The following is a 72,089-nucleotide window of genomic DNA, read 5'->3' on the forward strand; positions in this document are numbered from 1 at the left end:
ACAACATATAGCAAAATAACAACATCAACACAATACAACACAACATATAGCAAAATAACAACATCAACACAATACAACACAACATATAGCAAAATAACAACATCAACACAATACAATATACAGCCAAATAACAACATCAACACAATACACAGCAAAATAACATCAACACAATACAACATACAGCAAAATAACATCAACACAATACAATACAACATATAGCAAAATAACAACATCAACACAACATTATAGCAAAATAACAACATCAACACAATACAACATTTAGCAAAATAACAACATCAACACAATACAACACAACATATAGCCAAATAACATCATCAACACAATACAACACAACATATAGCAAAATAACAACATCAACACAATACAATCAATACAAGACCAATCAAAACAAACATAACCATCACTAGCTGCTGTATGGGATTGAACAGGAGATACAAACATACAGTATGTCAGTGGTGCAAAAAGCACCCAATTGTCATCGTTGAAGTAAAAGTAAAGATACCTTAATAGAACATGACTCAAAGAAAAGTGAAAATCACCCAGTAAAATACTACTTGAGTAAAAGAAAAGATACCTTAATAGAAAATGACTCAAGTAAAAGTGAAAATCACCCAGTAAAATACTACTTGAGTAAAAGTCTAAAAGTATTTGGTTTAAAAAAAACTTAAGTATCAAAAGTAAAAATCATTTCCAATTCCTTATATTAAGCAAACCAGACGGCACAATTTTCTTGTTTTTTAAATTTACAGATAGCCAGGGGCACACTCCAACACTCAGACATAATTTACAAATGAAGCATTTGTGTTTAGTTAGCCTTCCAGATCAGAGGCAGTAGGGATGACCAGGGATGTTCTCTTGTTAAGTTTGTGAATTGGATCATTTTTCTGTCCCGCCAACTATTCAAAATGTAATGAGTACTTTTGGGTGTCAGGGAAAATGTATAGAGTAAAAAATACATTATTTTCTTTAGGATTGTAGAAGAGTAAAAGTAAAAGTTGTCAAAAATAAAAATAGTAAAGTACAGATAACAAAAAAACCTACATAAGTAGTACTTGAAAGTATATTTACTTAAGTACTTTACATCACTGCAGTATGTCAGAAGTTGAGGTTAATTGATTATTACTTTGGACATCATTAGAAGTCAAATATATCAAAAAAATTGTAGAACTGTACCTTATGTTGCCTTTATACCTGTGTAACAAGAAAATGTTAGTATTGTATTAGGATCCCCATTAGCTGTTGCTAAATCAGCACCTACTCTTCCTGGGGTCCATCAAGGGTCTTTGTCTCTGGCTCCAATGACAGACAAGGATAGAGGACAGTAGTCCATCATGATTTCATTCCTTTGGGTTTTACAGTAATAGTATTACAGTAATAGAGATATTTTAATATGTCTATAAGCTTAATGGGTGTGAAATGAGTGTCATATAAAAGAGGACAGTTGCACAGGGATAGAGGGCCCGGTGACAGATGCCTGGAGAGAATACACTGTCTGCATGCCAAGGCTCTATATTAACGTCTAAAGCAGGAGTATCAAATTCATTCCATGGAGGGCCTAGTGTCCGCAGGTTTTTAGTTGTTCCTTTCATTTAAGACCTAGACAACTTATTAATTAGTGATCTTATGTCATCAATCAAGTACAAGGGAGAAGTGAAAACACGCAGACACTCGGCCCTCTGTGGAATGAGTTTGACATGTGTGGTATAAAGAATGGACTCTCCACATACCCTGTGTCATTGGCAAACCAAGCATTGAGGAAAGGTCTCGGTGACCGTTCACACTGAATTAATGACATTTTCTGTGTTCCAACTTTTTTGTCCTTGACTTGGGTTGGCAGGGTAACAGGGAGAACAGGAACTACCTTGCTTAGTTAAAGCTTTTTGACTGTAAACGATCTAACACAATATTCAAAAGCAGGATAGAAATGAGTTTTCCGCACAAGAGTCTTGGCTATCATCCCTCTCACAGTCCAGGACACTGTTCTACAGGATGCCCTGGACATCTAGCCCTGGCTTCCATCCATGTGATCAAGGCAAGGAAATGAATGCCAGTGGAAGTCTATGGAATGGATCTTACACAAAGCCCTTGGATATATCTTTACCATGTCCTAATCCTCTCATCATAACAGGAGTGACACCTTCTCTTGTACAATCAGTGAAAACACACAGCGATGCATTGACTTTTTGAGTGGGTGTTGACCGAGGGAGGAAAGGTTTGTGCTCTGAGTGTGGTGGAAAACATAGAATGGAGGGGGAGTTAAGAGTGTCTTCGACCCAGACAAATGATCAGGTGTTCAGGGAAGCACGTCCAGGCAGGGTCCAGGCAAGGTGGTCTCACTGAAGATCGATCTACTTTCAGGAGGTGATTGGGGTCTTTTCAATGCAGGCACACATTGTCCAGTCAGTGTCCACCCCCTGCTGTACCACCCACCACTACCAGGCCTATAACTAACCCCTCATCTCTCTGTCTTCCTTTCCTATACCACATCCAAATCACTCCTCTCTCCTGGCTTTGTCTCTCTCGCCCTTTTTCTCCTTCTCTATTTCTCTCGCTCTCACTCTCTCTACTATGCTCACTCAACCATAGCACATTCACCTCCACTCCTTGCCCGCTCTCTCTCTCTCTGTCTCTCTCTCACTCCTCTCTCCTCCCCATCCCTCTTTCATTAGGCAGGCCCTCTCTGGCTCATGTCCAACCTGACACCAGAGGACTACTAGAGGAGATAGACCAGGAGAGAGACCTCTGCACTGTACCTGGGGCTCTCTCTCTATGGGACATATCATTACAGCTGGAGTCAGGCAGCCAGTGAACTGCAGTAGGATACTCAACGTCACCAAGTCTCTCTCCGTCCTCTCAGAGCTTAGCCAATCCACTGTACGGAAATTGAGAGTATTTATATAGATTTATAGATGCTTAAGAAACTATGACATTTTAAATGACGATAAATGTATTTTCAGACTCAGGTGAGGTAGACAGATGCAGAGCTTGTAGATGATCATGATTCATGATTATGGGAGAGAAGTGGTATGTTGAGATTGTTTTTGACGCAGGTATCTTTTGATTGGCTTGTGAAAGAATGAGAATGTTATGACTCTGTTCTTTCCCAGGGTGCAGTATGAAGCAATTCCATTACAGGCTACAGTCTGTGGTGTCCCCTCACAGTCAGTTGTCAAGGACAATATCAGTATAACTTTAAATAGAACATCTTCTATTGTTTGTCACATCTATATGCATTACACTCCTCAAAGACAAATTAAGGCTTTAGGAGTAAGCCGTCAAGATAAAACTCCAACAACCGATGACTGATTGGGCATACTGAAGAATTGTTGACTGCGCCTCACAGTAGTCTAATGGCTCTGGAACGTCCATTTGCAGAGTGAGCCCATTTGATGAATATTGAATATAATATGATGATATCTCATGAGCACACCTTGTAGCTATTTTTCTTTCTGCAACAGCCTTCGTTGACAACAAACATTTGGTTTGTGTGTGTGTGCATGTGTGTATGTACAGCTGTGTGTGTGTGTGCGTGCGTGCGTGCGTGCGTGTGTGCGTGTGTGTGAGGTGCAATATGCATGTTTGTATGCTTTCAGATGAGTACATTCTGCCTGAAAGATTGTCAATGAAGCTTAATTAGAGGACATAAAAACGGGCCCTCCTATAGGGAGTGGGACCACTCTCTGTCTTTGTCTCATCACAGTCATGCTTGAAGAAGAAAACCCAAAGAGAGAAAGGCAGGAAAATCACTCCCCCTGTTCAACAGACTCCTGGAAATAGCTTACTGAGGAGTGAATGCAGGAAGAATACAGTAATCACTGGTGTATTGGAAACTAAATGGGTTGATCCCAGAAGAAAATGAGACTCTTTATTGTTCAAGCCTAATATCCACAGTCCTTCTATTGTTCCATCCTCGGTTTGCATCAGCAGCCACTGTCAGACAGAGACTCTCTCCTTGTGCGAAAGCAGCTCCAGTTGCGATTTTAGCATGTGCATCTAAAATCTGCAGATGCATGCCAGCAAAGCCACAACACATCACTAAACAATACATTAATGGCACTATAACGGTGACAAACAGTGCCCATAAACTGTTCAGGCCTACATAAAGCTGTCCCAACAGAAGAGCTTTCTTTTCAGCACCATGGAGTGAATCCTTACCACCAATACACCTGGCTATCAGCGAAGCCTTGTCTGGCATCGAAACAGTTCATTCAGCCTCATTTACTGACTTTTTAAAACCATAGCTGATATGGCTGACTAGCTGAAACAAATGTGATTTCTAATGAATCCTTGTGGATTTGTGTATGTCAATAAGAACCGCATTGTCTTTCAATAATAACAAACGGCAACATGAGTTTTAACTTTTGAACCATACACAAACATGATTACATTTATGTTCAGTAAATTCACAGAAATTCATTCTCAGGTCACCCAATCTTTGTAAACCCCCTGCCATCAGTTGCCTCTGCAGAGTGGCCGACTGAACCGATCTCAAAGGGATGGCTGGGATGTGGAAGATAGGCTCCTCCCACACCCATAGCCCAGGCTCCACACCCCCTTCTCGTATGGGCCTTAGCAGCTGCCAGGCCCTCAGCACTGCAGAGTAAAAATCTGAGAGACCTGCTGTACTCAGCCTCTCCAGCTTCATGAGGAACAGCTGCCGGTCCAACCATAATCCGCCAGCTCTCCTCAGCAGCGCGCATGCTGGCTCCCTCCAGCCAACATCAGCATGGTACAGCAGTCTCTGCACCGCCTTTAGCCTGAAAGCAGCCATCCTGCTCTCCAGTTCCACCAGGCCCTGTCCTCCTTCATGAACGGTCATGTACAACACTGCTGCCTTCAGCCAGTAATGGCCCGACCAGAAGAAGTCCACCAGCTTGCGTTGCAGGTCTGCGAGCAGACCGGCGGAGGGATTGAGGACAGCCAGTTTATGCCACAGGGAAGATGCTACCAGGTTGTTAATTATCAGCACCCTCCCTCTATATGACACTTGGGACAGGAGCCACCTCCACCTGGCCAGTCTTGACACCACTGCCTGTGATAGCCCCTATCAGTTCTTTCTTACCCACTTCTCCGAGCCCAGGTACATCCCCAACACTTTATGCCCTTCACAACCCCACTGCAAACCCCCTGGAAGCAGAGAAGGAGCCCTATCCCCCCATGCCCCACATAACAGAGCTTTGCTCTTGCCCCAGTTGACCTTAGCTGATGAAGCTCCCTCGTACACCTTCAGACTGGTCTCTAGTGCCTGCATATCCTTATCATCACAGAAATATAATCTGCATATGCTGACACTGGTATGCCTGTCACCACATCCATTCCTGTCCAGCACACTCCCTGCAGTCTCCTGTGTAGCAGTCCTAAAAAAGGCTCAATGGCTAATGTGTATAACTTCCCAGATAGAGGGCATCCTTGTCTAATGCCCCGTCTCATCCAGACTGGCCTGCTGAGCCCCCCTCCCACCTTGACCATACATGACGCCCCAGCATACAACATCTTCACACAGGTCAAAAAACTCTTCCCAAACCCAAACACAGACATCACATTAAACAGATACTCATGGTCCACTCTATCAAAAGCCTTCTCTTGATCTAAAGAGACCAGTCCAAAGTTCACATTAGAACCTCTCAACAAGTCCAACATGTCCATAATGAAGAACAAGTTGTCTGTGATTGAGCGTCCCGGTACACAGTATGTTTGGTCCTTACGTACCATCCAGTCCAAATAGGACTTCAGTCTTAGAGAGGACTTTGGCAAATAGCTTGTAATCCGCACAGAGTATTGCCACAAGCCTTCCAGTTCTTAAGGTCTCACAAGTCCCCTTTTTTGGGCAGGCGAGTCAGAGCCGCCCGACGGCAGCTCATCGGCAACTCGCATTCACGCAACAAGCAAAATAAGTAATGTCCAATTATCCCCCAATTTTTTATAAAACTCCACTGGGAGTCCATCGACCCCCGGTGCACGACGGGGGACATCTTGGTTACGACCTCTGCCAGTTCATGGGACAACAGAGGAATGTCCATTTCATCCCTCTGTGCCAGAGAGAGCTTAGGGAGTCCTGTGAACAAGACCTGAGCACACATAGGATCACACACTTCTGCCCTATACAATTCAGTATAAAACTCCACAGTCCGCTCCCGCATCTCACCCACCACAGAGGTCACCCGCCCATCAGACAGCCATAGACAATGCATACCCTTGGCTTCATCGCTCTGTCTTTCCAAACCAAAGAAGAAGGAGCTGGGAGCATCCATCTCCTTGAGCATGGAGAACCTAGCTCTTACAAGTACTCCCTTTGCTTTAACCTGGAAAAAAAACAACCCAGGTCCCTACGTAATTTGGCTAAATTAGCCTGGAGGCCTACATTGCCTTGCCCCACCATCTCTACCTCTATCTCACTAATACAACGCTCTAGTTCCCCCAATACTCTCCTAGCCTCTGAGGATGAGAGAGCTGTGTACTGTTGACAGAAAAGCCGAATTTGGACTTTCCCCACATCCCACCATTGACTCATACTCCTCTCTTCACTGCCCCCACCTTTCCCAAAAGGTATGGAAACCTGAGCAAAAAGTGGCATCTTGTAAGAGCTCTACATTGAACTTCCAATAAGATGCCTGCCGGGACCCTGGTGAAATAGACAGCCGAGCCATGGTTATGTGATGATTTGAAAACCCCACCGGGAGAATGGTAGCGCCCAGCAGCCTATTGCTCCGATTCCTAGACATGTAAAACCGATCAAGTCGGGCTGCACTCACCCTAGCCCCAAAAATGTTATCTTGTGTTTGGATGTTTAGTTCTCCAAACATCCACGAGGTCAAACTGATTAATGATGTCCCTTAACACTCCCACTGACACTAAATGAGGCTCTTCCCCATTTCTGTCTTTTGTAAAATCCATTGTACAGTTCCAGTCCCTCCGACCACCAGCGTCTCCTCAGGCGCTACCTGTGAGAGTTCCTGTCTAACGCTCCCAAATAGAACCCCTCTTTCTCTCCCTGTGTTAGGCGCATACACATTTATAAAGACAAAACCCTTGTTGTTAATTTCTGCTTTAACAACAAGCAGCCTACCTTTACACACCTCCTTTGAGGAGCAACGTTTTACAGACAGAACCAGTGCAAAAAGGACTGCCACTCCTGCACTAAGATCTGTCCCATGGCTCAACACACAGACAGACCCAGTGCAAAAAGGACTGCCACTCCTGCACTAAGATCTGTCCCATGGCTCAACACACAGACAGACCCAAAAGGACTGCCACTCCTGCACTAAGATCTGTCCATGGCTCAACACACAGACAGACCCAGTGGCTCAACACACAGACAGACCCAGTGCAAAAAGGACTGCCACTCCTGCACTAAGATCTGTCCCATGGCTCAACACACAGACAGACCCAGTGCAAAAAGGACTGCCACTCCTGCACTAAGATCTGTCCCATGGCTCAACACACAGACAGACCCAGTGCAAAAAGGACTGCCACTCCTGCACTAAGATCTGTCCCATGGCTCAACACACAGACAGACCCAGTGCAAAAAGGACTGCCACTCCTCAACACACAGACAGCAGTGCAAAAGGACTGCAAGATCTGTCCCATGGCTCAACACACAGACAGACCCAGTGCAAAAAGGACTGCAGACACAGTGCCTGCACTAAGATCTGTCCCATGGCTCAACACACAGACAGCCCCAGTGCAAAAAGGACTGCCACTCCTGCACTAAGATCTGTCCCATGGCTCAACACACAGACAGCCCCAGTGCAAAAAGGACTGCCACTCCTGCACTAAGATCTGTCCCATGGCTCAACACACAGACAGCCCCAGTGCAAAAGGACTGCCACTCCTGCACTAAGATCTGTCCCATGGCTCAACACACAGACAGCCACCCACTAAGATCTGTCCCATGGTGCAAAAAGGACTGCCACTCCTGCACTAAGATCTGTCCCATGGCTCAACACACAGACAGACCCAGTGCAAAAAGGACTGCCACTCCTGCACTAAGATCTGTCCCATGGCTCAACACACAGACAGCCCCGGTGCAAAAAGGACTGCCACTCCTGCACTAAGATGCTGTCCCATGGCTCAACACACAGACAGCCCCTGCACTAAGATCTGTCCCATGGCTCAACACACAGACAGCCCCGGTGCAAAAAGGACTGCCACTCCTGCACTAAGATTTGTCCCATGGCTCAACACACAGACAGCCCCGGTGCAAAAAGGACTGCCACTCCTGCACTAAGATTTGTCCCATGGCTCAACACACAGACAGCCCCGGTGCAAAAAGGACTGCCACTCCTGCACTAAGATTTGTCCCATGGCTCAACACACAGACAGCCCCGGTGCAAAAAGGACTGCCACTCCTCCTGCACTAAGATTTGTCCCATGGCTCAACACACAGACAGCCCCGGTGCTAAGATTTGTCCCATGGCTCAAAACGGAACTGCCACTCCTGCACTAAGATTTGTCCCATGGCTCAACACACAGACAGCCCCGGTGCAAAAAGGACTGCCACTCCTGCACTAAGATTTGTCCCATGGCTCAACACACAGACAGCCCCGGTGCAAAACGGACTGCCACTCCTGCACTAAGGTTTGTCCCATGGCTCAACACACAGACAGCCCCGGTGCAAAAAGGACTGCCACTCCTGCACTAAGATTTGTCCCATGGATCAACACACCTGCCCCTTTCCACCAGAGCCCCCAATCGACTTCATTCAACACATCACTATGCGTCTCCTGCAGAAACAACACCTGTACTTTTTTTGTTATACATATTCACCCAACACACTCCTCTTTCCCGCATCTCTGGCGCCATTTATATTGAGTGAACCTACCCAAAGAGTCTCCATTAGAAGTGGGAGAAAATCCAGCAGAGAAAGAGACCAATAGCAAAGCTCAAAAAGCCCCAGTGTCAGAAAGAAAATATACATCTAAACAGTGTCCGAGGGTAAACCTTTATGCACTGTTGTGACCCACTTCCTCAACCTAAACCGTTTCCTGGGTGAGAGGACACCATGCCCCTCATTTTTCATAGTGTGTTGTACTGATCTTACAAACTTCCTAGGATCAGAAAAAAAAGCCTCAAGATTAACTTTTTCCCCTTAGTCTCATTCAGGAATCGTGTCAATTCTCTCAACGTGTACTTAGACCCCTCTCCTTGACTGGCTATCAGCTCCGGGCCCAATGAAGAGGAGTCTGAAAAAAATAACTCCTCATCCTCTTCCTCAGACTCACTTTCCTCCTCATCTCTATCTGCCACCCTGACCACCTGCCCTTCATCTCTGGTCAGGGCATCACCCACAGCAACAGGGAAAATTTCCATGGTGCCTTTGTCCACACCCTTTTTCCTTTTCTGCTTGACACCCTCCTCCTCCCCCCTAGTCTATTACACTTCCCCACTATACACTCCTAACCCACTAGAATAACCTGACTAGACCCAGCATCATCTACACCACCCTCCATAGCATGACTCGGCCCAGTCTCAGCTATCCCACCATCTCTAGCCTGACTAGACCCAGCCTCCGCTACACCACCATCCATAGCCTGACTAGACCCAGCCTCAGCTACCCCAACATCTCTAGCCTGACTAGGCCCAGCCTCATCTACACCACCTTCCCTGGCATGACTAGGCCCAGCCTCAGCTACCCCACCTTCCCTGTCATGACTAGACCCAGCCTCAGCTACCCCAACATCTCTAGCCTGACTAGGCCCAGCCTCATCTACACCACCTTCCATAGCCTGACTAGACCCAGCCTCAGCTACCCCACCATCTCTAGCCTGACTAGGCCCAGCCACATCTACACCACCATCTCTACCCTGACTAGGCCCAGCCTCATCTACACCACCATCTCTAGCCTGACTAGGCCCAGCCTCATCTACACCACCATCTCTAGCCTGACTAGACCCAGCCTCCGCTACACCACCATCCATAGCCTGACTAGACCCAGCCTCATCTACATCACCTTCCCTGGAATGACTAGGCCCAGCTTCTGCTGTCTGCATCTCCTTACCCCCTGCACTTTGACCTTGATTTCCCCCACTGGCGCTTGTACCCTCACCTTGTCTACTGGCTTTATGTGGGCACACAAAGCTCTTATGCCCAAAATCCCCACACTCAAAACACCGTAGACTATCTGTGCTGGCAAATCCTGCATAGAGCCCCTCCCCGTGCCTAAATTTAAAATGCACATTTAGTTGTTGCTCATTGTTGTTCAGAAACATAAACACTTGCCTCCGGAACGAAACAACATGCTTAACGGCATCTGCCTGAAAGCCTGCTGACAGTACACGAAAACCGCTAGCAAACTTACCAAAACGACTCAGCTCTTTCCTGATTTGGTCATCCGTAATAAACGGAGTCAAATTTGCAACTACCACTCTTGTCAAAGGGGTAGAGAGAGGTGAAATTGACACCAACACATCCCTTACAAATATTCCGCTAGCAATTAGCCTACCAAGCAAATTAGCCCTTGTCATGAACACAACCACAGCTTTGTTCATTCTAGAAGCAGAATGTATAAATTCAGCTCCTACCTGTTCACCGACCGCGAGCAGAACCTCCTCCACCTTAACTCCATTCTCAGGAACACATCTGAATCCATGCCGTACCGACAGCGTTTCCTCCGCACTAGGCTGAGAAGCCATCGTGCACACCACACCTTCCAAACCCCAGGAAAGTTACTCTGTCCTCTTCCACCCTAACTTTGAAAAAACTGTGGATACCACTAAAACAAATATTGCATTAACCCTCCACCATAGAAAACAACATGTAAAGAAAAGAATCAAGAAAGTTAGTTAGGATATAGCCCTCCACACCAAACACTCAAACTCCAAAAAACTCCCAGCATAAACTGCAAGAGAGAGCGAGAGAGAGAGAGAGAGAGAGGTGGTTAGTCTATTTGAAGTATTGTATTAGGCTTATGTGGTCTAAAAAGGAAGGAAAATACAATCACGAGGATCCACTTTTCAAGACAATATAGCGACTCACAGACTGCGCATTGCGCAAACAAAACAACCCTCATCATATCAACTGGAATTACATGGACCTAGTACTGAATTTCTTATTTAAAACAAACATTTGAATAAGAAGAAACTGTCACATTGTTACAGACCCAACAACATTATATAGTATCCCCTCCTCGTGAAGAAAAGCACATGAGCTAATTTATGCAGCAGCATACAAGACATTTTTGGACTCACCATTGTTGTGCTGTGCTCACTTGAACAGGAAGGTGGATTGGTGGTCCTTCTTGTGGGAAAATTTTGTCATCAAATATCCTTTCAATACAACTGGGAACTTGAAGAAAAAGTTTAATCATGACTTCAGTGATCTTCAGGTAGGAGCTCTAGAAAGAGGCCTGAGTTCTCCACTTGGAAATCCCAGTTGGATGACCATTCAAAACTTATTTTCCCAATCTGAGGTAATTTTATTTCAGAGTTCCCAGTTGTCTTGAACTCACTGAAGTCTGAGATTTCCCAGTTACGAGTTTCCAGTTGTTTTGAACAAGGCAGAAGTCATGCTGGATTGACAGCATGTTCAATGTATTCAAGCTTTTCTGGACCATGTTATTGTGAGTGAATGTTTATCTTTTTAAGCTTAAAAAAGATACCATTTCAGACAGGTGTTTTAAATCCTTAAACCCAGACTTGGACCACACACCCTCTCCACCGAAGAGCAGGCAGGGAAAGCAAAATAGTGATTGCTTTGCAACGCTTGCAGTTAGCCCCTGATTCCTTCCAAACCAGTCATTTTTGAATTTGCGATTTCCAACTTGTTGTGTAATGTTTATGTTGTCATGACGTTGGCCTGGGGAATAGGTTTATGACAGTCATAAATACCTCTTCCCCTTTTTCCTCTCTCTACCCTACTGAGGTTACATTTTTTTTAAACTTGGTTAACATAGAGATTCTGGGAACATCAGAATGTGGGGGGAAATTAACTTTATTATGGTAATCCAAACAATTGAACATATGCGGAATGTCTCATCAATGATAAGTTGACATAAACTCTACAGTGGAAAGTCTACACATCAGAGTTATCGGATTCACATGGAATTGTTGTTCAATTTAAATGTTTGAATATGAAATTATTTGTGACGGGATGAAATGTGATTTTAGCTTCTAAAATGTGAGATGTGGGTTTTCACAAGTTAGGGCTGCTCACTCAGTTGCCTGCCTCTGTGAAGATGTAGCGGTATTTATTAGAGAGGGGTAAAGAAAGATTTTGTTCAGGCGCCAGGCAGGTATTAACCATGCCAAAAGGAAAAGAATGGAAAAGAGAAAGTACCACTACCAGACCCACACACATCAGCAGAAGAGACTGCCTAGAGTGTAGCCTGTTTACCAGATAGCCAGTGGACATGGGCTATAAAGGCACATGGGCTATAAAACTTTTCAAACACGCCCTCTTCTCCCTTCCTATATAAAGCCTTGACGACAATAGAACTTCCTGTTCCCGAGGATATGAGGACGACGGTCCTATGTCAGAATGGTTCAGATAACTACAGAACGAAGCCAACATCAGCATGAGCTTTGGTTGCGAATGGTATGAACTTTTGAACTCTTATTCACTACAGAAGTGATACCACCTAGGTATTTAGTAAATAAATAATTAAACCCAATTAAGATTAATGTTGACTGCTATGGATGTAAAATATTACTAGGTCTTTAAGAGTTTATTCGGAAGATAACAGCTCTATAAATATTATTTCGTGGTGCCCGACTCTCTAGTTAATTACATTTACATGATTAGCTCAATCAGGTGATATTAATTACGGAGAAATTATTTTATCGAACATGTCATTTCACTTAATCCGGCATAGGCAAAGACACGACAATGTCCAATGGCCGATGAGCACTGATACCTTTTTATCTATAATTCATCTTCATATGACAAGGATTGATAAGGATTTACCAGTAGATTGTCGACATGATTCATGACGTCGACCGCTTGTCTAGCTTGCTAGCTAAGATTTTAAAAGTAACATGATCAGTCCAATCAAAGCTACGGTAGATATAATGTGATTTGACGTCATTTTATCTGTGGCGAATTACCTTGAACCGCCTCGGATGGGCACTTCTAATGTAACTCCAAGGGGGCTTGAACTGCCCATAGTTTACTTTGTATGTTTCTATGTTTTGTTTGGTCAGGGTGTGATCTGAGTGGGCATTCTATGTTGTGTGTCTAGTTTGTCTGTTTCTGTGTTTGGCCTGATATGGTTCTCAATCAGAGGCAGGTGTTAGTCATTGTCTCTGATTAGGAACCATATTTAGGTAGCCTGTTTGGTGTTGGGTTTTGTGGGTGATTGTTCCTGTCTCTGTGTTTGCACCCGATAGGGCTGTTTTGGTTTTTCCCCACATTTCTTGTTTTGTTAGTCTATTCATGTATAGTTTCTTTATTAAAGAACCATGAATAATAACCACGCTGCGTTTTGGTCCTCCTCTCCTTCGACACAAGAAAACCGTTACATGCCTAGCTCTCCCTATAGATTCTGCGGCGATGTAGTGCCCCCATGAGTGACAGAACACTGAGCCAATCACGCCTACGTCTGTATATTCCACCGGCTGCCCCTCCACCACAGAAAGCACCGAGCTAGGCTGAAACACCTATGTTTTGGAGCTGCCTTACTCAGGAAAGTAACCATGTTTGTATGTGGCTTTATTAACTCAATATTTTTTTTTTTTTTTACATTGCTTGCAAAAGTATATGTGACATTAATTCATGTCAACGCTAAACAGGTGGGGCTCACCTGCCCTGAATGACGGGTCGCCACTGAGCAGCTCGACTGATCTGATGTGTGTTTCATATTTAAGGTGTGCTCCTTAGGTTCCTAAGGCTGTTATAGAGTGAGAGAGGAAGAGTGAGTGAGGGAGAGGGAGAGAATGATTGCTAAACTGAATCTAAAGAAATCAAACAGAGGGCTGTGACACTCATGTGTTTTTAGCAGCTGTTATCAACCTGTCTCTCTCTCCCTCCCTCCTCTGTTCTAGACTCTGTGGCTGAAGTATTATATTCCATCACATTAAATAGAACGTTGTTTGTACCACAAGCACTCTACCAGGAGATAAGTCCAATGCATAGGGACAAGTCTTAGAAGTCCTCAACAAATTCTTAGTTGGGGCTGTAGGTTGGTATATCACAATGCCTATACGGTCAACATTTTCAGTCTCAGTCTATTTTTAATACATTTCCATTTGATAATAGGCTGTAAAATATCAGAAGAGAGTTTGAACATTAAAATAGTGTCTTTATGATAGTAAAAACACCCGTACAACACGTTCTATAATATCATGAGTGGGTCTCTTTCTCCCAAGTCATGGATTCTCATCAATATCCATCAGCCAAAGGGGCCAGCTGGGACAAAGGTGAAGTACGGTCTTTTTAAAGTAATCTAATTATTATTGATGTCTGGCATAATAACTCAACATGTTTAAAGAGCCAGCTTCCACCAAGTCTAATATCATTACAACCAGCCATAAATCTATCCAAACCCTTAAGGGGAAAAAAGGTTTAATCCATTCAAATTCGCTGAAGAATTTTGATGAAGTCCCAAGGCCCTGTAATAGAATAAGGGTCTGCCAATCTTGTTTAAATTGCAGAATTTGACATTATTGGATATCTTGCCTTGTACATTTTGATTTCCTCTCAGTGATTTCATTCCTCACCCTCCTCAACACTAAGGCTCCATTTACAGTTTTTCTCAATTGCTAAAACACTAAAACCCATTGGCTGAACTAAGTTCTCAGTTGCCTGGACTCATTTAGCTAATTATGCAGTCTGTTGTCAATACCATAAACCATTTCACATGGTAAAACACAATTTGCAGATCTCACTTAGACTTTTCAGCAAAACTCTAAACACATTCTCATTCTCAAAACACATTCTGCACTCTAATGCACATGTCATCCATACTGGCAAACACAAGTGGTAACAATCAAATACAAATAGAGAACATATGTCATTGATTGAACACAACCACTCAAAATGGATTTAACCTGTTTCAAATGATGCGACACAACCAATATAAGCCAGTTCAGAGTGCAAACAGGTTGTTGAAGGTGGGAAGGAGAAAGTCTGAGAATGGATACTGAAGTACAGTGCATTGTAGGCTGTATACTGTACAATGGACAAATTGTATGGCCCTGAACATTGTGCTTTCCATTTATTAACAGTACTGACTGCTCAATAGATTTTGACTGGTTGCAGGTTCATATCAACAAATAACAATAATTACAGTATCACAGAGACAAAGGACAAGTTTGTGAGATGCAGGGTACAGTACTGTAAAAATAGGGCTACAAGGAGGAGGAAGAACAAAAAACAAAATTGCAAAGAGCAAAGCAGAGGAGTAATTTCTGATAGATTTTGAGCTACTATGATAGAACATGTTTTCGTCCATCAGAAGACAATGACGGAAAAAGATGTATATTTTTTTAGATTAAAAATGTACTTCTCCCTGAGGATTGTATGTTTTGAACAATGTGTTTTCTAATTTTCAGTGTATTGTTTACTGACTGCTTGAGAGTGTATATCATTTTGATCACTTTGTTTATGATTTGAGAGCAGTGTTTGATTTTGAACACAGGTAAAACTTTTGAGGCGAATGTTTCATTTTGCAAGAGGAGTCAGAGGTTATGTAAATAGTGCTTGAAGATGAGGTTTTGTGTTTAATGTTTTCAGGAAATGGAGCAAGGTTTCAGAAATTGTGTTTTAGCAATTGAGAAAAACTGTAATTACAGATATGTAATCAGTTCCAGCTATGGTCATGTGCCATATCACCAACCAGACATGTGTGAGTGTCCTGGCATCTTGAGAGAGTGAGAGAGTGAGAGATGAGAGAGAGTGAGAGAGTGAGTGAGAGAGAGAGAGAGAGAGAGAGAGAGAGAGAGAGAGAGAGAGAGAGAGAGAGAGAGAGAGAGAGAGAGAGAGAGAGAGAGAGAGAGAGAGAGAGAGAGAGAGAGAGAGAGAGAGAGAGAGAGAGAGAGAGAGAGAGAGAGAGAGAGAGAGAGAGAGAGAGAGAGAGAGAGAGAGAGAGAGAGAGAGAGAGAGAGAGAGAGAGAGAGAGAGAGAGAGAGAGAGAGAGAGAGAGAGAGAGAGAGAGAGAGAGAGAGAGAGAGAGAGAGAGAGAGAGAGAGAGAGAGAGAGAGAGAGAGAGAGAGAGAGAGAGAGAGAGAGAGAGAGAGAGAGAGAGAGAGAGAGAGAGAGAGAGAGAGAGAGAGAGAGAGAGAGAGAGAGAGAGAGAGAGAGAGAGAGAGAGAGAGAGAGAGAGAGAGAGAGAGAGAGAGAGAGAGAGAGAGAGAGAGAGAGAGAGAGAGAGAGAGAGAGAGAAAATATACATTCTCAGACCCTCAGTCATTGTGGATGTGACACCCTGGGTGTGGAACCCTTCAGTCAGCGAGAAGAACTAGTCTGGGATATGAGGGATGACACCTGGTGGCACAGGGCACAAACAATCAGCTAGGGGTGACTGAGGAGGCTGAGGAGAGGAGTGACAGCAAGCTGCAGTCGACAGTGGTAGCAGCCATAGTGCTGTAACTTAGTTTTGGTGGCTAAAGTAAGAGTTCATAGAAGTAAAGTCCTTCTAGCCAATTGGAGTTTACCTTCTTTAATCTTGTTCTGAGGGCAGCTCTGCCTCGTGGGCAAAAACATTGATAATTGGTTGGCAGAACAAGACTGAGTAAAGACAACTCCACTGCCTGTAGTGAAACTGGCATCTGTGTTGTGGTGATCCGTCTATAGAAGTAGGCTCTCAGGGAGAATGACAATTTCTGTTGATCTCGTGAGACAGGTTCTATTATCTGCAACGATGAACTAGATCGGATGTTGCAATTTTTTATGGTTTCAATTGAATTGAATTGAGGAAATTGTGGCTTTCTAGACAGTCCTCTCATTTCAGTCCTCAAGATGGACAGCACTTGCAATCGCCTCCAGGAGGTGACTACTGAGTGATTTATTTCAAGCAAATCCATATTTAACAGAGTGATGTGCTTGACATCTCCCTATGGTTGAATGTCTATGCAGACTTCACGTTGAAAGTCCTCACATTCATTGGATATTTCTGAATGGGGTGGCTCTAAGCAATGCGTTCCATATGCACTGAGTGTACTAAGCATTAGGAACACCTTCCTAATATTGAGTTGAACCCCCTTTTGCCCTCAGAACAGACTCAATTCGTAAGGGAATGGACTCTACAAGGTGTCGAAAGCGTTCAACTAGGATGCTGGCCCATATCGACTCCAGTGTTTCCCACAGTTGTGTCACACATTTGCAAAAGCATTCAAAAATATTGCAGGGATGATTTACGATGAACTGGGAGAGACACCTCAATATAACGCAAAGAAAGCAAGTGGATGAGGTCCCGAATGGATCCAAACTGTCCAATAGGTGCGCGCGCAAACTGAACGAGGTTCGGAAGTCTCGAGGCAACCGGTACACACATACAGTGTAGCGTAGAGGAGATGTAACTTTAAAGTACCTTTTATTATGACAGCAACAAGTGGAGGCGGTGCGCTGGCGAGGTGAGTAATACCTACTGCGCTCATTCTATGTCCGGTCACTCTCCACTCATGTTCTGTCACTCTCTACTCCATACTGATTCGTTTGTTGGTTTGCATTTTACTTTACGTCGATGGAGCAACCGTATAGACCTGACTGGACCATACTCTCATTCTGAAAACAAGTCGGGAGAAAAAGACAAGGTAAGTAGTGCTATGGACAGTTGATTTATAAAAGGTCGATATTATTTACAAAAGGTGGATATTATTGAAGATTAGTATGTTTTGATATTTTTCTACGTCTTTTTAGGTCGTTAAAAAAGTACATTCCTATTACTTTTTAGACTACAGAAATCATTAATTGAATTGAGGATGGGGAATTAAGCTCGCAAGTTAACGATTTCATTGTCCTGTGCATGTAACAATAATACTTGAACTAATAAATGATACTACCTCCGGTTCTTCATCATCATCACCACCACCACCTTAATGATGACCATTAGACTATATTAGCAGTGACACCAATAAAACATACCCTCTACCATGCATGGGACGATCCATAAAGAAAAATAAGAACGTACTTTCTCCACCTGAATGACCTCTTGCATTCTGAAAAGTGAGTCGCCTTGTTAAAACTGCTTATGTTTTTCTGCTTGCGGACCGCTGGCAGTCTAATTGTACCTATGGAAGTACTGTATGTCACGAGAAGGATAAATCTAACATTTAGGTTTCTGTGACGCCCTGGGTTACAGAGACAAAGCAGACCCTCTGTCCGCGGGTGATCATAGGCTATATACTGTTTGATGTTTTGGTTTCAGTCGGACATGTGGCTTAACTGTGGCTAAATGAAGCTGTGGTGTCTAGCTAATAATGTGGTGGTAGATCTGTGAGGGTTCATGGACTTCAAACAGGCAGACGGAGAGCAGGACATGTTGGCTGAATGCTATGGTTTCCCTTGAGCTTGTTGTGAGGTTATAAACCACCTTTGACATGAATGAATGCTGCGCAAACATTTGGAGAGTGCAAAAAGTCACTGTCTCTGGAATGTTGTCAGCAAATATTAATCAAATGAAAGGAAATGTTGAGTCACAGTTTCTGTTTGGTCTATGTTGAAGTGTTCAAGAGAAAACAAATCACAGGGAAAAATTCCTCAATGATTTCAATGATTCTGGGAACGTTCCTCGAGAGTTTTACAGTAGGCTTGTGCTGTGAATCTCCATGGTCCGGGATTGGGAGTAACCATCTGGAACTATCAGAGCAATCTATTATTACTAGGGTAATGTATCTGTTCTATTTATACTGTCAGGGCAAAGGACTGGAGACTGGAGATACTCTCTTTGCGTTCAGCACTGTAAGAAATAGGAGAACAGGCGCACACCATGCAAGTACAGTATCAATCAAATTCAAAAAGACCACATTGTCGTGTAGTTATTTTTTAGCTTAGGAAAATTGGTGCTCAAATTGGATAAACAATGTTTCCCCTTAATGCATTATCAATACCTATTTTTAACAAATCTAAATATATTTTTTGTTTTGCAGAGTGTCATTGATGAAGGATTTTTTTTAAAGGATTCTTTTGCAATGTACTGTTTTTGAAGACCTTTGTGCATCAAGAAATCAATAGATATGATTTCTACCAGATGGAATTACTGAAGATATACGCACTGGCTTGTCTCACTACTACATCTCAAACACTGGCTTCTCTCACTACTACAGCTCAAACACTGGCTTGTCTCACTACTACAGCTCAAACACTGGCTTGTCTCACTACTACATCTCAAACACTAACTTGTCTCACTACTACAGCTCAAACACTGGCTTCTCTCACTACTACATCTCAAACACTGGCTTGTCTCACTACTACAGCTCAAACACTGGCTTGTCTCACTACTACATCTCAAACACTAACTTGTCTCACTACTACATCTCAAACACGGGCTTCTCTCACTACTACATCTCAAACACTGGCTTGTTTCACTACTACAGCTCAAACACTGGCTTGTCTCACTACTACATCTCACTACTACATCTCACTACTACATCTCAAACACGGGCTTCTCTCACTACTACATCTCAAACACTGGCTTGTCTCACTACTACATCTCAAACACTGACTTGGCTCACTACTACATCTCAAACACTGGGTTGTCTCACTACTACATCTCAAACACTGGCTTGTCTCACTACTACATCTCAAACACTGGCTTGTCTCACTACTACATCTCAAACACTGGCTTGTCTCACTACTACAGCTCAAACACTGGCTTCTCTCACTACTACATCTCACTACTACATCTCAAACACGGGCTTCTCTCACTACTACATCTCAAACACTGGCTTCTTTCACTACTACATCTCACTACTACATCTCACTACTACATCTCAAACACTGGCTTCTCTCACTACTACATCTCAAACACTGGCTTGTCTCACTACTACATCTCAAACACTGGCTTGTCTCACTACTACATCTCAAACACTGGCTTGTCTCACTACTACATCTCAAACACTGGCTTGTCTCACTACTACATCTCAAACGCTGGCTTCTCTCACTACTACATCTCACTACTACATCTCAAACACTGGCTTCTCTCACTACTACATCTCAAACACTGGCTTGTTTCACTTCTACATCTCAAACACTGGCTTGTCCTACTACATCTCAAACACTGGCTTCTTTCACTACTACATCTCACTACAACATCTCACTACTACAGCTCAAACACTGGCTTCTCTCACTACTACATCTCAAACACTGGCTTGTCTCACTACTACATCTCAAACACTGGCTTCTCTCACTACTACATCTCAAACACTGGCTTGTTTCACTTCTACATCTCAAACACTGGCTTGTCCTACTACTACATCTCAAACACTGGCTTCTTTCACTACTACATCTCACTACTACATCTCACTACTACAGCTCAAACACTGGCTTCTCTCACTACTACATCTCACTACTACATCTCAAACACTGGCTTCTCTCACTACTACATCTCAAACACTGGCTTGTTTCACTTCTACATCTCAAACACTGGCTTGTCCTACTACTACATCTCAAACAGTGGCTTGTCTCACTACTACATCTCAAACACTGGCTTGTCTCACTACTACATCTCAAACACTGGCTTGTCTCACTACTACATCTCAAACACTGGCTTGTCTCACTACTACATCTCAAACACTGGCTTGTCTCACTACTACATCTCAAACACTGGCTTGTCTCACTACTACATCTCAAACACTGGCTTGTCTCACTACTACATCTCAAACACTGGCTTGTCTCACTACTACATCTCAAACAGTGGCTTGTCTCACTACTACATCTCAAACACTGGCTTGTCTCACTACTACATCTCAAACACTGGCTTGTCTCACTACTACATCTCAAACAGTGGCTTGTCTCACTACTACATCTCAAACACTGGCTTGTCTCACTACTACATCTCAAACACTGGCTTGTCTCACATCTCAAACACTGGCTTGTCTCACATCTCAAACACTGGCTTGTCTCACATCTCAAACACTGGCTTGTCTCACATCTCAAACACTGGCTTTCCTCACATCTCAAACACTGGCTTGTCTCACTACTACATCTCAAACACTGGCTTGTCTCACATCTCAAACACTGGCTTGTCTCACATCTCAAACACTGGCTTGTCTCACATCTCAAACACTGGCTTGTCTCACATCTCAAACACTGGCTTTCCTCACATCTCAAACACTGGCTTTCCTCACATCTCAAACACTGGCTTGTCTCACTACTACATCTCAAACACTGGCTTGTCTCACATCTCAAACACTGGCTTGTCTCACTACTACATCTCAAACACTGGCTTGTCTCACATCTCAAACACAGGCTTGTCTCACTACTACATCTCAAACAGTGGCTTGTTTCACTACTACATCTCAAACACTGGCTTGTCTCACATCTTAAACACTTGCTTGTCTCACATCTCAAACACTGGCTTGCCTACATCTCAAACATCTCAAACACTGGCTTGTCTCACTACTACATCTCAAACACTGGCTTGTCTCACTCACTACATCTCAAACACTGGCTTGTCTCACTACTATATCTCAAACACTGGCTTGTCTCACTACTACATCTCAAACACTGGCTTCTCTCACTACTACATCTCACTACTACATCTCAAACACTGGCTTGTCTCACTACTATATCTCAAACACTGGCTTGTCTCACTACTACATCTCAAACACTGGCTTCTCTCACTACTACATCTCACTACTACATCTCAAACACTGGCTTGTCTCACTACTATATCTCAAACACTGGCTTGTCTCACTACTACATCTCAAACACTGGCTTCTCTCACTACTACAGCTCAAACATGCTTTGTTATGTTCATCTACCCAGGACTTCACAGAGTTACAACAAAAACGATTTTCCACTAAATGGATCATTAAAGAAATAGCCATGGCTTGTTTCTCTCTTTTAATCTCTCTCTCTCTCTCTATTTCAGATTCCTTGCCTTCAGAGGACTGAGTGATAGGCTGTCCTGAAACTTGTGCTACAGTATGTCTGGATCGAAATGATATGCCCACTCCTTTCCTCATCTGTCTAGTTGGAACCCATCTGTTATATTCCTCCGGTCTGTCTTTGGTCAAACTCTACAGTCACTTCACTGGACTCTAATGGATGGATATGGGGATGAAGATAGAGGGTTATTAATCTGGTACAGGATCAAATTATATTTATATGAGTAGCTGCTGTGTACCATCAATAGTCATTGAAACCTGCTCTGGAACCGCAGGGATAGTCAGGTCTTTTACCGGCCGAGCTAATGGGGCCTCCTCAGCCACGTTGGCAAGTCCTGTTCCCTTCTTCTTTCTGTGTCTCCACTTCCCCCGTGAGGACGTTGTGTCTCGTGGTGGCCCTCATGGTTGTCATGGCGACACCGTGCCCCAAGAGCTGTCACTGCTCTGAGAGGAATGGCGTGGTGGTGCAATGCGTCTCCCGGAGCCTTGACCAGATCCCTCCGGACCTACCGGAAGACACCGTCACCCTCCTGCTCTCGTCCAACCGGATCAGCCACATCCCCAACCAGGCCTTCAAGGACCTCCGCCGCCTCAAGGAGCTGGACCTGTCGCATAACCACATCGAGAGTATCGACGCAGGGGCCTTCCTGGGGGTCTCCGAGGGACTCCGCTCCCTGGACCTCTCCAACAACCAGCTCCGCAGTGTCCCCAAGGAGGCCTTCACCAAGCTGAGTGCCCGTATAAGACTCTCCAACAACCCCTGGCACTGCGAGTGTTCCCTCCAGGAGGTACTGAGGGAGCTGAGGCTGGACCCTGAGACGGTCAACGAGGTGAGCTGCCACACCTCTGTCCAGGACGAGTACGCCGGCCGGCCCGTCATTCAGGTCCTGGACTCTGGCATCAACTTCTGTAACTTCCACCACAAGACCACAGACGTGGCCATGTTCGTGACCATGTTCTGCTGGTTCGCCATGGTGATCGCCTACGTCATCTACTATGTCAGGCACAACCAGGAGGACGCGAGGAGACACATGGAGTACCTCAAGTCTCTACCCAGATCCTCCCAGATCAGCAAGGACTTTGACACAGCCAGCACTGTGCTCTAGCAGTGCTCTATGTGTGGTGGCAGTGACAGCGGTGGGGGTTCTTACATGTCCATGGGATAGTAAACACAGTGGCAAACTTGCAAGGTGTATGTAACTATTTTGAATGTGAAGACGGGCCTCTGGAAAAGCCACTGGACTGCACCTGCCCGTCTGCACGTGCCTGACCGGCTCGAAGTGGGCCTCGGGTTCGTCAGTGCAATCAACGTGCCCCTTTTTGTGTCGACTGTTTATGAAGTCATGGGGTCAATACCTTTTGAGATTTCTGACTCAATTCCGACCTACTTTTTTGTCGATTGTTGTCATTTTTATTTTACAGTATTTATTTTTTATTGGGAAGAAACATGACCTCTACTTCTCATCGTTATATGTTTTCCCAACAGTAGGATTTAATGAGAAATATATTGTATAAGTCTCTGAGAGTGTCTCCATATTGATTTGGTTGTTGTATGATTGGTTGTAGTGCTATACAGTACTATTGATCTAGTCATTGTGATTGGCTGTTACACTGGACTGAATGTTCATCTTGTGTCTTCAAGTGCCTAGAAACAGTCAACAGTAACTCAACCAAGGCACTGTGAAAGCAAATGTCGAACTACAAAATCCCTTAAAATCTAGAATCCTTACCCACTGGGCACATATGTTATTTCAATGTCTAGTTTTGATCTAATTTTGGTTGAGTTGTCAGCTAATGTCAATTCGATGTGAAATCAACAAAACATTTCACCGTGTCATTGGGTTTAGGTTAAAAGTTGGGTGAAAAAAATACGACATTCCCTTACGTTGATTACTTTTTTCAAATCTAATCAGTTTCCCACATTGATTCAACATCATCACATAGATTTTGGATTTTAAAGGATGGTGGAAACAACGTTGATTCAATCCATTTTTGCCCAGTGGGAGTTGTTACGTCCATTCTTTGACTTATAAATGAATGATACATACCCATTGATTCTTAAGGAATATAATGTATAAATGCCTCATGAGCTTAGTTCAACTGTCGTACCCATTCAGAACCCTAGATATGTGCTTTTTTTGCTTCAATGTTTGCAAACAAGGTAAATGTAAACAAATACTGTATAGCTTTAAAACATGGTTAAAACTGTCATTTGTTTGATTATGTCCATAGCTATGTCTATGAATTTAACAGTGGTTATATTTCTCTAGGCTTTTTACTAAACAGAGGGGTACCAATTTGTTATTGTTTTAGCTGAAGATTCTAGCTTTAATATGTCATGTTAAATATTTTAGATGTTGTGAAGGGTGTTATGAATCATTTACCATTACTCATTTTGGCAATCAATGTGATGCCACTTTCAGGACATAAATCTTTAAATACTCATATCGGATTTAGTTCCCAAACTGTCAAACACCCTTCCTCAGACGTTGATCGATGCTGATGTTGCGTCAGAAAGTCTATGATGACCAACAGTTGGAAGTAGTCTATACTTCCTCAGTAGTGTATGTGTTCTGTATTGTTTTGTCTCTATTGGTTTGTATGTTTTGTCCCTTTAATGGTATGGGGTGTAGTTTATGTTTAGGAGAGAGAAACTAATGAAAGGAAAGTGAGAAAAGGAGACATTCTATTGTTTTATTGAGACTTGTGTTGAAATGGAGAAACGTTGACCATGAAATCTGTCTTTGTCTGTCGGGATATGGGGATATGTCTTGATCTTGTTGCGCTAGTCTCTGTTTCTAATTATTCTTAGCAAAATGGTTGTGAATCAACCGTTGTCGTTTTTATATCTGAAATAAAACGGTCTCTAATTACTAGTAATCCTGTTTTGTTTCTGTCAGAAACAGAAAGGTAGTCGTTTCTGAATACCTTGACTTTTTATTTTGCATATGGAAGAGAATTCCTACGCCTCCTTTTTATGACTGAATTCATGATGAGGTTGTCCAATCTTCTTTCTCTCTTTCCGAGGACATGGTTGAGTGCACTTTATTGTGGTGTGTGGTTTCTATCGGTCTCATCTCTCTCTCGCTCTTCTCTGTCTCTCTCTCATCTCATATGTACTGTGTCTGATAGCTCTTACGCTTGTATTATATTCATCTCTGCAACTGCAGTTTGTGCTCCTACTTTGCCTTCTCCCATTTCAGAGAAATCATGTTATTATTCATAAGGCCTGTACCCCAAATGGCACCCTATACCCTATATAGTGCACTACTTTTGACCAGAGCCATAGGTCACTATATAGGGGATAGGGTGCCATTTTGGAGGCTGTGAAGGTATTCTAGGAAAAGTCTGGTTATAACAATGAGATGTGGTGGAATGCCTCAAAAGGAAATCTCACTACTCTGACCCTATCTGACCTGCAGAGGCTAAAAATCTGAAGTATGGCTTTATAATGAGATTTCCTATTTATTCCCACAGAACATACATCATTATGAATTATACAGCACATGCTGAACATGGAATACACCCCCCACCCCCCATGTATTATAGGAGCAAGACATGGAACAAAGAATGACTCAAACCAAAAATAGGTTAACCCTCTCACTGATGCGATCCAAATCTGGACCAAATCTCACCCAACAAATGTTGTTTATTGGTTTTACCCCAACAGTATATATAGGTCAAATGTATATCTGGTATAATCATAATAGTATAATTAAATTCACTAGTGTACAAGACGTATGTTGAGGCACCGTTATTTATTGATCAATGATGTGCCATTTCACCAACATTCACTGATGTGATCTAAGTTATATTATAAACTGGGTGGTTCAAGTCCTGAATGCTGACTGGCTGACAGCCATGGTATATCCGCATTGCGTCATGCCTAAGAACAGCCCTTCGCCGTGGTATATTGGCCATATACCACACCCCCTTATTGCTTAACTATAAATCTTGAGAGGATTCTCACCATCATATTGTATAACCTATTAGTTGTAGCCCAACAGTACAGAAACTTCAAACAGAGTTATGTATATCTTGTTTACTATTATCACTGAACGCACTAGAGAATACACAAAACATTCACAGCAAATCCTGTATGTTGAGGGACAATTATTTATTGATCAACGATGTAACATTTTACCAACATGATTGCTCTTGTCCCATCTTTGATATTCTATGTATATCTGAGCCGGTGTAAATCTCAGTTGGATTTTTATGTGAGAGATTTGACTGCAGACTCTGTTTCCCTGAATGAGACTAACGTTACCTACTAAGAAAATACATACTGTTTATTGAGTCGTAAATGTGGAATTGGAGAGCGTGTGGAATTGGAGAGCGTGTGCAGTAGGAAGCCTCTGCAGTGCGTCCCAAATGGGACCCTATTCCCTACATAGTGCACTACTTTTGACCAGAGCCCTATGGCTCATTAGTTTATCATGCCAAACTCAGTGGCCTGGTGTCTGGCGTAAATGACTCTGGCCAAAGCAATATAGACGTTTGTATTAATCATTTGGGGCATTTTAATCAATATTTGGTTTACATTTGACTTATCTGCATAATGTGGGATTTTAGCTAGATTTACACACACATTCTATGACTCAATGCAGAGTAACTTAACTTATATTACTTATAAGATTCAAATAAGAACTTTAAGAGCAATCAATCCATTCTTTCTGCATATGAAAGAAGTGAAAGTGCATACTTAAATTCTAGTCCTTATGGTAATTGTGACATTTCTTGAAATTGCAACTATTGTCTATGATGATAGCCCAATGGGAAATGATACCATTTGTCCATCTCCAAATCTAAAGGTTATTTTCTGAGGTCATTTTCCAAAATAGCTTTTCCAATGACACAATCAGAACTTAATAAAGGATCTTCTGTCTGCATATCACATTAGACCAGACAATTAGAATAGCTAGAGTGTTCTGAGCTGTCCTAATAGCTGCTTCAATTTGTCTCCTCAGCTTTCTCTGTATTTTCCACTCTTCCCCCTTGATCTCAGAGCCAAGTAGTTTAAGAATGATAGGCCTATAGTGTGTGTATAAGTAGGGTGCTATATAGTAGCACCATGTGTAGGTTATAACGCACTTTCTGGAGGACGACACAGCTAATCCACAACAGGAACTGCCATATATGGGCATTGTCTTCCATATTGAAATGCAGCTTTAGAGCAGGAATTCCATGTATGGGCACATACTTTCATATTGGACCGTGATTTTGAGCATGAACTCCATACATGGGCAACGACACCCATATTGGACCGTTGCCTATTAGCAAAGAACTCCATATATGGACATAGAGCTGTGACCATGCCAATTCGCACACCTGCATCCAATCTTCACTAGCCACAAGCCCACCTCAGTCACCTGAATCACATTGCTTAATCAATCACCCTCATAGTATTTAAACGTAATCCATCGGCATTCCTTTGTACATCTGCCTCAAATCAAATCAAATCCAATTTTATTTGTCACATACACATGGTTAGCAGATGTTAATGCGAGTGTAGCGAAATGCTTGTGCTTCTAGTTCCAACAATGCAGTAATAACCAACAAGTAATCTAACTAACAATTCCAAAACTACTGTCTTATACACACAAGTGTAAGGGGATAAAGAATATGTACATAGAGATATATGAATGAGTGATGGTACAGAGCGGCATAGGCAAGATACAGTAGATGGTATCGAGTACAGTATATACATATGAGATGAGTATGTAAACCAAGTGGTATAGTTAAAGTGGCTAGTGATACATGTATTACATAAAAATGCAGTAAATGATATAAATACTCTAAATACCCTAACAAATACTCTGTGCTGCAAGGCCCTCGGGCATCAACTGTAAGACATGGACTGTTTTGCCTTGGGAGGAATTTTCTGACACAGCTGTCCCAGAAACAATAAGGTTTGTCTGCTAGACAAGTGACTCTTCCTGCAGCCCTTTCCTTAGCCCCTACACCTGCTTGGGGCAGATCTCCAGCCATCCTCAGACTGCTCCACCTAATGACTCGTCACAGAGTGAAAATTAAAGTAATGTTTGAAATGCGTTCTCCACAGTCCCTCTCCATGGTGTGCCTACACAGTACACCCCCTGCCTCCTCATGGCGCCGCTCCCTGACCTACCTCCATGGCGATCCACCACACCGCTCCTTCCCTGCAGTCCATCTTGCCTTCTGGCAGTTCCCTGCTCCTCCAGATGAGCAATTCTGGCAGCTATGACCTGTACCCTTTGTCTGCCTGGATCATTTTGGGGGCAACCAGTTAACTTTTTAAGCCTTTGTCAGAGTCTTAAAACTCATTCCACCAACACGGTAATCCATTGAAAGATGCACCAAACTGGGGGACATGAACCCACAGATACGAAGACAACCTCAGCGCAAGATGATGCTAAAGATGATGACAGAGTTAGCCCCAGAGGATAGCCTGACAAAAGACTGCGGATATTCACTGGCTCCTCGATCAACTACCAGAAGAACTACCATACCTCCCTCTCCACATCAACCTTTCCCTGCACTGGCCAGTCCAGCACAACCTTGGTCCAGGGCCTTTCCCTGCACTGGCCAGTCCAGCACAACCTTGTACCAGGGCCTTTCCCTGCACTGGCCAGTCCAGCACAACCTTGGACCAGGGCCTTTCCCTGCACTGGCCAGTCCAGCACAACCTTGGACCAGGGCCTTTCCCTGCACTGGCCAGTCCAGCACAACCTTGGACCAGGGCCTTTCCCTGCACTGGCCAGTCCATCACAACCTTGTACCAGGGCCTTTCCCTTCACTGGCCAGTCCATCACAACCTTGGACCAGGGCCTTTCCCTGCACTGGCCAGTGCAGCACAACCTTGGTCCATGTCCAAATCAACGTTTATTTGTCACGTGTGCCTAATACAACAGGTGTAGACTTTCAGTGAAATGCTTACTTACAGGCTCTAACCAATAGTGCGGAGAAAAAAAAGTGTGTGTGTGTGTAGGTAAGTAAAGAAATAAAACAGTAAAAGACATTTGAAAATAAGAGTAGCAAGGCTATATACAGACACCGGTTAGTCAGGCTTATTGAGGTAGTATGTACATGTGGATATGGTTAAAGTGACTATGCATATAAGATAAAGAGAGAGTAGCAGCAGCGTAAAAGAGGGGTTGGGGGGGGTACACAATGCAAATAGTCCGGGTAACCATTTGGTTACCTGTTCAGGAGTCTTATGACTTGGGGGTAAAAACTGTTGAGAAGCCTTTTTGTCCTAGACTTGGCACTCTGGTACCGCTTGCCATGCAGTAGTAGAGAGAACAGCCTATGGCTGGGGTCTTTGACAATTTTCAGGGCCATCCTCTGACACCACCTGGTGTAGAGGTCCTGGATGGCAGGCAGTTTTTCCCCAGTGGTGTACTGGGCCGTACGCACTACCCTCTGAATTTTCTTGCGGTTGGAGGCCGAGCAGTTACCATACCAGGCAGTGATGCAACCGGTCAGGATGCTCTCAATGTTGCAGCTGTGGAACCTTTCGAGGATCTCAGGACCCATGCCAAATCTTTTTAGTTTCCTGAGGGGGAATAGGCTTTGTCGTGCCCTCTTCACGACTGTCTTGGTGTGTTTGGACCATTCTAGTTTGTTGTTGATGTGGACACCAAGGAATTTGCAGCTCTCAACCTGCTCCACTACAGCCCCGTCGATGAGAATGGGGACGTGCTCGGTGCTCCTTTTCTTGTAGTCCACAATCATCTCCTTAGTCTTGGTTACGTTGATGGATAGGTTGTTATTTTGGCACCACCCAGCCAGGTCTCTGACCTTCTCCCTATAGGCTGTCTCGTCATTGTCGGTGATCAGGTCTACCTGTTCTTGGGTACAGGGACTGTGGTGGTCTGCTTGAAGCATGTTGGTATTACAGACTCAAATCAAATCAAATCAAATTTTATTTGTCACATACACATGGTTAGCAGATGTTAATGCGAGTGTAGCGAAATGCTTGTGCTTCTAGTTCCGACAATGCAGTAATAACGAGCAAGTAATCTAACTAACAATTCCAAAAAAAACTACTGTCATACACAGTGTAAGGGGATAAAGAATATGTACATAAGGATATATGAATGAGTGATGGTACAGAGCAGCATAGGCAAGATACAGTAGATGATATCGAGTACAGTATATACATATGAGAAGTATGTAAACCAAGTGGCATAGTTAAAGTGGCTAGTGATACATGTATTACATAAGGATGCAGTCGATGATATAGAGTACAGTATCAACGTATGCATATGAGATGAACAATGTAGGGTAAGTAACATTATATAAGGTAGCATTGTTTAAAGTGGCTAGTGATATATTTACATCATTTCCCATCAATTCCCATGATTAAAGTGGCTGGAGTAGAGTCAGTGTCATTGACAGTGTGTTGGCAGTAGCCACTCAATGTTAGTGGTGGCTGTTTAACAGTCTGATGGCCTTGAGATAGAAGCTGTTTTTCAGTCTCTCGGTCCCAGCTTTGATGCACCTGTACTGACCTCGCCTTCTGGATGGCAGCGGGGTGAACAGGCAGTGGCTCGGGTGGTTGATGTCCTTGATGATCTTTATGGCCTTCCTGTAGCATCGGGTGGTGTAGGTGTCCTGGAGGGCAGGTAGTTTGCCCCCGGTGATGCGTTGTGCAGACCTCACTACCCTCTGGAGAGCCTTACGGTTGAGGGCGGTGCAGTTGCCATACCAGGCGGGGATACAGCCCGCCAGGATGCTCTCGATTGTGCATCTGTAGAAGTTTGTGAGTGCTTTTGGTGACAAGCCGAATTTCTTCAGCCTCCTGAGGTTGAAGAGGCGCTGCTGCGCCTTCCTCACGATGCTGTCTGTGTGAGTGGACCAATTCAGTTTGTCTGTGATGTGTATGCCGAGGAACTTAAAACTTGCTACCCTCTCCACTACTGTTCCATCGATGTGGATGGGGGTGTTCCCTCTGCTGTTTCCTGAAGTCCACAATCATCTCCTTAGTTTTGTTGACGTTGAGTGTGAGGTTATTTTCCTGACACCACACTCCGAGGGCCCTCACCTCCTCCCTGTAGGCCGTCTCGTCGTTGTTGGTAATCAAGCCTACCACTGTTGTGTCGTCCGCAAACTTGATGATTGAGTTGGAGGCGTGCATGGCCACGCAGTCGTGGGTGAACAGGGAGTACAGGAGAGGGCTCAGAACGCACCCTTGTGGGGCCCCAGTGTTGAGGATCAGCGGGGAGGAGATGTTGTTGCCTACCCTCACCACCTGGGGCGGCCCGTCAGGAAGTCCAGTACCCAGTTGCACAGGGGCGGGGTCGAGACCCAGGGTCTCGAGCTTGATGACGAGCTTGGAGGGTACTATGGTGTTGAATGCCGAGCTGTAGTCGATGAACAGCATTCTCACATAGGTATTCCTCTTGTCCAGATGGGTTACTGGCAGTGTGCAGTGTGGTTGAGATTGCATCGTCTGTGGACCTATTTGGGCGGTAAGCAAATTGGAGTGGGTCAAGGGTGTCAGGTAGGGTGGAGGTGATATGGTCCTTGACTAGTCTCTCAAAGCACTTCATGATGACGGATGTGAGTGCCGGTAGTCGTTTAGCTCAGTTACCTTAGCTTTCTTGGGAACAGGAACAATGGTGGCCCTCTTGAAGCATGTGGGAACAGCAGACTGGTATAGGGATTGATTGAATATGTCCGTAAACACACCGGCCAGCTGGTCTGCGCATGCTCTGAGGGCGTGGCTGGGGATGTCGTCTGGGCCTGCAGCCTTGCGAGGGTTAACACGTTTAAATGTCTTACTCACTTTGGCTGCAGTGAAGGAGAGACCGCATGTTTCCGTTGCAGGCCGTGTCAGTGGCACTGTATTGTCCTCAAAGCGGGCAAAAAGTTATTTAGTCTGCCTGGGAGCAAGACATCCTGGTCCGTGACTGGGCTGGGTTTCTTCCTGTAGTCCGTGATTGACTGTAGGCCCTGCCACATACCTCTTGTGTCTGAGCCGTTGAATTGAGATTCTACTTTGTCTCTGTACTGGCGCTTAGCTTGTTTGATAGCCTTGCGGAGGGAATAGCTGCACTGTTTGTATTCAGTCATGTTACCAGACACCTTGCCCTGATTAAAAGCAGTGGTTCGTGCCTTCAGTTTCACACGAATGCTGCCATCAATCCACGGTTTCTGGTTAGGGAATGTTTTAATCGTTGCTATGGGAACGACATCTTCAACGCACGTTCTAATGAACTCGCACACCGTATCAGCGTATTCGTCAATGTTGTTGTCTGACGCAATACGAAACATCTCCCAGTCCACGTGATGGAAGCAGTCTTGGAGTGTGGAGTCAGCTTGGTCGGACCAGCGTTGGACAGACCTCAGCGTGGGAGCTTCTTGTTTTAGTTTCTGTCTGTAGGCAGGGATCAACAAAATGGAGTCGTGGTCAGCTTTTCCGAAAGGGGGCGGGGCAGGGCCTTATATGCGTTGCGGAAGTTAGAGTAACAATGATCCAGGGTCTTTCCACCCCTGGTTGCGCAATCGATATGCTGATAAAATTTAGGGAGTCTTGTTTTCAGATTAGCCTTGTTAAAATCCCCAGCTACAATGAATGCAGCCTCCGGATAAATCGTTTCCAGTTTGCAGAGAGTTAAATAAAGTTCGTTCAGAGCCATCGATGTGTCTGCTTGGGGGGGGATATATATGGCTGTGATTATAATCGAAGAGAATTCTCTTGGTAGATAATGCGGTCTACACTGTATGTTTCTTTCATCACACCATGTCACGTTGGCCATAAGACATACGCCCCCGCCCGTCTTCTTACCAGAAAGATGTTTGTTTCTGTCGGCGCGATGCGTGGAGAAACCCGCTGGCTGCACCGCTTCGGATTGCGTCTCTCCAGTTAGCCATGTTTCCGTGAAGCAAAGAACGTTACAGTCTCTGATGTCCCTCTGGAATGCTACCCTTGCTCGGATTTCATCAACCTTGTTGTCAAGAGACTGGACATTGGCAAGAAGAATGCTAGGGAGTGGTGCATGATGTGCCCGTCTCCGGAGTCTGACCAGAAGACCGCTTCGTTTCCCTCTTTTTCTGAGTCGTTTTTTTTTTTTTTGGTCGCTGCATGTGATCCACTCGGTTACACTGGTTGTTAGGCAGAACACAGGATCCGCATCGCGAAAAACATATTCTTGGTCGTACTGATGGTGAGTTGACGCTGATCTTATATTCAGTAGTTCTTCTCGGCTGTATGTAAAGAAACCTAAGATGACCTGGGGTACTAGTGTAAGAAATAACACGTAAAAAAACAAAAAACTGCATAGTTTCCTAGGAACGCGAAGCGAGGTGGCCATCTCTGTCGGCGCCGGAAGGGGACATGGGACATGTTGAAAATGTCAGTGAAGACACCTGCCAGTTGGTCAGCACATGCCCGGAGCACACGTCCTGGTAATCCATCTGGCAACGCAGCCTTGTGAATGTTGACTTGTTTAAAGGTCTTACCCACGTTGGCTACAGAGAGCGTGATCACACAGTCGTCCGGAACAGCTGATGCTCTCATGCATGCCTCAGTGTTGCTTGCCTTGAAACGATCTTAGAAGTGATTTAGCTTGTCTGGTAGGCTTGTGTCACTGGGCAGCTCGCGGCTGTGCTTCCCTTTGTAGTCCGTAATAGTTTGCAAGCCCTGCCACATCTGACGAGCGTTAGAGCAGGTGTAGTATGATTCAATCTTAGCCCTGTATTGACGCTTTGCCTGTTTGATGGTTCGTCGCATAGCGGGATTTCTTGTAAGCTTCCGGGTTAGAGTCCCACACCTTGAAAGCAGCTCTACCCTTTAGCTTAGTGTGAATGTTGCCTGTAATCCATGGCTTCTGGTTGGGGTATGTACGTACAGTCACTGTGGGAACGATGCCCTCAATGTACTCATTGATAAAGCCAGTGACTGATGTGGTGTATTCCTCAATGTCATCGTAAGAATCCCGGAACATGTTCCAGTCTGTGATAGCAAAACAGTCCTGTAGTTTAGCATCTGCTTCATCTGACCATTTTTTTTATAGACCGAGTCACTGGTGCTTCCTGCTTTAATTTTTGCTTGTAAACAGGAATCAGGAGGATAGAGTTCTGGTCGGATTTACCAAATGGAAGGCGAGGGAGAGCTCTATACGCATCTCTGTGTGTGGAGTGCAGGTGATCTAGATTTTTTTTCCCTCTGGTTGCACATTTAACATGTTGATAGAGATTTGGTAGAACTGATTTAAGCTTCCCTGCATTTAAATCTCCGGCCACTAGGAGCGCCGCCTCAGGAAGAGTGGTTTCCTGTTTCCTTATTTCCTACAGCTGGCTATGTGCGGTCTTAGTGCCGGCATCTGTCTGTGGTGGTAAATAAACAGCCACGAAAAGTATAGCTGAGAACTCTCTAGGCAAGTAGTGTGGCCTGCAGTTTATCACAATATACTCTACTTCAGGCGAGCAAAATCTAGAGACTTCCTTAGATTTCGTGCACCAGCTGTTGTTTACAAATATGCACAGACCGCCTCCCCTCGTCTTACCGGAGTGTGCTGTTCTATCCTGCCGGTGCAATGTATCCTTCTAACTGAATATCCATGTCGTCATTCAGCCACGATTCCATGAAACATAGGATATTACAGTTTTGATGTCCCGTTGGTAGGATATTCGTGATCGTACCTCATCTAGTTTATTGTCCAATGATTGCACGTTGGCGAGTAATATTGACGGTAAGGGCAGCTTTCCTATTTGCCTTCTGTGGGTCCGGACGAGGCATCCGGCTCTTCTTCCTCTGTGTCACTTCCTTTTATGAATAATTGGGATGTCTGCCCTGTGGTGTGTTTGGAGAATATCGTGTGAGTCCTGCTTGCTGTTGTTGTTGTTGAAAATTGAAAAAATCTTTGTCTAATCCGAGGTGAGAGGCCGCTGTCCTGATATCTAGAAGCTCTTTGTCTAATCCGAGGTGAGTGGCCGCTGTCCTGATATCTAGAAGCTCTTTGTCTAATCCGAGGTGAGTGATCGCTGTCCTGATATCTAGAAGCTCTTTGTCTAATCCGAGGTGAGTGGCCGCTGTCCTGATATCTAGAAGCTCTTTGTCTAATCCGAGGTGAGTGGCCGCTGTCCTGATATCTAGAAGCTCTTTGTCTAATCCGAGGTGAGTGATCGCTGTCCTGATATCTAGAAGCTCTTTGTCTAATCCGAGGTGAGTGGCCGCTGTCCTGATATCTAGAAGCTCTTTGTCTAATCAGAGGTGAGTGGCCGCTGTCCTGATATCTAGAAGCTCTTTGTCTAATCCGAGGTGAGTGGCCGCTGTCCTGATATCTAGAAGCTCTTTGTCTAATCCGAGGTGAGTGGCCGCTGTCCTGATATCTAGAAGCTCTTTGTCTAATCCGAGGTGAGTGATCGCTGTCCTGATATCTAGAAGCTCTTTGTCTAATCCGAGGTGAGTGATCGCTGTCCTGATATCCAGAAGCTCTTTGTCTAATCCGAGGTGAGTGGCCGCTGTCCTGATATCTAGAAGCTCTTTGTCTAATCCGAGGTGAGTGGCCGCTGTCCTGATATCTAGAAGCTCTTTGTCTAATCCGAGGTGAGTGATCGCTGTCCTGATATCTAGAAGATCTTTGTCTAATCTAAGGTGAGTGGCCGCTGTCCTGATATCTAGAAGCTCTTTGTCTAATCCAAGGTGAGTGGCCGCTGTCCTGATATCTAGAAGATCTTTGTCTAATCTGAGGTGAGTGGCCGCTGTCCTGATATCTAGAAGCTCTTTGTCTAATCTGAGGTGAGTGGCCGCTGTCCTGATATCTAGAAGATCTTTGTCTAATCCGAGGTGAGTGATCGCTGTCCTGATGTCTAGAAGCTCTTTGTCTAATCCGAGGTGAGTGGCCGCTGTCCTGATATCTAGAAGCTCTTTGTCTAATCCGAGGTGAGTGGCCGCTGTCCTGATATCTAGAAGCTCTTTGTCTAATCTGAGGTGAGTGGCCGCTGTCCTGATATCTAGAAGCTCTTTGTCTAATCTGAGGTGAGTGATCGCTGTCCTGATATGTAGAAGCTCTTTGTCTAATCTGAGGTGAGTGGCCGCTGTCCTGATATCTAGAAGGTCTTTGTCTAATCTGAGGTGAGTGGCCGCTGTCCTGATGTCTAGAAGCTCTTTGTCTAATCTGAGGTGAGTGATCGCTGTCCTGATATCTAGAAGCTCTTTGTCTAATCTGAGGTGAGTGATCGCTGTCCTGATATCCAGAAGCTCTGTGTCTAATCCGAGGTGAGTGGATCGATGTCCTGATATCCAGAAGCTCTTTGTCTAATCCGAGGTGAGTTATTTCTGTCCAGATGTCTAGAAGCTCTTTGTCTATTCCGAGGTGAGTGATCTCTGTCCTGATGTCTAGAAGCTCTTTGTCTAATCCGAGGTGAGTGATCTGTCCTGATGTCTAGAAGCTCTTTGTCTATTCTGAGGTGAGTGATCGCTGTCCTGATGTCTAGAAGCTCTTTGTCTAATCCGAGGTGAGTGATCTCTGTCCTGATGTCTAGAAGCTCTTTGTCTATTCCGAGGTGAGTGATCTCTGTCCTGATATCTAGAAGATCTTAGTCTAATCCGAGGTGAGTGATCTCTGTCCTGATATCTAGAAGATCTTTGTCTAATCCGAGGTGAGTGATCTCTGTCCTGATATCTAGAAGATCTTTGTCTAATCCGAGGTGAGTGATCTCTGTCCTGATATCTAGAAGCTCTTTGTCTAATCCGAGGTGAGTGATCGCTGTCCTGATATCCAGAAGCTCTTTGTCTAATCCGAGGTGAGTGGCCGCTGTCCTGATATCTAGAAGCTCTTTGTCTAATCCGAGGTGAGTGGCCGCTGTCCTGATATCTAGAAGCTCTTTGTCTAATCCGAGGTGAGTGATCGCTGTCCTGACATCTAGAAGATCTTCTTTGTCTAATCTGAGGTGAGTGGCCGCTGTCCTGATATCTAGAAGCTCTTTGTCTAATCCGAGGTGATTGGCCGCTGTCCTGATATCTAGAAGATCTTTGTCTAATCTGAGGTGAGTGGCCACTGTCCTGATATCTAGAAGCTCTTTGTCTAATCCGAGGTGAGTGGCCGCTGTCCTGATATCTAGAAGATCTTTGTCTAATCTGAGGTGAGTGATCGCTGTCCTGATATCTAGAAGCTCTTTGTCTAATCCGAGGTGAGTGGCCGCTGTCCTTATATCTAGAAGATCTTTGTCTAATCCGAGGTGAGTGGCCGCTGTCCTGATATCTAGAAGCTCTTTGTCTAATCCGAGGTGAGTGATCGCTTTCCTGATATCTAGAAGCTCTTTGTCTAATCCGAGGTGAGTGGCCGTTGTCCTAATATCTAGAAGCTCTTTGTCTAATCCGAGATGAGTGATCGCTGTCCTGATATCTAGAAGCTCTTTGTCTAATCCGAGGTGAGTGGCCGCTGTCCTGATATCTAGAAGCTCTTTGTCTAATCCGAGGTGAGTGATCGCTGTCCTGATGTCTAGAAGCTCTTTGTCTAATCCGAGGTGAGTGGCCGCTGTCCTGATATCTAGAAGCTCTTTGTCTAATCCGAGGTGAGTGATCGCTGTCCTGATGTCTAGAAGCTCTTTGTCTAATCCGAGGTGAGTGGTCCGCTCTTTGTCCTGATATCTAGAAGCTCTTTGTCTAATCAGAGGTGAGTGGCCGCTGTCCTGATATCTAGAAGCTCTTTGTCTAATCTGAGGTGAGTGGCCGCTGTCCTGATATCTAGAAGCTCTTTGTCTAATCTGAGGTGAGTGGCCGCTGTCCTGATATCTAGAAGCTCTTTGTCTAATCCGAGGTGAGTGATCGCTGTCCTGATGTCTAGAAGCTCTTTGTCTAATCTGAGGTGAGTGATCGCTGTCCTGATATCTAGAAGCTCTTTGTCTAATCTGAGGTGAGTGGCCGCTGTCCTGATATCTAGAAGCTCTTTGTCTAATCTGAGGTGAGTGATCGCTGTCCTGATATCTAGAAGCTCTTTGTCTAATCTGAGGTGAGTGGCTCGCTGTCCTGATATCTAGAAGATCTTTGTCTAATCTGAGGTGAGTGGCCGCTGTCCTGATGTCTAGAAGCTCTTTGTCTAATCTGAGGTGAGTGGCCGCTGTCCTGATGTCTAGAAGCTCTTTGTCTAATCCGAGGTGAGTGGCCGCTGTCCTGATATCTAGAAGCTCTTTGTCTAATCTGAGGTGAGTGGCCGCTGTCCTGATGTCTAGAAGCTCTTTGTCTAATCTGAGGTGAGTGGCCGCTGTCCTGATATCTAGAAGCTCTTTGTCTAATCTGAGGTGAGTGGCCGCTGTCCTGATATCTAGAAGCTCTTTGTCTAATCTGAGGTGAGTGGCCGCTGTCCTGATATCCAGAAGCTCTGTGTCTAATCCGAGGTGAGTGGCCGATGTCCTGATATCCAGATGCTCTTTGTCTAATCTGAGGTGAGTGATCTCTGTCCTGATGTCTAGAAGCTCTTTGTCTATTCCGAGGTGAGTGATCTCTGTCCTGATGTCTAGAAGCTCTTTGTCTAATCCGAGGTGAGTGATCTCTGTCCTGATGTCTAGAAGCTCTTTGTCTATTCTGAGGTGAGTGATCGCTGTCCTGATGTCTAGAAGCTCTTTTTCTAATCCGAGGTGAGTGATCTCTGTCCTGATATCTAGAAGATCTTTGTCTAATCCGAGGTGAGTGATCTTTGTCCTGATATCTAGAAGATCTTTGTCTAATCCGAGGTGAGTGATCTCTGTCCTGATATCTAGAAGATCTTTGTCTAATCCGAGGTGAGTGATCTTTGTCCTGATATCTAGAAGATCTTTGTCTAATCCGAGGTGAGTGATCTCTGTCCTGATATCTAGAAGAGCTTTGTCTAATCTGAGGTGAGTGATCTCTGTCCTGATATCTAGAAGATCTTTGTCTAATCTGAGGTGAGTGATCTCTGTCCTGATATCTAGACGATCTTTGTCTAATCTGAGGTGAGTGGCCGCTGTCCTGATATCTAGAAGGTCTTTGTCTAATCTGAGGTGAGTGATCTCTGTCCTGATATCTAGAAGATCTTTGTCTAATCTGAGGTGAGTGGCCTCTGTCCTGATATCTAGAAGGTCTTTGTCTAATCTGAGGTGAGTGATCTCTGTCCTGATATCTAGAAGATCTTAGTCTAATCCGAGGTGAGTGATCTCTGTCCTGACATCTAGAAGATCTTAGTCTAATCCGAGGTGAGTGGCCGCTGTCCTGATATCTAGAAGGTATTTTCTGCTGTAAGATACGGTTGCAGAAACATTATGTACAAAATCATTTACAAATATCACCCCAAAAAAACACATACAACAGCACAATTGGTTAGGAGACCGTAAAACGGCGGCCATCTCCTCCGGCGCCATTTAAAGTGCCTGGGCAAGGCCTTTCCTTGTGCTGGGTGGTCTGGCACAACCCCAGTCAACAACTGGGGGTTGACCCTACCATGGAGGGGGTTCAGGACTGGGGGTTGGGGCTTCCTTTCTCTAACTTCTTGCCCCTTCCACTCTTTTCAGGTCCTCATCTGACATTCGATGTGCTTCACTCTAGTGCAAGCAAAACTTCAACCAGATCGAGTGGATGACTCGGCTCCTTCACCAAAGTGCAACTTGGCCAGTCCATCTTGGTGCCCTACTGGAGCTCTGGCACCTTGCCTGGAACAAACCCTGCATCTCCTGAAATTCCTCCCTGCACTCCACACCTCTGGTGGCTTGACTCACTACACTGAGACGGACAGAGCCTCCAGCTCCACCAGGCAGCCATCACACGGCCTTCCTCAGACGCACTTCGCCCATCTTCACTCTAGCAGTTGGGACCATGCTCCCACGCAGTGACTCAACTCGAACCCGAAAAGTGGTGACTTGGACTAGTGGCAACTTGTCAAAGTCTCTCTCTTGCATAATTTAACCGCAAATGTTCACTAGCTATTGCATTGCCAAGCTAGCCTTGTAGCTTAAATTATTAGACCACAGCTTTAGCGCTACCAAAGGACATGGGCTTGCAGTCTAGTGACTTGATTACATCACTGCTCCCACGCCATCCTCACAGCCATTGCATGGCTTTCTCCATGTCAAGATTGGACAGAGCCTAGGCCAAGAGCCCTGCAAGCAGCTTTTCTCTAGCAGCCGGCCCAAGCTCCCGTTTCCACTTCACACCCACCTACGCCCATGCAGAGCCAGGATTAGGCCCCTTCTCTCACTTTCTCTCCTGCAGTCAGAACTCATCTCCACTCCACAGCCATTGCCTTCCCCACACTGAGCCTTGACGCTGCACCCTCCGTTGCTGTTGAGCTCCTACTCCTTCTGGATCGGAGCTGGCAGCACATAACCTCCCCACAGCCATCATTAAGCACCTCGGCCTCTGGTCATCCGAAACCCTCATACCAAACTCCATCAGCTACTATCCCTTCCAACATGCTCGTCAGATGGCGAGAAGGCAAACTCGTAAAATAATGGATTAGTGTCCAGTTTTCTGACCCAGCTTACAGTTTTAAGGTTTCCCAGAAATGCTTATCTAGTGTTGTATGGAAGCTAATTTACATTCCTTACCTTCTATGTACTGTTTGTTGCAACGTCATTACTGGTTAGCAAGCAGCACCCTGCTTGGTATGTCGAGAGAACAAGCACACTCGGAAAAAGTGTGTTTGGCTGTCCTCACCCCCCGTCACCATGTTGTGTAGGTCGATAAGCATTCCCCCTGTCTGTCTGGCGTGTGTTTGGAACATAGCAATCATCCCCTCCCCTCCCTAGCTTTTCAGTAGCCAGTGAACAGCAACAGCAGGTGGTATGAACATGCCAGACAATGCCCTGAGGCCTCATGTATAACCATTGTTTAAATTGAACACTAAATATCTGCGCAAGCTATTTATGAAGACTGCACACAAAATATTAAGATTCATAAAATTGGCGCACGCCATACTTACATTCACTATGTTTCCTAATATGAATCAGACCTGTCACAGAACTGTAGACGCGCATTATAAGGCCGTCTGAAAAACGGCCATCATTCACTCACCTTTTTCATGGCGACAATGACGCCCTATTTGCTGTATAGTTTGGATGTACAGTATTGGAATTAGGCCAAGACCGATCATATGTCTTTGGAAGTGTTAGCAGTTTTCTTTTGCAGTGACATTTGTTAAATCTGACCATTTCTGAAAGACAAAAACAATTTCAAATTGTTATGGACCTGTAAACAGATCGTTTGAAAGCATTAAATGGCATTCACTTTTTCCCAAACCTAAATATGCTGCACTGCCCGCGAATTCTGAAATATTGTGTACTTTTTATTGTAAAAATGAAAACTACAGTGGGTCTCCTTAAGAGTGGTAGCGTACACACTTTAATACAAAATATCAGCTGTGTTCATCTGTTAAATTCTACTGTATGTTATAAACCGCTCACTCTGTTGGATGCATAGAGCAAAATTGTGAAATTATAATAGCCTAACTAATAGTCCCAGCTAAATGCATATGGTAATTTGGTGTATGGCTACAGTACATATAAAATAAATTTAGCCAGAAAAGATGAGGAATTTATTCTGCAATGTTTATGATAGACTATGTATTATGTTTATATACTGAACAAAAATATAAACGCAACGTGTAAAGCGTCGATCCCATGTTCCATGAGCTGAAATAAAAGATCCCAGGAATGTTCCATATGCACAAAAAGCTTATTTCTCTCAAATGCACAAATTTGTTTACATCCCTGTTAGTGAGCACTTCTCCTTTGCCTAGATAATCCATCCACCTGACCGGTGTAGCATTTCAAGAAGCTGATTAAATAGCATGATCATTACACAGGTGTACCTTGTGCTGGGGACAATAAAAGGCCAATCTTAAGTGTGCAATTTTGTCACACAACACAATGCCACAGATGTCTCAAGTTTTGAGGTCACGAGCAATTGGCATGCTGACTGCAGGAATGTCCACCAGAGTTTTTGCCAGAGAATTGAATGTTAATTTGTCTACCATAAGCTGCCTCCGTTGTTTTAGAGAATTTGGCAGTATGTCCAATCGGCCTCACAACCGTAGACCATGCCAGCCCAGGACCTCTCTATCAGGCTTCTTCACCTGCGGTATCATCTGAAACCAGCCAACCAAACAGCTGATGAAACAGAGGAGTATTTCTGTCTGTAATGAAGCCCTTTTGTGGGGAAAAACTAATTCTGATTGGCTGGGCTTGGCTCCCCAGTGGCTGAGCCTGGCTCCCCAGTGGCTGGGCCTGGCTCCCCAGTGGGTGTGACACTGCCCAGTCATGTGAAATCCATAGATTAGGGCCTAATGAATTTATTTTGATTGACTGATTTCCTTATATGAACTGTAACGTAGTAAAATCGTTAAAATTGTTGCATGTTGTGTTTATATTTTTGTTCAGCATATACAGTGCCTTGTGAAAGTATTCGGCCCCCTTGAACTTTGCGACCTTTTGCCACATTTCAGGCTTCAAACATAAAGATATAAAACTGTATTTTTTTGTGAAGAATCAACAACAAGTGGGACACAATCATGAAGTGGAACGACATTTATTGGATATTTCAAACTTTTTTAACAAATCAAAAACTGAAAAATTGGGCGTGCAAAATTATTCAGCCCCTTTACTTTCAGTGCAGCAAACTCTCTCCAGAAGTTCAGTGAGGATCTCTGAATGATCCAATGTTGACCTAAATGACTAATGATGATAAATACAATCCACCTGTGTGTAATCAAGTCTCCGTATGAATGCACCTGCACTGTGATAGTCTCAGAGGTCCGTTAAAAGCGCAGAGAGCATCATGAAGAACAAGGAACACACCAGGCAGGTCCGAGATACTGTTGTGAAGAAGTTTAAAGACGGATTTGGATACAAAAAGATTTCCCAAGATTTAAACATCCCAAGGATCCCAAGGGCCAGCTTTTCTTCAGCAGGGACAGGGAAGATGGTTAAAATTGATGGGAAGATGGATGGAGCCAAATACAGGACCATTCTGGAAGAAAACCTGATGGAGTCTGCAAAAGACCTGAGACTGGGACGGAGATTTGTCTTCCAACAAGACAATGATCCAAAACATAAAGCAAAATCTACAATGGAATGGTTCAAAAATAAACATATCCAGGTGTTAGAATGGCCAAGTCAAAGTCCAGACCTGAATCCAATCGAGAATCTGTGGAAAGAACTGAAAACTGCTGTTCACAAATGCTCTCCATCCAACCTCACTGAGCTCGAGCTGTTTTGCAAGGAGGAATGGGAAAAAATTTCAGTCTCTCGATGTGCAAAACTGATAGAGACATACCCCAAGCGACTTACAGCTGTAATCGCAGCAAAAGGTGGCGCTACAAAGTATTAACTTAAGGGGGCTGAATAATTTTGCACGCCCAATTTTTCAGTTTTTGATTTGTTAAAAAAGTTTGAAATATCCAATAAATGTCGTTCCACTTCATGATTGTGTCCCACTTGTTGTTGATTCTTCACAAAAAAATACAGTTTTATATCTTTTGTTTGAAGCCTGAAATGTTGCAAAAGGTCGCAAAGTTCAAGGGGGCCGAATACTTTCGCAAGGCACTGTAAATAAAATATTGTATTTGCTACAAATGTCACATTACAGTACTTCGACGTAGCATACAAACGTCAATGGAAAAGGTGAACCGTCTGTTCAACCGTTAAACTGTGCTTCGGATCGGATCGCATGGAGCAAAATAGGAATCCTTGAAATAGCTTATCTTTTTACTATTGTAACGTGGGTCCGATTAAATGAGAGATGAAGAATGTTAGTCTGTCCCAACTTGTTGTAGGCCTGTAGGCTACCATCCGTCAGAAAAGGTGAGACATTTATTCTGCAATAAATAATAGGAAATATGTGTCTATTTCTATTTATTTTAGAATGCAAAGATAAATCCATTTTTCGATTTTTCTCACTATGGCAAAGGATTGCATATTGTTATTATATTTAGCTAGGCCTACATGTTTTTTGTTGTTGTTATGAATAAGAGTGACATATATTTATTCCCAATTTGTAAAAGTCTACTACTACTACTAGAATACTTTTGCCATCTTGCAATGTAAGACAACCAATAGAAACTGTGCGTATGCATGGTCTAAAGTTCACGGGAGGATAAGCATATTGTCACGTCAAGTTCAGTTATTATAAATACAAACTTTGGGGTGAAAACTGTCACATGCATGTATGCTCCAAAAACATGATGAGGCCCCTAGTGAATAGATTCGGGATGGAACTAAAAAGTGACGAAAATAGCTCTACTAACATTTACAGAACCTTCTAGAAGCCAGTGCAGTCAGGTGTGCTTACCCCCCCCCAACCCCTCACTCTCTCTCTCTCATGTATATACACACACATTCCAAGTAATGCATAATGTGTAAAGTCCTCAACGTTCAAACATTAATTACCATCATTACCAGAACCCAAGTTGCCCAAGAACCCACGTTCAAAACAACTGGGAACTGGGAAATCTCAGACTTCAACTGGGAACTGAAAAAAATTTGTTCCGACTGGGAAAAATAGTTTGAATGGTCATCTAACTTAGAATTCCAGGTCAGGAACTCTGGCCTCTTTCTAGAGCTCCGACTTTCCAACCTGAAGATCACTGACATCATGATATGACCTCGAATTTTTCAGAGTTCCCAGTTGTCTTGAACGCACCAATACTATATGTCTGGAGCTGACGACATGGACTGGTTCCCATGACTTTGACTATAGTTTATTAGGTCAATCTCAGTAGCACCTGACAGCCAAAGAGACAAACAAACCGCCTGTGTCCGCCAGAACTCTTAACCAGTGTTTTATTTCCGGGCTCGCTCTCAGATACGTTGTCCTACTAGCCCTGGAGGATACATGGAGGACAAAACATGGAGAAGGGAGAGAATAGACAATTATTAATGGAATATTATTAATTTGCCTCATCTACCAGCGGTCGTTGAGGCTCTTACAGTCAGATGAATGGCCTGTCAGTAGTCTAACATGGGTGCTACAGCTGTGCCGGCCGGGGCTAAATCAGGAGCAATGTTGGGATCTAATCAATATCTCAGCTCGACGGACGGACGTTGTGGCCACATTCCAATTGTATAACTTACTCCCTCTCTTCCTTTCTTCTGACCTTGTCGAATTTCCCTCCTCGCTGATCTCAGAGGGCCTGGATAGTGGCTGAGTATAGTTTGCAACCCATTGCTTTCACCTATCTGGTCTGATTTAGAGGAACACGGGTGAGTTATTCGATTATAATCCAGAGTTTGTGTCTAAATGGTGATGGTTCCCTCAACTGCTAGCAAAGTGAGTGTCCTGCAACACCATAAAATGGGACTATGTGCCTAATGATATCTAACTAAGTTGATTTGGGCATCAGGCAGGCACACCAGAGTTGGGTTTGATGTTAGATGTGGACCCCTGAGGCAATGTTAAGCAGTACATGTGGACCCCACACACGTATAGGGACTGGTTGATAGAGGGAGGAAGACAGGAGAAGGGTTACGTGGTAAACGATAGACCGCTAATTCACAATGTTCCCTTGATGTTCTTGCCTGCAACATATCTTAATTCAATCTAATAATCTGTTATGTACATGCTTACCGCATGAACCACAACAACACACCAACGCCTGCTTGGCTTGATCTAATTAATTAGTTTATGTTAAGGCAAAGGAGAAACCTGTCTGTATATTTATGGAAATAAGCAATAGCCCGGCCCCCGAGAGAACATTGTCGTGTGTTTAGCTCTAATCATGAATGCTGAATAGCTGAGTTGATTAAATTAGACCTTTCGTGTTCTTGCCACTTCCTGTTTTTATAATACAGACGAAACACATGCTTGTTACACTGCAACTGTGAGACTTTGGTTGACCATGCAGCTATTTGTGCGTGCTCAGACTCTCCACACCTTTGAGGTGTCTCGGCTAGAGACTGTCGCCCACATCAAGGCTCATATTGAGGCATTGGAGGGACTGTCCTGTGATGACCAGGTGGTTATGCTGTGCGGGGTACCCCTGCAGGACGATGATGTGATCGGCCAGTCTGCACTGGAGTTCAGCACTCTTGAGGTTACAACCGACTGTTGCGAGGCAAAGTCAATGGCTCCTTGGCCAGAGTGGGGAAGGTCAGGGGACAGACCTCCAAGGTGGACAAGCAGGAGAAGAAGAAAAAGAAGACTGGCTTAAAGGAGGATGCAATATAACAGGTACTTTGTGAATGTGGTGCCAACATGTGGCAAGAAGAAGGGACCCAACGCCAACTCATAAAACTATTTTCCCAACGCCTCTTGTCTACTGTGTTTATGACAGTGGAACACTGACTCTGTGTGAGCAATAGACTGTCTGCCATTTGTAATTATATTGGGCTGATGTTCACTGTGATGACACACAATAAAACTTGGTGAGGAAAGAACGTGGTAATTGGCACCAATTTGATGTTTCTATTACAGTGGGTGAATTGAGCAGCTGTATGATTGGCTGTGAAGAAATGGCCTCCAGCATGAAGACAAGTAGGCCTAGTTGAAGTGCACATTTTATTTCCTGCATTAGACAGCGTATACAAGTCGAGAGCTTGGGACTATACAAACCCTCATTGGTTTGAATGGTGTCAGCGATTTTTATCTTGTATTCTTTTTAATTTAACAACACAAATTGGGGTATTTATACTACTCTATAGGTAGAGAACATTAAACAGAACAAGGCTGTTTTAATAACTACATGTTGACTAAAATGCAGATAGAACCTTATAGTCCCAAACTCTTGAAGTCATCTGGCATTTCCAGGTCTGTCAGATGATATGAGAATAGTCTTTGGCATGTTCTCATCCAGTATGCCCAGATCACTCTGGATTTGGTGCTTGACAATACATGACTTTTCATTTTGATGTAATAATATCTTATGTTGTTCTTGTCCAGAACTGTTCTGTACTCTATCATGTATTTTATGTTTTATGTGGACTGATTCCTGTTTTATGTGGACTGATTCCTGTTTTATGTGGACTGATTCCTGTTTTATGTGGACTGATTCATGTTTTATGTGGACTGATTCATGTTTTATGTGGACTGATTCATGTTTTATGTGGACTGATTCATGTTTTATGTGGACTGATTCCTGTTTTATGTGGACTGATTCATGTTTTATGTGGACTGATTCATGTTTTATGTGGACTGATTCCTGTTTTATGTGGACTGAATCCTGTTATGTGGACTGATTCCTGTTTTATATGGGCTGATTCCTGTTTTATGTGGGTTGACTCCTGTTATATGTGGACTGATTCATGTTTTATGTGGACTGATTCCTGTGTTATGTGGATTGATTCCTGTTTTATGTGGACCGATTCCTGTTTTATGTGGGCCGATTCCTGTTTTATGTGGGCCGATTCCTGTTTTATGTGGACTGATCCCTGTTTTATGTGGACTGATTCCTGTTTTATATGGGCTGATTCCTGTTTTATGTGGGTTGATTCCTGTTATATGTGGACTGATTCATGTTTTATGTGGACTGATTCCTGTGTTATGTGGATTGATTCCTGTTTTATGTGGACCGATTCCTGTTTTATGTGGACTGATTCCTCTTTTATGTGGACTGATTCCTGTTTTATATGTGGGCTGATTCCTGTTTTATTTGGGCTGATTCTGTAACGGTTTTCTTCTGGTGAAAGAGAGGCGGACCAAAATGCAGTGTGGTTATTTTTGTGCATCTTTAATAAAGATGAAAATACAACAATCTACAAAACAAGAACCGTGAAAAAACCTAAACAGTTCTATCTGGTGCCACAAACACAAAGACAGGAACAATCACCCACAAAACCCAACACAAAACAGGCTACCTAAATATGGTTCCCAATCAGAGACAATGACTAACACCTGCCTCTGATTGAGAACCATATCAGGCCAAACATAGAAATAGACAAACCAGACACACAACATAGAATGCCCACCCAGCTCACATCCTGACCAACACTAAAACAAGGAAAACACACAAAAACGATGGTCAGAACGTGACAGATTCCTGTTTTATGTGGGCTGATTCCTGTTTTATGTGGGCTGATTCCTGTTTTATGTGGACTGACTCCTGTTTTATGTGGGCTGATTCATGTTTTATATGGACGGATTCCTGTTTTATGTGGGCTGATTCCTGTTTTATGTGGACTGACTCCTGTTTTATGTGGGCTGATTCCTGTTTTTTATGTGGACTGATTCCTGTTTTATGTGGACTGATTCCTGTTTTATGTGGGCTGATTCCTGTTTTATGTGGGCTGATTCCTGTTTTATGTGGGCTGATTCCTGTTTTATGTGGGCTGATTCCTGTTTTATGTGGGCTGATTCCTGTTTTATGTGGGCTGATTCCTGTTTTATGTGGACTTATTCATGTGTCTGATGAAGCCAATGGGACCTGTCTTCTTGGTCCATTAGCATCAATCCACTACCAAACCCCTTTCGTTACAACAACAACAGGTTGTAGCTATAAAAGGGACGATTAGTTCCATTGCTCAGCTTCATGGCAGGTACAACGGCCCAATGACTGATACACACTGCTGTTTTACCATATTAGTCTCTCCTTATGGTATATTAGTCAAGGAGGCCCTGACCTGTCTATCCAAGCCCACAGTAAAAGGTTCTAAGTAGAGAGATGCTTAAAGCCTCAGATTATTGATTAAACGGACAAAGACGTCAGTGGAACACTAAGGCAAATGACTCAATCAATTACTGAATCAATGACTGTATAAGAACTACAGTAAGTACCCCCTGCTGAACCAAGTACCCCCTGCTGAACCAAGTACCCCCTGCTGAACCAAGTACCCCCTGCTGAACCAAGTACCCCCTGCTGAACCAAGTATCCCCTGCTGAACCAAGTAGGTAAACTGGACAGATGATTAGGATATCAACATGCCGTTTGCTTTGTTCCTGGTGTAACCATGGAGAAGAGCGTTTGGTTAAGCATGTGATGAATGACATCCCTTGGTCTCCGCCCACTCACTCCCCCACATATGTTCTCTCTCACCTATGAGCAATGACCTTGGTGGAAATAAACACAGGCAACAGGAAGCAAACCTACTTCCTAGTCAACACCAGGCACCATACAGGGCAGTGGGTTTACACTTTACTGGTAGACTGTAATGCTATATTCCGGTGGGCAAGGCTACAGTTACATGCTAAATCCAATACCCAAAAAGCACATACAGGATTATAAATGGTTCAGGGCACAAATGTGTCAAAAACAACTGGAGTCTACCTGTTTCAATGCATTGTGAGGTCTGGTGTCAAACTGACAAGGCATGCCTCAGTGACCTGCACTCTCATCTGAAATTAATGGGATGGTACAACACTGCAGCGCCGTAGTGAACATTAGTCCTGTCCCCCTGGTTCATCCTAGAACAGATAGACAGGGCCAGGCCCATCTGGCATTTCCAGGTATACAGACCTCTGTGCTCCATCCTCCATGTTGGACATCTGCTACAGATGGTTGGGAACACTCATGTTGTTTCACAGTAGCCAAGTGCATTTCTCCCTGTCGGGGCTCCATCTGTTTCTGTTTGGTAACGTGGAAGCGTGCCCTCATCTTTTTTTAAGTTGAATTCTGCTAGTTTCATAGGTGGTTCGGGGCCTTAGAACCCCCTTTGGGTTGTGCCGTGGCGGAGATCTTTGTGGGCTGTACTCGGCCTTGTCTCAGGATGGTAAGTTGGTGGTTGAAGTTATCCCTCTAGTGGTGTGGGGGCTGTGCTTTGGCAAAGTGGGTGGGGTTATATCCCTCCTGTTTGGCCCTGTCCAGGGGTGTCCTCGGATGGGGCCACAGTGTCTCCTGACCCCTCCTGTCTCAGCCTCCAGTATTTATGCTGCAGTAGTTTGTGTCGGGGGCCTAGGGTCAGTTTGTTATATCTGGAGTACTTCTCCTGTCCTATTCAGTGTCCTGTGTGAATTTAAGTGTGCTCTCTCTAATTTTCTCTTTCTCTCTCGGAGGACCTGAGCCCTAGGACCATGCCTCAGGACTACCTGACATGATGACTCCTTGCTGTCCCCAGTCCACCTGGCCGTGCTGCTCCAGTTTCAACTGTTCTGCCTTATTATTATTATTGGACCATGCTGGTCATTTATGAACATTTGAACATCTTGGCCATGTTCTGTTATAATCTCCACCCAGCACAGCCAGAAGAGGACTGGCCACCCCACATAGCCTGGTTCCTCTCTAGGTTTCTTCCTAGGTTTTGGCCTTTTCTAGGGAGTTTTTCCTAGCCACTGTGCTTCTACACCTGCATTGCTTGCTGTTTGGGGTTTTAGGCTGGGTTTCTGTACAGCACTTTGAGATATCAGCTGATGTACGAAGGGCTATATAAATAAAATACATTTGATTTGAAAATAAACGTGATTTTAGAACACACTAATGAGGCCTGTGTTTCACATAATAGACTTTCGGCCAAATACTGAAGACATGTTTATGTACTTTTGCTCAGGGGAAACTAAAGAGATGATATATTGATTTTGAAGACCCTTTCTGAATACTAAGTGTTGTATGTTGACATTGATAAAGGGCTGCACCTTGGTGTAAAACGGCTTTAAGAATGTGTCAATTGAGACAAACTAAGTGTTAGCTGTGCAGAGACATATCATAAATCTGCAGATTTCTAGCATAACGATATCAACAGTAGATCAGGAGAGTTCAAGGTGTGTTCTCAAAAATATTATCTCCATTGCAGCCGACGTGCATGATTTAAGATATGCATTTCATCTCGTTGCCCGAGCTAGATCACAGAGCAAGGTGGGATCCTTTCTCCTTACAGTGAATTCCAGCTTTGTCTGGCTCGCCTCTGAACGGTCGTGCAGTGTCTCTAATTCACTCCAGAACAGCCAACCCCAATCCCACATTCACACCCATATGAGCAATAACCTTCACTGAATGGAAAACACCAAGACCGTATTCATTTAGGTAGCAGGCTAGTGGCGCAGAGCACGGAATACCACAACGCCACAATGAGGACGTGAGACATTTATTTTATTCAAGTTCTGTTGCACTCAAATTATTGCCACTAGCCCTGGGTCCTAAAATAAAAAATAAAAAATGTGTCCATTGATTGTTGCTTCATTCACTGGCAAGCAATGAGGTTTTCCATCAACATCCTTGCTTTCATGAATGTAGATGAACTTGGCAGACTACACATTGCATAGGGTGTGCAGTGCACACAGGTAAAGGTCAGAGACCTACTTGAGTACTCTTAGATAAAAGGGTTCCAAAAGGGTTGTTCGGCTGTCCCCATAGGAGAACCCTTTTTTGGTTCCAAGTAAAACCCTTTTTGGTTCCAGGTAGAACTATTTTGGGTTCCATGTAGAAGCCTCTTTGTAAAGGGATCTACATGGAGCTCAAAAAGGTTCTACCTGGAACCAAAAAAGGGTTCTTCAACGGGTTCTCCTATGGGGACAGCTGAAGAACATTTTCTTAGGTTCTAGATAGCATCTTTTTTTTCTAAGATTGTAGGCAGAGAGATATGGAGGCTTGTTGCACAGCTACTTACACAACTAGACCCTGAAGCAGTAGCCTGAAGCAGTACAGAGCCACTTATCACTGGGGATCTAATGATCTGTCTCTTATTGCCATCAGGTCCATATTTCAACCTGGCCATGATATCTCTCCATTTCCTTAAGACACTGGATAGTGGATAGACCCCTAGGAGAGAGCAGAGGACGGAGTCCACAGGGAGAGCAGAGTCAGTATGCTATCATTATAATAGAAGCAAGCTATTTCACCTTTGTTGAACCTATTTCAGGTTTAGTACGTCATTCACAACCAGTCTATCAACAGTCAACCATAGAGGCCTGTACACACATGACAGATGGTAAAAGTGTCATGTTATGATGCAGGCTTTACTCTATTGTCCATCACCTAAACCAGGCCAGTAAATAATGAGAGTGAATATTCTAGATTTTCTCTGATGTCATGGTAACCCAATATCCTCTATACCTGGTACAGAACCACAAGAGACCAGAGGCGAGTTCAACAAGGCTTTTTATTCCTACTAAATATAGTAGAAAGTCTACATGGCCACTTTATTATTTTTAGCGGCAGTTTAGATCTGAAACGGACACTTACGTTCGCTGCACACTACCTTCTCTGACGGTCGCCGCTAGCACAAAACAAATGGAATATGTTAGCTAATGTTAGCCAGCTCTCGCAAACTGTTTCCCTTGTTGAACGTATCTGTTTACATTGACAAAGCAAGTGAAATAAATCATTAACAAAAAGTGAGAAGAAACAAATGTAACAACATCAACAACAAAACATTTGAAAGTAAAGATTGCACTCCAAAAGGTTTGAAAAAGATCAAGACATTCCAAGTGTTATGTTATCAGTTACGAACAGTGTTTTAGCAATGTACAAATTGTTTTAGTACGAATAGTGGGGGAAGATAAACAGATAAATATTGGTGGTATTTAAAATGTAGTTTGTGCTCCACTTCCTGCCCTTTTCTCATGGCAACGGGCCACACATTGCACATTGCAGTATTTCACCTAACAGATGAGAGTTTATCAATGTTTGATTTGTTTTCAAATTCTTTGTGGGCCTGTGTGATCTGTGGGAAATATGTGTCTCTAATATGGTCATACATTTGCCAGGAGGTTAGGAAGAGCAACTCAGTTTCCACCTAATTTTGGGGACAGTGGACACATATCCTGTCTTCTCTTGAGAGCCAGGTCTGCCTATGCTGTTCTCTATCAATAGTAAGGTTATGCTCACTGAGTCTGTACATAGTCAAGGATTTTCTTAATTTTGGGTCAGTCACAGTGGTCAGGTATTCTGACACTGTGTACTCTCTGTAGGACCAGGTAGCATTCCAATTTGCTTTGTTTTTTGGTTGATACTTTCCAGTGTGTCAAATAGTTATTTTTTTGCCTTCTCATAATTTGGTTGGGTCTAATGGCGCTGCCGTCCTGGGGCTCTGTGGGGTCTGTTTGTGTTGTGAACAGAGCCTATTCTGTTTCTCTACATAGCCCATTCAGTTAGGAACATGATGAACCATCATGATGAGCTGATGAACTGGCTATGTTAATGTGACCAGATATCAGCCAGGATTTCCCTCATCGTTACAGTTGTTAGTTAACTAGCTAGCACATTAGAGAGAATAAAGTAGACGCACGGGTCAAAATTTTGATCTATGACCCAATGTCCAGATGACGCGTACATGCCCAAATATGGGCATCCGGCTACGACATCCTGTTCCTGTTGTTACGTGTTAGAGGGTGTGTTATTTTATATCTATATTGCATCTATTCCTTTGAAGTTGTCATGCTGATTGATGTCTAGGGACCTGGTTGAACTGGGGGGGGGTCTGTGTTTGAACTTTTGAAAGAGTATGGCCCCACTCTCCCTGTTTTATTGCCCTTAGGGTTGCTATCTATGAAGCAGGAATGTCCGGGGTATTGGCTGTGGCAGACGCATTATAAATAAAGTCCAGAACAAGACATGCGTTGGGTAGAAAAAAACTCTATTTCCTGGAAATGGTTTTCTTACAGGTTTATGTAGAGTGTGCGCATCCTGCTCTGATAACCACTCATTCACTTTAGCATCGCTTAACCGGCTACCTGTTTCTTCGGCTATAGCTCTCTGTAAACGTTCCTTACCCCCATAAGACCCAGGGTTAGAGGGATTATAATAAATGTTTTTCAACATCTGCTCCGCCATCCTTCTTGCCTCTCTGAGGTACAATAACGTTAATGAGCCACTTTCAAATAATGACAACATTTCGTTTTCATTTTTTGAATTTTTATTTTCAAGAAAACATTATGTATTACGTATACAGACAATTCAGAATTCGTTGAAGGATACATGTCCCCATTTTCTCAACGATCACAGCATGTAACACCCTGTATATTTGGTTTAGATTAACAGGCTTGTGTCGCTGAATTTTTAAAACACACACATCCGCTATATAAGTATATAAACAACAAATATGATACATGTTACAATTTAATGGTGTTTCAAACAAATAAAGTAAAATCTTAGACAAAAGTTGTTTCTAGTTCTTCAGAATCACCACCAAGACAGGATACCATTTGGGTCCATTGTAGACTCTCGCCCGCATGTCGTACATGATTCATGATTTGTTCCATTTTCAGCACACGCTCTACATTAGCCCAGGAATTGTGGGTTGTGTAGAACGATACATTGTTCGCTTTATTTTCAATAATTTGATGCATAACACTTGTAAGTTCTCTCAAAAGAAAAAAAGTATTTATTCTCTCTAACATCGTATACACATAGTTGCCCATTGCTTTACATCTAAATAACAAAATGTCACTCTGTCTCTTGGGGTTTATTGAGCCAGAAAGTGATCACATCAGCCACCACAGCTTCCCTGTATTTGTTGTCGTCCACCAGGGTGTGTCGGATTTCTTTGAGTTTCTCTTGGATGTAGATTGCCTCCTTCAGTTCATGTAGGAAAGCCTCGGTTACCCCGTAAACTCTGGGAATAGACGGCACACCCTGGTGGACGCGTCATCTGGGCATTGGGTCATAAATCAACATTTTGACCCGTGCCGTCTACTTTATTCTCTCTCACATTTTTTGCTGTATTAGCATAGACATGGCATCAAGAACAAGATGAAACTAGCTGAAAAGAGACACCTACAATTCCCTACATGGCAGCTTCTTGTCATTGTTGCTACAGCGATCTGACCACACGGCCTTCTGCCTCATTGCACTGTGCACATCATTTTGTTGACGTTGTCAGCCAACCCATCTAGACTGTGACTCCTGGCTGATTTTGAATATGTGGATTTATTTGTCAGGTATAGATCGACCTCTAGACTTCATAGAAGTGGAATAAGCCCTGAGCGGAAACTGGGCCCATGAGTACATGCAAATGGAATCATGAGTGGCGCAGCGGTCTAAGGTACTGCATCGCAGTGCTAGAGGCATCACTACAGACCCGGGTTTGATCCCAAGCAATATCACAACCCGGCTGTGATCGGGAGTCCCATAGGGGGACGCACAATTGGCACAGTGTCGTCCGGGTTAGGGGAGGGTTTGGCCGCTGTAGGCCGTCATTGTAAATACGAATTTGTTCTTAACTGACTTGCCTAGTTAAATAAAAATCAGGAAATAAGTAATAACCACACACTGCTGAATGCTCCCATTGTTTGTGCAAAGTCTTGACCCAAAGTTCTTCATCAAGGATACATGTTTTCAACACAAGGAAAGTTCTACAGTACTTCATTGCTATACCAGAGCAGGTGCAAATGTGGCCTGGAAAGGCAATGATGCTTTTGTGCAAAAAAAGTCATGCTTGTCATATCTATTTGGTCTGACAGCTGTGACCAACCTGATTTTCTGCTTGTCCTACCCGTTGTGGACTTATGTTCAGATAAGCTTAATTTGTGTACGTCCTTTTTGTCCTCACCAGATATTCAAATTCCCCTGTTTTGGGCATTTCAAAATAGTTCACAAAGACAAGAAATACATTTGCTTTTCATAATCTGTCACCTCTAGTTCTGTGTTAATTTGGGAGGCGAATGGTTCTTTCTTGGCAGCGTCTGTGATTGAAGTCACCTCAGAGTCTGACCTCTGCTATGAGAAGCAAGGGTCACACACAGTCCACTCCTTATGAACTATTGTGGTCACAATTCATACACCACCATAGGCTCAAGGTTACTCATTTAATTGACTCCTACTATACTCCTCCTCTCTTGTCACCTGGAGAACAGGAGGGGAGTGGAGGGAAAGTAGAATGCTTTCAGAGCGCTCACCCCTGTAGTTATTCACAGCCAGTGGTTCTTCATCTCAAGCAGGCTCTCTCTTTCTCTGGTAGGACTTGAACCTGGGTACAAGGTTAAGAGTTTCTTAGCACAGGTGTGTTACAGTATGCTTACTTCATTTGAGATGACAGTCTGGGACTTTTCACAAGGTTACAGTAAACCCTAGTGGTTAAGAGCGTTGGGCCAGTGGTTGCTGGTTCAAATCCCTGAGCTGATTAGGTGAAAAATCTGTGCATGTGCACTTGAGCAAGGCACCTTAACCAATTGCTTCTGTAAGTTGTTCTGGATAACAGCGTCTGCTAAATGATTAAAGACATAGTTTATTGTCAGACTGAGTGTTTATTTAGTTTAGCATTGACTGAGGCCTGTACACCCTGTCCAGGTTTGTTAGGGTGCATCTCCCTGACAACGTGTCAAAAATGCTTGTCTCATATCGCAGGCACAATCCCAGACAACTGACAGCAACAAGCGATCCTGACCTTTAACTGGTCTGTGTTCACACCGGCACTACGCTCCTACACTGATAACTTGACCTCTCTCTCTCTCTCTCTCTCTCTCTCTCTCTCTCACACACTCTGTCTTTCTCTCTCTCTTTATCGCTTCATCTCTGTCTTTGTCTCTGTATCTCATCCTCTCTCTTGTCTTTCTATTTCTCTTTCTCTCTAGTCTTTCTTTCTCTCTCTCTCTCTGTCTCTTTCCCTCTAGTCTTTCTTTCTCTCTCTCTCTGTCTCTTTCCCTCTAGTCTATCTTTCTCTCTCTCACTCTGTCCCTGTCTCTTTCTCTCTCTGTCTCTCTCTTTCTCTCTCTGTCTCTCTTTCTCTCTAGCCTATCTATATTTCTCTCCCTGTCCCTGTCTCTTTCTCTCTCTGTCTCTCTTTCTCTCTAGTCTATCTATATTTCTCTCTCTGTCCCTGTCTCTTTCTCTCTCTGTCTCTCTCTTTCTCTCTCTGTCTCTCTCTTTCTCTCTAGCCTATCTATATTTCTCTCTCAGTCCCTGTCTCTTTCTCTCTCTGTCTCTCTCTTTCTCTCTAGCCTATCTATATTTCTCTCTCTGTCCCTGTCTTTTCTCTCTCTGTCTCTCTCTTTCTCTCTAGTCTATCTATATTTCTCTCTCAGTCCCTGTCTCTTTCTCTCTCTGTCTCTCTCTTTCTCTCTAGCCTATCTATATTTCTCTCTCAGTCCCTGTCCCTGTCTCTGTCTCTCTCTCTCTTTCTGTCTCTCTCATCTTCATCAGTCAGAATTATTCCATAACGCCTCACCTTCACGGATCACTGTGACGGATTCAATCCTCGCCAAGATTAAAATGTGTTCTCTCTCCCACTTGAGTAAAAGTGGACCTTGTTTTGATTGAATGACTTTCCTGCTGTTAAGGGAATTTTTTTATCAATAATGACTAATTATTTATACATTTCAATCAGGACTGACTAATCAGAATACTATTATGTTACTGTATATGTATGAATTTTCTTTTTAATCCTAGTACTGAATATAATGTGTGTAAATATAATCAAGAATTAGAACAATGACTGTCTGTTCCTTGGTAGAAATGAATGAACTATATCGCCAGACTGGCTAGAATGCTTATCTACACAGACTGACCTTGGCTCTAGACGATGTGGGAAAGCTTGATAACTATACAGCCTTTGTACCAGTGTCAAGAAGAGACGGAACAGTTTAGAAAACGCTGACGTCATTTTCAGTTTATAACCAAATCAAATCAAATCAAATGTATTTATATAGCCCTTCATACATCAGCTGATATCTCAAAGTGCTGTACAGAAACCCAGCCTAAAACCCCAAACAGCAAGCAATGCAGGTGTAGAAGCATGGTGGCTAGGAAAAACTCCCTTGAAAGGCCAAAACCTAGGAAGAAACCTAGAGAGGAACCAGGCTATGTGGGGTGGCCAGTCCTCTTCTGGCTGTGCCGGGTGGAGATTATAACAGAACATGGCCAAGATGTTCAAATGTTCATAAATGACCTGTGATAAAATGTATCATGGGCAGTACTCACGAGAATAAACGCAGCTGGTTGATTTCAAAGGCTGGTCTCTGTCCATTTTATACCAATAAGGGTCTTACAACCTCTTATGAATTGACAGAGTGATTAATTTTAATTGGTTATTAAAACCGAGGAATTTAATTCCTGTAACAATTGGTCCTTCGAGCCGGATCTAAATATCCGTCCCTGCCATCTGAAGGTACTACGCCGAAAATCGTGCACGAGTGGGTTGGGTCCCGTTATTTAAGACCTGGACTCTAAATTGAGGGTGAAAAGACCAGACCGGTGTACACCCCAGACCGACAGGGACAGTGACTAGATCCAACGAACAGTGCTTTTCCCAGTCAGCGGCAAGGTCAGTAGCCTTTATTCTCGAATTTGGGATGAATTATTTGGGATATTTTTGATTAAATGTTCAAAAGGAGTAAATGTATCATAGAAGAGAAAGTCACCTAAACCTGGTTAAATGTAGGGAATAACGGAGAGATACGATACAGTTTTGTGCTACCAGGAAGTTATATTTTTTTATGAATCGACTGACATACGATAAATTTAGCACAGAACATGGTACATTTAAATGTTAGGGTATAGAAAGTTGAGACGTTTGGTTGGTTTTACTTTGTTGATAGAATTTAAAGCAGAACTCAATCTGAATAGGGAATATACAGTGCCTTGCGAAAGTATTCGGCCCCCTTGAACTTTGCGACCTTTTGCCACATTTCAGGCTTCAAACATAAAGATATAAAACTGTATTTTTTGTGAAGAATCAACAACAAGTGGGACACAATCATGAAGTGGAACGACATTTATTGGATATTTCAAACTTTTTTAACAAATCAAAAACTGAAAAATTGGGCGTGCAAAATTATTCAGCCCCCTTAAGTTAATACTTTGTAGCGCCACCTTTTGCTGCGATTACAGCTGTTCTAATACTTGTTCCAGAGTATTGTTCCTGTCTCTGTGTTAGTTTGCACCAGTATAGGCTCATTCACTTTGGTTTTTCTTTTTTCCTGGTTTTGGAAGAGAACGTGAGCCGGGTGCGCCATTCTCCTTGCGGAGATGGTGCAAAATCCACCAACACGGTCGGTCCCTGGGATTGGGCTGGCCAACAACACGATTCGGTTTGCTTGGAAGGAAAAGGAGTTGGAGCCTTTAGGACGGGAAACTTTTGGAAGGACAATCTTGATGGGGATTCTAAAGCTGACGGTGAAGGACGTGTTTTGCTTCCAAGGCAACTCGTTGGCGGGAGCATACGACGTGGCACTAAATACAGAGGAGAAACATGATGATATCCTGAGAAGGGCAAGAGCAGTGGGAGGTGAGAGGCCGATGAGCCACTATGAAATAACAAGGAACAACTTTAGGGTTGTAACTGTCAACATTTACATCCCATACGTTAAGGACGAAGAGGTGAGGGCCTTTCTGGGGAGATACATGGATAACATCTCCTCAGCAAGGCACCTCAAAGACTCCCTTGGGTTTTGGAATGGGAGGAGAGACTTCCATACCTCCTCAGGGAGGACCCAAAGGGACATGGTGGCTACCTCCATCCTCCTGCTATGTTCTCCCTAGGGGCTGTATCTCTCCACTGCCGCCATCACCAAAGAAGAGAGTGAAGAGGAGGGTGCGATTGGCTGACAGTGAGAGAGAGGGGATGGCCAAGAGAGCGATTGGGGTGGGAGAAACCTCTGGGTTGCTGCTGGTCTCCCCAGGCCCTCAACTTCTGTTGGGTGGGGACACACCTAACAAGACCCAGGACTGGGTACAGGAGGAGGTGGGGAGTTTTTTGTTTGGGGACTCAGCCTCCCCTATTTTTTTCCAAACCAGCTGCAGTGCTGGGGAGGGGGAGGAGTGTGGGAGTAGACCCAGGGTGCAGGGCACCCTGGAACCAAACACTATTCCTGCATCCTGGGTTGGTGAGATGGAGGAAGAGACGTCGGGAGTACGGATGGTGTTCTCACCGGTAGATATGGAGCAGGGGAGCATCGGGTGAGTCTCCTGTTTTTGTTTTTTTTCTGTCTGGGTTTAGTATTTGAGTGTATTACATGTTTTTATTTTATTCTTTCATGGGGTCTAATTTTACTTTTGTTAGTTTAAATGTAAGGGGTTTAAGGGATTTTGTTAAGAGGAGGGCGGTTTTTAGTTATTTGGAGGGTGTGGGGTTTGATTTTTGTTTTTTACAGGAGGTTCACCTGAGGGATGGAGGGGATGTTAGTAGGTTTAAGAGGGAGTGGGACAAGGGGGAGTCGGTTTGGGGTATTGGGGGGGTGCCCTCATCGGGGGTAGGGATTTTGTGTGTGCACAGGGAGGTAAAAGTGGAGGGGTCTTTTGTGGTGATGCAGGGGAGGGTTATAGGGGTGGATGTCACGATAAGGGATTGTAAATTTAGATTAGTGGTGGTGTATGGGCCACAGGTGGTGGCAGACAGGAGGGAGATGGTGGACTGTCTGACGCCCCTGTGTGTCACAAATAGGAAATTAGTGATAGGGGGGGATTTTAATACAGATTTAGGAATAGGGGGGGATAGCAGTGCAGGCGCCATCACCGGGCTAATGGCTTGCCATGGTCTGGTTGATGGTGGCCTGCACACTACTCCGAAAATGGCCGGTCCTACATGGCGCAACTCCAGGGGGGTTGCGCGGAGGCTCGACTATATTTTTGTACCCAGGTCTTTGGGTAAGTTGTCTGGGCGGCTGTTGCCTGTTTTCTTTTCGGATCACGATGGGGTGCTCCTGCAGGTGGGGTCGCCAGTCTGCCTCTTTGGTAGGGGGTACTGGAAGTTAGATCGGGATGTGCTGGAGGATCAGGTTTTTGTTGACAGGTTTTTTGGTTTCTTTTGGAGGCTTGAAGGCCTCCGGTCCATGTGCGAGGGGGTGTTAGAGTGGTGGGAATTAGTTAAGGTGAGGATTAGGGCTTTTATAATAGGGTATTGCAAGAGGGAAAAAAAGGGAGGAGAGGAGGGAGGTGGATCGTATCCAAAGGTTAATTGAACTCGAGTACGAGGCAGGCAACCTCGGCGGGTCGTTTGACTGGGAGAGATCTGCAACCCTAAAGGCGCAGCTCAGGGAGTTGCAGGAGCAGAAGGCTCGAGCTTTCCTGGAGCGTGCGCATAGTGGCTTTATAGAACACAATGAGACTTGTTCTGCTATGTTCTTTAAGTCGGTTAGGGCCAGACAGAGTAGGAAGGTAATGCATGGTGTTAGGGAAGAAAATGGTTAGAGAACCAGAGGATATGGTCAGGGTGACAACTGATCATTTCCAAGGTTTATTTAAGGAAAGGGAAATAGATGTAGAGCAGGGAAATGTGTTTTTAGAACACTTCTCCAGGCGGTTGCTGGAGGACATTAGAGAAGTGATGGAGGCCCAGATCTCACTAGAAGAGTTTGAGAGCGCTCTTAGGAGGATGGGAAGGTGCCTGGGATGGATGGGCTGCCGGCTGAGTTTTATCTCAAGTTTTGGGGTATACTTGGACCAGTGGTCCTCGAAGTCTTGAAGGCCATCCTTGAGACGGGGGTCCCGGGGGGATCAATGGCTGTTGGTGTGCTGTCACTTTTAAATAAGAAGGGGGAAGTAAATCAAATCAAATCAAATCAAATTTTATTTGTCACATACACATGGTTAGCAGATGTTAATGCGAGTGTAGCGAAATGCTTGTGCTTCTAGTTCCGACAATGCAGTAATAACGAGCAAGTAATCTAACTAACAATTCCAAAAAAAACTACTGTCATACACAGTGTAAGGGGATAAAGAATATGTACATAAGGATATATGAATGAGTGATGGTACAGAGCAGCATAGGCAAGATACAGTAGATGATATCGAGTACAGTATATACATATGAGATAAGTATGTAAACCAAGTGGCATAGTTAAAGTGGCTAGTGATACATGTATTACATAAGGATGCAGTCGATGATATAGAGGTAGCATTGTTTAAAGTGGCTAGCGATACATTTACATCATTTCCCATCAATTCCCATGATTAAAGTGGCTAGAGTAGAGTCAGTGTCATTGACAGTGTGTTGGCAGTAGCCACTCAATGTTAGTGGTGGCTGTTTAACAGTCTGATGGCCTTGAGATAGAAGCTGTTTTTCAGTCTCTCGGTCCCAGCTTTGATGCACCTGTACTGACCTCGCCTTCTGGATGACAGCGGGGTGAACAGGCAGTGGCTCGGGTGGTTGATGTCCTTGATGATCTTTATGGCCTTCCTGTAGCATCGGGTGGTGTAGGTGTCCTGGAGGGCAGGTAGTTTGCCCCCGGTGATGCGTTGTGCAGACCTCACTACCCTCTGGAGAGCCTTACGGTTGAGGGCGGTGCAGTTGCCATACCAGGCGGTGATACAGCCCGCCAGGATGCTCTCGATTGTGCATCTGTAGAAGTTTGTGAGTGCTTTTGGTGACAAGCCGAATTTCTTCAGCCTCCTGAGGTTGAAGAGGCGCTGCTGCGCCTTCCTCACGATGCTGTCTGTGTGAGTGGACCAATTCAGTTTGTCTGTGATGTGTATGCCGAGGAACTTAAAACTTGCTACCCTCTCCACTACTGTTCCATCGATGTGGATGGGGGTGATCCCTCTGCTGTTTCCTGAAGTCCACAATCATCTCCTTAGTTTTGTTGACGTTGAGTGTGAGGTTATTTTCCTGACACCACACTCCGAGGGCCCTCACCTCCTCCCTGTAGGCCGTCTCGTCGTTGTTGGTAATCAAGCCTACCACTGTTGTGTCGTCCGCAAACTTAATGATTGAGTTGGAGGCGTGCATGGCCACGCAGTCGTGGGTGAACAGGGAGTACAGGAGAGGGCTCAGAACGCACCCTTGTGGGGCCCCAGTGTTGAGGATCAGCGGGGAGGAGATGTTGTTGCCTACCCTCACCACCTGGGGGCGGCCCGTCAGGAAGTCCAGTACCCAGTTGCACAGGGCGGGGTCGAGACCCAGGGTCTCGAGCTTGATGACGAGCTTGAAGGGTACTATGGTGTTGAATGCCGAGCTGTAGTCGATGAACAGCATTCTCACATAGGTATTCCTCTTGTCCAGATGGGTTAGGGCAGTGTGCAGTGTGGTTGAGATTGCATCGTCTGTGGACCTATTTGGGCGGTAAGCAAATTGGAGTGGGTCAAGGGTGTCAGGTAGGGTGGAGGTGATATGGTCCTTGACTAGTCTCTCAAAGCACTTCATGATGACGGATGTGAGTGCTACGGGGCGGTAGTCGTTTAGCTCAGTTACCTTAGCTTTCTTGGGAACAGGAACAATGGTGGCCCTCTTGAAGCATGTGGGAACAGCAGACTTGTATAGGGATTGATTGAATATGTCCGTAAACACACCGGCCAGCTGGTCTGCGCATGATCTGAGGGCGCGGCTGGGGATGCCGTCTGGGCCTGCAGCCTTGCGAGGGTTAACACGTTTAAATGTCTTACTCACTTCGGCTGCAGTGAAGGAGAGACCGCATGTTTCCGTTGCAGGCCGTGTCAGTGGCACTGTATTGTCCTCAAAGCGGGCAAAAAAGTTATTTAGTCTGCCTGGGAGCAAGACATCCTGGTCCGTGACTGGGCTGGGTTTCTTCCTGTAGTCCGTGATTGACTGTAGACCCTGCCACATACCTCTTGTGTCTGAGCCGTTGAATTGAGATTCTACTTTGTCTCTGTACTGGCGCTTAGCTTGTTTGATAGCCTTGCGGAGGGAATAGCTGCACTGTTTGTATTCAGTCATGTTACCAGACACCTTGCCCTGATTAAAAGCAGTGGTTCGTGCCTTCAGTTTCACACGAATGCTGCCATCAATCCACGGTTTCTGGTTAGGGAATGTTTTAATCGTTGCTATGGGAACGACATCTTCAACGCACGTTCTAATGAACTCGCACACCGTATCAGCGTATTCGTCAATGTTGTTGTCTGACGCAATACGAAACATCTCCCAGTCCACGTGATGGAAGCAGTCTTGGAGTGTGGAGTCAGCTTGGTCGGACCAGCGTTGGACAGACCTCAGCGTGGGAGCTTCTTGTTTTAGTTTCTGTCTGTAGGCAGGGATCAACAAAATGGAGTCGTGGTCAGCTTTTCCGAAAGGGGGGCGGGGCAGGGCCTTATATGCGTCGCGGAAGTTAGAGTAACAATGATCCAGGGTCTTTCCACCCCTGGTTGCGCAATCGATATGCTGATAAAATTTAGGGAGTCTTGTTTTCAGATTAGCCTTGTTAAAATCCCCAGCTACAATGAATGCAGCCTCCGGATAAATCGTTTCCAGTTTGCAGAGAGTTAAATAAAGTTCGTTCAGAGCCATCGATGTGTCTGCTTGGGGGGGGGATATATACGGCTGTGATTATAATCGAAGAGAATTCTCTTGGTAGATAATGCGGTCTACATTTGATTGTGAGGAATTCTAAATCAGGTGAACAGAAGGATTTGAGTTCCTGTATGTTTCTTTCATCACACCATGTCACGTTGGCCATAAGACATACGCCCCCGCCCGTCTTCTTACCAGAAAGATGTTTGCTTCTGTCGGCGCGATGCGTGGAGAAACCCGCTGGCTGCACCGCTTCGGATTGCGTCTCTCCAGTTAGCCATGTTTCCGTGAAGCAAAGAACGTTACAGTCTCTGATGTCCCTCTGGAATGCTACCCTTGCTCGGATTTCATCAACCTTGTTGTCAAGAGACTGGACATTGGCAAGAAGAATGCTAGGGAGTGGTGCACGATGTGCCCGTCTCCGGAGTCTGACCAGAAGACCGCTTCGTTTCCCTCTTTTTCTGAGTCGTTTTTTTTTTGGTCGCTGCATGTGATCCACTCGGTTACACTGGTTGTAAGGCAGAACACAGGATCCGCATCGCGAAAAACATATTCTTGGTCGTACTGATGGTGAGTTGACGCTGATCTTATATTCAGTAGTTCTTCTCGGCTGTATGTAAAGAAACTTAAGATGACCTGGGGTACTAGTGTAAGAAATAACACGTAAAAAAACAAAAAACTGCATAGTTTCCTAGGAACGCGAAGCGAGGCGGCCATCTCTGTCGGCGCCGGAAGTACAGTCTAAGTAACAGACCTTGGCAACTGGCGGCCGTTGACCATGCTGTATGTAGATTACAAGCTACTTGCAAAGGTTTTAGCAGACCGGTTGCGCACAGCCCTTCCCTACGTCGTCCATGAGGATCAGACGTGCGGGGTAGAGGGCCGCTCTATTAGATGGAACCTACAGTTAATCAGGGACTCCATCGCTTGGGTTGAAGATAGAGGACTGCCTTTAATGGTAGCAGCACTAGATCAGGCGAAAGCCTTTGATCGCGTGAATAGACCCTTTTTATTCAGTGTTAGGTCAATTAGGATTTGGGGAGAAGTTCATAGGATGGATTCGTACATTATATGTCGGAGCGGGGTGCCGAGTTAGTGTAAATAGTCACTTGGGTGACGTTTTTGACCTCTCGTCTGGGGTCAGGCAGGGGTGCCCACTCTCGGCTCTCCTCTTCGTTCTGTATATGGAGCCTCTGGGGGCTGCCATTAGGGCAGATACAGGGGTGGAAGGCTTGTTGATCCCTGGAAAAACATTCTCCAAGATGGCGTAGCAGTCGGACGTCTTGTCGTGTCGTGTCCCTTGTATATATCGTATATATCGTTTATTTTTAAACAGATTTTTCTTCGCATATCTTTTAAAACATTTTGCTAAACCTCAACTTCCAAATACTCTCCTGCAACCCACCTCTCCCAATGTTGCTATTTTTTCTGAAGTGTTTATATTTACTTCGGCTCCGGATCCCCTCAACTGAAGCTAGCCAGCTAACTACCAGCTATCAGTCAGCAAACCATTGCTAGCGGTCTTCAGCTAACCGGTCATCAGCTAACCTTTAGCTCGGAAAGCTCTCGCCAGTTCGAACAACGCGACTCTATCCAGAGCATAATGGACCTATTATTATTTTTTATCCCCGGATTCCCACCGGATTCCCACGGCAAACGGAACATTTTCAACTGGATCTGATCTTCACAACTAGCTAACTAGCTAACCGCAACCCCGGATGATTACTCCTGGCTAGCGTTTCCACCCACTTAGCTTGAAGCTAGCCCGGCCAGAGCTCCTGTGCTACCACCAAAGCATACTCCTGGGCTACAATATCTGGACCCACGACCGGTCTATCGATGTCACCGCATGAAGAGGCATAAACAGACTCACCCCATCGCGACGCCCCCCCAAAGGCTAACTTTCTAGCCCTTGCTATCTCCTTGCTTGCTAATTCGGCCTGCTAACTGCTAGCTTGTTTAGCCCCTAGTTCCACTCTTCATACCCCTGATACCTCCTTTGTCCCACCTTCCACACATGCGGTGACCTCACCCATTACAACCAGCATGTCCAGAGATACAACCTCTCTTATCATCACCCAGTGCCTGGGCTTACCTCCGCTGTACCCGCACCCCACCATACCAGAAATCTGCTCCTTTTATTCTTTGTCCCCAACGCTCTAGGCGACCAGTTTTGATAGCCTTTAGCCGCACCCTCATACTACTCCTCCTCTGTTCCGCGGGTGATGTGGAGGTAAACCCAGGCCCTGCATGTCCCCAGGCACCCTCATTTGTTGACTTCTGTGATCGAAAAAGCCTTGGTTTCATGCATGTCAACATCAGAAGCCTCCTCCCTAAGTTTGTTTTACTCACTGCTTTAGCACACTCTGCTAACCCTGATGTCCTTGCCGTGTCTGAATCCTGACTCAGGAAGGCCACGAAAAATTCTGAGATTTCCATACCCAACTATAACATTTTCCGTCAAGATAGAACTGCCAAAGGGGGAGGAATTAGCCTGCAAAGTAATGTCATACTTTCCAGGTCCATACCCAAACAGTTCGAACTACTAATTTTAAAAATTACTCTCTCCAGAAATAAGTCTCTCACTGTTGCCGCCTGCTACCGGCCCCCCCTCAGCTCCCAGCTATGCCCTGGACACCATTTGTGAATTGATTGCCCCCCATCTAGCTTCAGAGTTTGTTCTGTTAGGTGACCTAAACTGGGATATGCTTAACACCCCGGCAGTCCTACAATCTAAGCTAGATGCCCTCAATCTCACACAAATCATCAAGGAACCCACCAGGTACAACCCTAAATCTGTAAACAAGGGCACCCTCATAGACGTCATCCTGACCAACTGGCCCTCCAAATACACCTCCGCTGTCTTCAACCAGGATCTCAGCGATCACTGCCTCATTGTCTGTATCCGCTACGGATCCGCAGTCAAACGACCACCCCTCATCACTGTCAAACACTCCCTAAAACACTTCTGTGAGCAGGCCTTTCTAATCGACCTAGCCCGGGTATCCTGGAAGGACATTGACCTCATCCCGTCAGTTGAGGATGCCTGGTCATTCTTTAAAAGTAACTTCCTCACCATTTTAGATAAGCATGCTCCATTCAAAAAATGCAGAACTAAGAACAGATATAGCCCTTGGTTCACTCCAGACCTGACTGCCCTCGACCAGCACAAAAACATCCTGTGGCGGACTGCAATAGCATCAGATAGTCCCCGCGATATGCAACTGTTCAGGGAAGTCAGGAACCAATACACGCAGTCAGTCAGGAAAGCAAAGGCCAGCTTTATTCAGGCAGAAATTTGCATCCTGTAGCTCTAACTCCAAAAAGTTCTGGGACACTGTGAAGTCCATGGAGAACAAGAGCACCTCCGCCTAGCTGCCCACTGCACTGAGGCTAGGTAACACGGTCACCACCGATAAATCCATGATTATCGAAAACTTCAACAAGCATTTCTCAATGGCTGGCCATGCCTTCCTCCTGGCTACTCCAACCCCGGCCAACAGCTCCGACAGCCAACAGCTTCAATGCCATACAACACTCCTTCCGTGGCCTCCAACTGCTCTTAAACGCTAGTAAAACCAAATGCATGCTTTTCAACCGTTCGCTGCCTGCACCCGCACGCCCGACTAGCATCACCACCCTGGATGGTTCCAACCTAGAATATGTGGACATCTATAAGTACCTAGGTGTCTGGCTAGACTGTAAACTCTCCTTCCTGACTCATATCAAACATCTCCAATCTAAAATCAAATCTAGAGTCGGCTTTCTATTCCGCAACAAAGCCTCCTTCACTCACGCCGCCAAACTTACCCTAGTAAAACTGACTATCCTACCGATCCTCGACCTTTCCTATCCTCGATCCTTGACCGATCTTAAACTGGATGCAGTTTATCACAGTGCCATCCGTTTTGTTACTAAAGCACCTTATACCACCCACCACTGCGACCTGTATGCTCTAGTCGGCTGGCCCTCGCTACATATTCGTCGCCAGACCCACTGGCTCCAGGTCCTCTACAAGTCCATGCTAGGTAAAGCTCCGCCTTATCTCAGTTCACTGGTCACGATGGCAACACCCACCCGTAGCACGCGCTCCAGCAGGTGTATCTCACTGATCATCCCTAAAGCCAACACCTCATTTGGCCGCCTTTGTTCCAGTTCTCTGCTGCCTGTGACTGGAACGAATTGCAAAAATCGCTGAAGTTGGAGACTTTTATCTCCCTCACCAACTTCAAACATCTGCTATCTGAGCAGCTAACTGATCGCTGCAGCTGTACATAGTCTATCGGTAAATAGCCCACCCAATTTTACCTACCTCATCCCCATACTGTTTATATTTATTTACTTTTCTGCTCTTTTGCACACCAATATATCTACCTGTACATGACCATCTGATCATTTATCACTCCAGTGTTAATCTGCAAAATTTTAATTATTCGCCTACCTCCTCATGCCTTTTGCACACAATGTATATAGACTCTCTTTTTTTTCTACTGTGTTATTGACTTGTTAATTGTTTACTCCATGTGTAACTCTGTGTTGTCTGTTCACACTGCTATGCTTTATCTTGGCCAGGTCGCAGTTGCAAATGAGAACTTGTTCTCAACTAGCCTACCTGGTTAAATAAAGGTGAAATTAAAATAAAATTAAAATAACAAGAAATATTTATAATAAAAATAGAAATAGGCTTTTTAATATTACAATATAACTACATGTGTGACTGGATGTATAATATTTAATCAAAGGGTGGATATGTTAAGGGAATTTTTATCAATAATGACTAATTATGTATACATTTCAATCAGGACTGACTAATCAGAATACTATTATGTTACTGTATATGTACTAATCAGAATACTATTATGTTACTGTATATGTATGAATTTTCTTTTAAATCCTAGTACTGAATATAATGTGTGTAAATATAATCAAGAATTAGAACAATGACTGTCTGTTCCTTGGTAGAAATGAATGAACTCTATCGCCAGACTGGCTAGAATGCTTATCTACACAGACTGACCTTGGCTCTAGACGATGTGGGAAAGCTTGATAACTATACAGCCTTTGTACCAGTGTCAAGAAGAGACGGAACAGTTTAGAAAACGCTGACGTCATTTTCAGTTTATAACCTGTGATCAAATGTATCATGGGCAGTACTCATGAGAATAAACACAGCTGGTTGATTTCAAAGACTGGTCTCTGTCCATTTTATACAAATAAGGGTCTTACAAGCTCTTATGAATTGACAGAGTGATTAATTTTAATTAGGTATTAAAACCGAGGAATTTAATTCCTGCAACACCTGCCCAGAGAGGTGAGGAGCAGTGTTCATTGGTCTTAAGTGGTGACAGGACCCAGTCCAGAGAGACCGAAACAGCCTAATCCCTCTGTCTTTCCAGCTCTTTTTATTTGTCTATTTAACATATTTGTTCTATAAACTTCTGATAATAACAAGTTTTATGAACGGTTAGGTGTTCACTCAAACACTTACTTGAAAAATCTGCCAAAGTTTGACAGATGGATGAATCTAAAATGTACATTTCAGAACCACCAATCAACTCATGTCGTATTCCATCCATTAATACGTCGATAAGACAGCGTTCATTACCATTACATTCCCCCAGCATGACTCACTTCAATGCACATTAACGCACATCATCAGATAGGAATAATCAACATCTAAAATGTCAAATGAGATTTGCATCGGCTCTGATCTGAAAGATGACAACTGACTTTTTAGTTCCCCTCCTGCTGTGAGACTGGGTTGTCAGTTATTCAGCACGGCTGTGAGACTGGGTTGTCAGTTATTCAGCACTGTGGTAAGACTGAGTTGTCAGTTATTCAGCACTGTGGTGAGACTGGGTTGTCAGTTATTCAGCACTGTGGTAAGACTGGGTTGTCAGTTATTCAGCACTGTGGTGAGATCTGGGTGTCAGTTATTCAGCACGGCTGTGAGACTGGGTTGTCAGTTATTCAGCACTGTGGTTAGACTGGGTTGTCAGTTATTCAGCACTGCTGTGAGATTGGGTTGTCAGTTATTCAGCACTGTGGTGAGACTGGGTTGTCAGTTATTCAGCACTGTGGTAAGACTGGGTTGTCAGTTATTCAGCACTGTGGTGAGACTTGGGTGTCAGTTATTCAGCATGGCTGTGAGACTGGGTTGTCAGTTATTCAGCACTGTGGTGAGACTGGGTTGTCAGTTATTCAGCACTGTGGTGAGACTTGGGTGTCAGTTATTCAGCACTGCTGTGAAACTGGGTTGCCAGTTATTCAGCACTGTGGTGAGACTGGGTTGTCAGTTATTCAGCACTGTGGTAAGACTGGGTTGTCAGTTATTCAGCACTGTGGTAAGACTGGGTTGTCAGTTATTCAGCACTGTGGTGAGACTTGGGTGTCAGTTATTCAGCACGGCTGTGAGACTGGGTTGTCAGTTATTCAGCACTGTGGTGAGACTTGGGTGTCAGTTATTCAGCACGGCTGTGAGACTGGGTTGTCAGTTATTCAGCACTCTGGTGAGACTGGGTTGTCAGTTATTCAGCACTGTGGTGAGACTGGGTTGTCAGTTATTCAGCACTGTGGTGAGACTGGGTTGTCAGTTATTCAGCACTGTGGTGAGACTGGGTTGTCAGTTATTCAGCACTGTGGTAAGACTGGGTTGTCAGTTATTCAGCACTGTGGTGAGACTTGGGTGTCAGTTATTCAGCACGGCTGTGAGACTGGGTTGTCAGTTATTCAGCACGGCTGTGAGACTGGGTTGTCAGTTATTCAGCACTCTGGTGAGACTGGGTTGTCAGTTATTCAGCACTGTGGTAAGACTGGGTTGTCAGTTATTCAGCACTGCGGTGAGACTTGGGTGTCAGTTATTCAGCACGGCTGTGAGACTGGGTTGTCAGTTATTCAGCACTGTGGTGAGACTGGGTTGTCAGTTATTCAGCACTGTGGTGAGACTTGGGTGTCAGTTATTCAGCACGGTGGTGAGACTGGGTTGTCAGTTATTCAGCACTGTGGTGAGACTGGGTTGTCAGTTATTCAGCACTGTGGTGACATCCGTATTGATCAACCCTTTATTTATCATCCAATACACAGTCTGTAATGACTTTGCCTCTGGCTTTCCAATAGAGGAAATAACAAGATACCACTATGGTATATTAAGGACTGGCACCTCTAGGACACACACACATACACACACATACAAAATCATATTATTTTAACCAACCTCAAATGCAGTATGATACACCCAATGGTAAAACCAAACATGGTGGTGACCAGCATGACTTCAAGATGATTCATGACAGACAACTTCCATCTGTAACACTATAGCCTAAAGGGAATAATGGGTAATGTGGGGTGCTTTTTCTTTAATATTCAGGTTGTGTCTGTATCCATCATCTAAACAGCCATTTAGATTCTCCGCAGCACAGATAAGAGGACACGTAGCGTTGGCCTCAGAGCCTCAGAGCCTGGGCCCAGTCTGGACTGCAGCAGGCCCACAGCAACCCATTAAAGCCAGTGGAGGGGAAAGCCATTCATAAGACAGATATAGAGAGGAGATGAGGCAGAGGCAGCTTGGATTTGTTCAATGGGGATAAAGGCGTGGTTAGGAGTTAAGGGAGGGAGATTGTGGCTGGGGGAGGGGGACAAGGGGAGAATATTGCTGTGGTTGGTGAGTCCTGGACCATGAACCATACACACACTATAGACCTGCACAATGTTGCAGCATGTTGTACTGGAAACCCTTTATGAACTGATTTAAGTTCCTTTAACACTGTCATTTAGTCTAAAGGACCTGAACTGTATGAGCAAATCATTTTTGGTTTATAGTAGCATAACATTTATAGTCCAAGTTATAGCCCATAAACATCATGGTCCTCACTGCTGAATGGGCTAAAAAAGGTCCAATGTCCCCAACAACAACAATATCAGCATCAGCAGAACTACCTTGATGCTATTTATCAAACAGGACTGTGTTTCCACAGTAATGACAGAGTGCTATGCTATGCTATGCATTGTTTAGAAAATACAAATATCCCCCCTGATCGTCCATATCTGAAAAAAATGTATTTCATTTCATATGTCCCATTCAAAGCAATTTGCAACTGGGAGAGAGGGACATTAAAAACATGAATCACTGAGCCATTTGGAGAAGCTATTCATTTAACCCATAATAGTTGTTTA

The 72,089-nt window shown here is 44.3% G+C and overlaps 1 protein-coding gene and 1 pseudogene across 2 annotated transcripts; both read left to right on the forward strand.

Annotated features, from left to right (window-relative positions):
* The first annotated feature begins 17,394 nt into the window (after nucleotides 1–17,394).
* Nucleotides 17,395–23,798, forward strand: LOC112255085 (leucine-rich repeat-containing protein 3-like). 2 transcript variants are annotated; one of them, XM_024428145.2, is made up of 2 exons: nucleotides 17,395–17,705; nucleotides 21,986–23,798. In XM_024428145.2, the coding sequence occupies exon 2, from the start codon at nucleotides 22,307–22,309 to the stop codon at nucleotides 23,105–23,107; it is 801 nt and encodes a 266-aa protein (XP_024283913.2). In that variant the 5' UTR covers nucleotides 17,395–17,705; nucleotides 21,986–22,306; the 3' UTR covers nucleotides 23,108–23,798. The 2 variants fall into 2 exon arrangements, with proteins under 2 accessions (XP_024283913.2, XP_042170406.1); XM_042314472.1 differs by lacking the exon at nucleotides 17,395–17,705 and adding an exon at nucleotides 18,037–18,117.
* Nucleotides 23,799–45,778: 21,980 nt separating this feature from the next.
* LOC112255395 lies at nucleotides 45,779–46,171 on the forward strand (annotated as a pseudogene).
* The last annotated feature ends 25,918 nt before the right edge of the window (nucleotides 46,172–72,089 follow it).

This window comes from Oncorhynchus tshawytscha, unplaced genomic scaffold (assembly GCF_018296145.1).
Source record: "Oncorhynchus tshawytscha isolate Ot180627B unplaced genomic scaffold, Otsh_v2.0 Un_contig_4835_pilon_pilon, whole genome shotgun sequence".
In the NCBI taxonomy this organism is placed as follows: domain Eukaryota; kingdom Metazoa; phylum Chordata; class Actinopteri; order Salmoniformes; family Salmonidae; genus Oncorhynchus; species Oncorhynchus tshawytscha.

What these genes read in the sequence shown, in the direction of transcription:
- LOC112255085 (XM_024428145.2), top strand. Translation starts at nt 22,307, where the DNA reads ATGGGGCCTCCTCAGCCACGTTGGCAAGTCCTGTTCCCTTCTTCTTTC.